The sequence below is a fragment of the Cyclopterus lumpus genome, chromosome 11, assembly GCF_009769545.1.
Source record: "Cyclopterus lumpus isolate fCycLum1 chromosome 11, fCycLum1.pri, whole genome shotgun sequence".
NCBI lineage: Eukaryota > Metazoa > Chordata > Actinopteri > Perciformes > Cyclopteridae > Cyclopterus > Cyclopterus lumpus.
The window spans coordinates 1,848,690-1,919,488 of record NC_046976.1 but is presented as its reverse complement, the minus strand read 5'-3'; the positions used below and the strand labels follow the sequence as shown (position 1 = coordinate 1,919,488).

The window sequence follows — 70,799 nt, the reverse complement described above, 5'->3', positions numbered from 1 at the left end:
TTTGATTATAAATAGTTTTAATTTATGATTTAATTCATATACTATAGAATGCCATTTAAGTCAGTATTAAATCAAATAAAAAAGGAAATACATGAAATAAATCCTAAGTAAATAAATAAGGGAATAAATAATGAATAAATAAATGTAAATATATAAATGAGTTCATATGTCTTTCCCAAGGACACATTGACATGGACTGGAGGAGCCAGGGATCGAACTGCCAATGAAAAAAAGGCTTTAATCTGTATATATTTCATATAAATAAATATCATCAGCATAGCATCAGATCATTTTCCAATGTGAGCGAAGAGACAATCTGTTGTGATGCGAAAGCATTAACTGAGACTGTATAATGTCTACTGCCTAGCCATTTATAAATGCAAAGAGTATTGATTATTGGGATGAAAAGCTACAAAAACAACAACAACACTTCACCTGTTCTCCTCTTGGGCCTCTGGGGCCAAGAGGTCCGTCTGTGCCCTGAGGAAAGACACCAGCACAGTATCATCATGTGTACATACACATCTTTGCCACAATAGAAAAGTCAGAGTGTTGATTAGAAGCAAATGAATATTAAAACCTACTTGTTCTCCCTTTTCACCGGGGACGCCACATTCCCCGAGCTCCCCCTGGGAATACAAGCAGTAAAGAAGCATAACTATTTCATACCTGGATTCGTCAGTGGAGATACTTTATGAATAAAAATAGTATTTTAAAAACGATATAACTAATTTGAATGATACATACCTTTTCCCCTCTGCTGCCAAGTCGACCCTGTAGCAAAGGAAGGTTTGACTTATAAATCTGACCCCAGAATCTGTCCACCAACCACCATGCTTCTGGTATAGAAAGTCATTTATTCTGATAGAGAGTGAGATTCAGATTCAGGACGTGATTAGCCTAGCTTAGCATAACGACTGGAAACATGGGGGGGAGCTGTCCAAATATGAATTTCTTGGTTGAAAAAGGGTCCAGTAACTTTTCAGTCTGTCATCACAGCAGATAGTTATCTGTAAGTTATCATTAACTTTTTCTTACTGACTTACCTAGACGTACTTTATTTTAATTTTTAATTTTATGTCATTTTACTCTATTCTTATTTGACTATATTTCTATGTGTGTGTAGAATAAAGGAGTGTTTTCTTAAAGCGTTACACTAAGATAAATAATCTAAAACCATTGAAGAGGTCAAATCAGTGAGAATGACCTTTGCCTGTTAAAATGGCCCACTGCTTCTTCCCAGACTGCATTATTTAACACCACAATGTTTTCATGGTAAACCACTGAAGAAAAGGTTGATCAAATCCCTTTGGAGCTCCGTCTGCCTCCCAAAATCACTCCGATGTACAGCCTGACCCAGGCAGGAGAAGGTCCAGACAGATATTTGATGATTACCTCAAGGCCCTCCATTCCTGGACGTCCGTTGATGCCAGGTTCCCCCTACAGTGACCGAGCCCAGACAAAACAGCACATCAAACAACACTTCATGGACTCTGTCTGTTACCAGCGCTGGATTATGGGAGACAAAAGGGACTTACACGAGATCCCTTTGGACCCGGAGCGCCATCAAACCCCTGCTCGCCTGGTTTCCCCTAGATGAAAGAAAAGGGAGAGATTGTGCCGAATGAGAATAGTTGGGCCCCCTTTTTAGTTTGGACTCTGTGTATGTATAGGCAAAGGTGAGACGGGGCATACTCAGTGCGACCTGTCTGTAACCCCTGCCCAACATAAACCTCCACCTCAGTGCAGCAGGTTCTCAGATCTTCTCAGCCTGGTGTGTTTGCTCATGTTTAAACTTCCATCGTTGACCTTTGCCTCCAACAATGAAAACCGCCCATTCAGCTGGGCCCCTGCACCACCTGCTACACTTACGTTGTGGGAAACATTTCACATCTTTTCCCTGTAGTGCCAGACGCACCTGCTGGAAGAGGCCCCCCAGTCCCGGGTACTGAGGCTGGGAGAACACCCCTCCCCCCCTAGTCCCTTGAGTGAAGACTAGTTGATGGATCAGCCAGTTGGTCAAACTACCAGGAAGATCTTCAATGGAATTCAGTCCAGACATTCAGGGTCCATTGAGGAGGATACTCCTACATCTATGTCCACACATTGAACTAAACAAACCCAACCAAAGGTCCACTTATAGCTTGTTCACGGCGCGCTGATCTCTAGCGTAGCCAACATGGATGAAAGGTGCTATGTGTGTTGTTACAAGAGCTACTGCGCTCACATGTCGACAGCCCCATCCACTCATGGAGACCATGCCATATGTAGTCCAGCTGTGATGATATACCTGTAGATATTACATCACATTATCTGGTCTTATTTTATATCGTGAAAGTTGTTTTGAAAGCTCATGGAAAAGCAAGTCGGTGAACTTTTAGTTGTGATAGTTTGGGAAATTGTTGTTTACAATGTCACAAATACACTTCTAAGCCCATCAAGATAAATCAGATGTATACTGTTTTAATATAAGTATCACATCTCATTGTTGTTTATCCTGTTAAATTACATTACGACAAGTTACAGATTTTGGTTTTTGGTTGTTTATAAACACGTTTTAAGAATTGCAATACATGAAAATGTAAGTCACCATAAGACCCATCCATCTATGTTATGTGAAATGAAACCACAATATCTGGTAGTACATGGCAATCTATATATATATACATGTTTTTGAGAAATGAAACACAGAATATGTTAATCACATAAGGACATGATTTACAGTAAAGCAGCATACTGTAATACACTCACCGGGCTTCCAAGGTGACCCCTGTCCCCCCGCTCACACAGACAGCTCTTTGGCTGTGGGCACTGAAATAAAGACATGGGGGGGGGTTACAATACAAGAAAAATCAACAATGTGCTTTAGATACAAAGCAAAAAAAGTTATGGTTTTCTTGGGTTTTATCATTTTGGTCAAGGCTAATGTTGATAGTTCGCAGATTGCTTTCTGTTTTGTTTTTTAACGGTTCATCTCCTCTTGAATTAGTGTCATGCACTTGTAGGAACACTATCCAAGGACAACACTGTAGTCAAAAGGATCATGAGAGTGAATAATCACTGGGATGATATTCGTTAAACACCTCATTGTACTTACCCCAGTTTTGACAATTGTGTTCTGAAAGAAACAAAAAGGAACGACAGTCACTCAAAGTCCAATCCAGCAGAAATCATAAACTTGGACCAAGGAAGCCGCCCACAACCTGTACAAGTCTTCTTCAGTCAACACGGGCGCAGAGCCACCTGGAGGCACAGCCCAACCTGACGGTGTCAGCCGAGACTCACTAACTAATAACTTATAACACTAATAGCATTAACACCAGCAAAATACTTGTAACTAAATCCATACTCTACTTTATATCCGCGGTAGTTATGTCAAAGCATGAATTTCACCAATGTTTCTCACCCCAAATAACCTTTACCTTTTACCCCTTCTCTAACTGGGAATGTTGGTATTGGTACATGGCAGCGGTAGAAGAAGAAGGCCTACTCAAAACTTCTTTTTTTTAAAATAAAAGTCAACATATTAACTATTATTGTACACTCAGTAAAAGTCCACTTCACTCATAACTCAGTTATTTTGTGGTACAGTCAATTAGAATAGTAGTACAATCAGGTTACTTGGGTGTGTGACTACGTCATGGCTGGTGTTTGTGTGGAGAGCCAAGCGTTCAGCTCCTTTCCGAACAAACATGTTTCAACGGGCACTGCATATATAATCCTACATTATGCATCTTTGCCCTCATAGTTTATCTACATATTGTTTATTTCAGTACGTGTCTACACTCTGTTTTCTCCACGCATCTCAAAGGCCAGTATATTTGCGAGTGCGACGACGCCATCAGTGAAACTTCAGACTACACTGGACCCTTTGGACTAATAACCCTGACACAGACATGACTCACCAGTTCATTGAAGAGTCTGTCATCAAGCTGGCTGTCAGTGAGGCTGAGGACGTGCTGCTGCGGGGGGGCGCTGGCGATGGATCTTAGTCTCGCACCCATGGAGCCGTCCCTCGGCGGGCCCGACAGCCTGATGGCGAACACCCTGATGTTGTGCTGCTTGGCCTCAGAGGCAGCTGTCACCGCGCTGGGGCTGCGTGGGTGGTCCGCTCCGTCCGTCAGCAACAGCGCCACCCTCAGGCTGCTGGAGGACGTCTCGCGGCCGAACACCTGGGTAGCGTTGGTGATGGCGTAGGCGGAGTAGGTCCCGTGGCCGATGAAGGTCATGGAGGCCACGCGGCTCTGGAAGACGTCCAGGTCCTGCCAGTCCCTGAAGTTGTGCTCCACCGACACGGTGCTGCTGTACTGCAGGGCGGCCAGGCGCAGACGCAGACGCCAGCCGTCCGACGCCAGCCGCTGGAGCTTCGTGCTGAAGCGCAGGACAAAGTCTTTCTGTCGTTCGAACAGCAGAGATTTGGCTCTCTCTGAACTGTCCACGATGAACATGATCTCCACCGGGCAGATCAGGGCTAGGAAGGAGCCAAAACAGAGCCGGCTTACATTCTAATAGCAACCAGTTAGAGAAGTGTTAAGCAGCTGGTGCAGCATTTCAACTATTAGCTTCTACCTGCATGTTTCACAGAGCGGTAGGCTCCATTGTTCCACCAAATGGTACCTTCAACCATCCAGCACTCCAGAACTCTTTTTTCCTGGACAAACCCTTCCAGCCAATGACGAGACATCTCTAAAACTCATGAGTGGATTTTCAATAGAACCTACCCAATACATTGGCCAATATTTACTGACTGTATTTAGTATTTTACTGTCAAAGGGGACATATTGAATTCCAGGTTTATACTTGGAACCCAGAGTTGAGACCAGGAAGCAGAGTCATTGTGTTACACGGCGCTCGGCGCTTCCCATAGAGCAGTAACCTAACCAAAACCCCATAGAGACTGTGTCTGCCAAACGGTCACTTCAATTAATGAAATCAAAAGTAAACCGAAGAGGAGTTATACAAAATATTATAATAAAAGTTAACACCAGCAACAACAGTGCAACACAAAGGGGGATTAATTGTGGTCTCTTAGTGTCAGACACTAAAGCCAATCATATTTGTTATCGTAATAATATAATTCAATTCAATTCAGTTTATTTTGTATAGCCCAATATCACAAATTACAAATTTGCCTCAGAGGGCTTTACAATCTGTACACATACGACATCCCTGTCCCAGGACCTCACATCGGATCAGGAAAAACTCCCCAAAAATAACCTTTGACAGGGAAAAATATATTATAATATAACAATCCGATAGGATTCCAGGTCTGTATTCTGAAATATTATCGGGATTATCAGGTTTAGAGGGTGTGCTTTTAATATCCAAGCGGACATCGATAATGATAGATTTAGCACTGCATATATCTACTTATTATATTTGATTGGCTTCTGTGAGAGAGTACAGAAATGCACAACCTTGACCTATAGGGCGACTGTGGCTCAGTGGTGAGCAGGGTCGTCCTTCAATTAGAGGATCGGTGGTTCGATCCCCTGCTCCACTAGCCCATGTTGATGTGTCCTTGGGCAAGACACTTAACCCCCAAATTGTTTCCGTAGCTGTTCTACGGTGTGTGAATGTTAGTTAGTCCTGGTGTGCAGGTGGAACCGTAGCTCCTCCCATCAGGGTGTGAATGATGTCATGTCGTGTTAAAGACCTTTGAGTGGTCGGAAGACTAGAAAAGTGCTACACAAGTACAGACCATTTACCTTGTTCTGGCATAGAATTAGAAAATGTTATAGCCTTTCCCAGGCGGCTACCTCTGGTTCTCTGGTTCTGACGAGTATAGCCAATAAGCTAGTGTCTTAAAATCTGCATTCTCTCTATTGACCTTCAGGGGGCGACTCCTCCGGTTATAAAAAGAAGTCTGTTTGTATATGAGATAATGACTCTACTCCTCTCTTGATTTATTCCCTCAGTAAACATTGTAAACATGAGTTTATGGTCTCAATCTCTAGTTTCAAGTCTTCTTCAATACAGCATGATGTTCATTTAGTAAATGATGGTCTATTTAGAGTCAAACAGACCATAAAGCAGAGTATGCTGCAGGGCGGGGCGACTGCGATTGACAATCATTTACGGTGTCTCTCCATCACTCCTCTGCATTCTAAATATGGTAACTTGGTTGCAAAAAAACCAACATGCCGACAACTGTAATGGTGAAATTGTCAAACTCAAACTCAGTCCACAAACCAACGGGGGACGTCACGTTGTCTACGTCCACTTCTTATATATGGTCTATGCAATTAACTTTAAAAGCAGTCACATAATGAAAAACTCACTCTTTCACTTTTTCAGCGTTTACCAGCCCACAAAATATAAGTATAAACCTGAAAAGAATGCATGACACTTATGTGTAATCAGACATAAGTTCAGATAATGTAAGACTTTCTCCAGATGTCATTAGTGACTAGGATAACCTATGCACTGTATCTTTGATACACAGCCTTGATACAGTTCAAGGCTGTTTCAAACACTTACTTTTGGCCTCATTAATGAAGACCTGGTTGTCGACTCTCTGTCCTTTTCTCCTTCTGTTTTGGCATGTGGTTGGACTTGGCAGGGTCAAAGTAAGGATCAGAAGCTTGAGGAGCCACCGCGTAGTCATCGTTCAGTCCGGCTGCTCAGCCTGGAAAAACGTAGCGACGATTAGAGCAGGATCAGTGGTCAATGATGCTACTCTGAGACTTATCAATGGACAGCATCAGCATCTGCACTGGGAGGCAGTGATTTCTCATGGACACAAGAGGGAGACAGGACTGCCACCCCAGCTGGATCCCCTCAGCATCCTCTGGGCCGGTTTCACAGGTCACACAGCTCAGCTCTCTGCTCCCTGTTCCAACTGCCGTTTGACATCATCACTATTACTTCTACATCTGCTTTTACCAACCACTACTACTGCCGCACATACAACTATGAACTCCTGCTGATGCTAGTGTTGGTATCGTGAATGCTTCTCATGCATCTACCAGTAGAACTACATTCCAGTGCTGCTGGCAATGATATTGCTAGAGCAGCCTCTCTCTCCTCTGTCCTTATCCTTCTAGACCTTTCTGCTGCCTTTGACATAGTGAACCACCAGATCCTCATGTCCTCCCTCCAGGACCTGGGTATCTGAGGCACCGCACTCTCACTCTTCTCATCCTACCTCACCGACCGCACTTACCGGGTAACCAGGAGAGGATCTGTGTCTGAGCCTTGTCCTCTGACTACTGGGGTCCCTCAAGGCTCCGTCCTGGGTCCTCTCCTCTTCTCTCTGTACACCAACTCTCTTGGCTCTGTCATTCGCTTGCATGGCTTCACCTACCATAGCTACGCTGACGACACCCAATTGATCCTCAGCAGCACGAATCTCTGCCTGTCTGACTGACATCTCTCAGTGGATGTCTGCACACCACCTGAAAATTAACCCGGACAAGACTGAATTTATTTTCCTTCCAGGAAAAGGCTCTCCCACCCACAACCTAACTATTACCTTCAACAACCTTCAACAAGTGTTGGCCCCGCCCCCGACCACCATGAACCTCGGTGTGACACTCGACAGTCAACTCTCCCTGACTGCCAACATCACCACAACAACACGCTCCTGTAGGTACATGCTGTACAACATCAGGAGAATACGACCCCTTCTCACTCACGGCACAGTTTCTGGTCCAGGTTCTGGTCCAGGCTCTAGTCCAGGCTCTGGTCATCTCACACCTAGACTACTGTAACTCCGCCATCCGCAGCTCATCCAAGAATGCAGCAGCATTCACCCACACTACTCCACTCCTCCGCTCCCTTCACTGGTGCTTTCGTACCGTGCTGCAAACCGATTGGGTCCAGTCTACATCCAGGACATGGTCTAACCTCACACCCGAGCCCGTTCACTCCGCTCGGCATCTGCCATCCATCACTGCGAGCTAAACACTCAACAAATCACGACTCTTTGCAGAAAGTCTCTACATCTCCTGTCGCAAACTAAAAACACATCTTTTCTGACTATAGCTTGAATAAACTGAATAACACTTACTTATAGTATTTTGTAGTTTGGCTTTCTTGAAGAAATTGTATTATCTTGATTCTTGTTGTTCTGAATTTGTTATCATGGTTGAATGCACTTTGCATTGTAAGCTTAGGATAAAAGCATCAGCTAAATGATATGTAATGTAATGTAATGATACCCCTAGTAGGGTTGGACATAGGTTAACTATTCCTTTAATATTTCTGCTTGTGTCATATAAGCAAAGGGGAGGACTGATTTATGGGATTTTTGCATTCCTGGGTGTTACTTTAGCTAGACATTGACAATATCTCTATTAATTTCATGCAATACATACATGCAATACAGGATTTGATTAATATCACCCACCTCTACTATCAACACCGCAACTTAAATTACTTCTGATAATATCATTATGCTATTTTCCTTCTACTTTTACAAATTACTATTACAATTACTGCCCATAGCCTAATTGGTCTATTATTGCTTTTATTTATAACTCTATTGTAATATAACTACTGCTCTGCTGAAATACTTCCACTACAGCTAATCACCACGACTCCTGATTTAATTGATGTATTAATATTTTGACTGATACCTGTGTATGAAATGTGTGACACAAGTAAACTGGCCCTGCTTTGCTGCTGTTACCGGGGCCATTACCATTACAACCACTACTCCATACAATATAGATGGTATAGTAATAATAGTAATAACAGTAATTATAGTAATAATGGGAAGGGAGTCAGTCTGACCCTACCTGTGTGCTATAGAGCTCCGGGTTATTCCATCAGTGAGACCAACAGGTGCTGCTGTGCTGCGCTGCCAGACGGTTTGAGCTCTGGACTCTAACCTGCAGTCCTTCTGACGGGCCAGCACACCGGCGACAAGTCACCCACATTACTACGACTAAGACTTCCGGTCGGACCCCTTCACAATACAACTTTCACTTGAGAAACGAAGCAACACCGAGGTCTTTTACACCTAGAGTTGTACATATCATATTAATGCCATGTGTTGAACATGCAATTATGAGTATATTTGAAAACGCTGCTCGTAGTTCCGGGTCGCGCCAGCTGCTTTTATTTTGAAGGCCAACTGAAGCAGCTGCAGCCACTTTTCATTAGTCCCGATTCTGATGAAGGGACTGACAATGGGACACTAACACCGGCAACTTTACACCTTGAGAAGCACCAGTGCAACACATATGAAATAACTAATTTACAAGTGGAAGACGTCAGAAGAATGATCAGATAACTGGAAAAGAAAGTATTGGAGAATGTGTATTATTTAAATGAATATCTGTGAATCGTTAAAGTGGCATATTGTTGTAGCTTGTTAAGCTGATTCATGTGTTTCTGGAGATTGCTGTAGCTTTTAAAGAGCAATAGCTGTCAAATAAATGTAGATGGGTAAAAACAATATTTTTAGAAAGCAACATCACATCTTTTGAAGTTGTTTTGGTGAATGTGTTAGCAAACAGTAAATACACATCTAGACGAGGCAACCCCGTCTCTTACAAAATCACATTATACAACGAAACTGCATCATCAATTCCGTGTGGAGGGACAACAAATGTTTCTCCCGGACTATGGTTGCAGTGGTAAACACGTGACAAATGTTGTGAATTGAAACATTGTTTGTGACCACATGGGGAATGTTCTCTCTCTTTTAGCTCTGTTTTGGTCTCCACCATCTGGCTCTTGAGCTGCTCAATGCTCCACTATGTTGCAGCTCATCACAGCTTGTTCCTTTTGTGAAGAGCGCTGCCTGCTGGAAACCAGGTTAATGAGTGATGGTTCATCACTTTACACACATTAATTTCATCCTTATGCTGTTATATAAAGATTGACTTGGCGCTTATGGTTTTTTTTCCACCACTTCCAAAATAGTACAAGCTTTTTTTTGTGCAAACTTGCAAAGTCGTCCACCACTGCAAACTTCTCTCTCCATACAGGGGAACGGAGTTCTGGTGTTGATCCGTGTAAAGGTTATTGCAACTAGCAACCAAGAAAAAACGAGCATGAGACAAAAACAATCTCATACTAAAAATGACTTATAGGGTGAGGAAGACAGAACATGGAGTCTGGTGTTGGACTGAAATATGTTTCTGTCAGGGTGGAGCGGGGGAAAAGAGATATTTAGGATGTTTTAAACCAAATCTTTATGGAGTCGTATGCTGAGTGGCAACCTGAGAAGACTAGGTGTCTGTGAGAGACTTACCTGGAAGAAGTATGTATGAGAAACCTCTACTAGCTGCTCCCATAATTCATACAGACAGGCTCAGATGAGGCCTCATGCCCAATTCCCAATAAATCATGGATATGTCTGAGACGTGCAAAAAGTGACCAATCATTCGATGAGCGTTCGCTGCAACATCTGAGAAAACATTCCTCCACAGATCCTCTACTTTTATAACATATCGGTTTGCTACAGCTTAGAAGGAACTGTGATCTGAACTCAACTCACACAATTGTAACAAGTGGTCAAAGGTATGGCGGCTACGGTGAGGTTCTTGAGATGGAAGCAAAACCTTCACAATAAAATATTGATATATTATGAAAGTGAAAATGAGCATAACAAGTCTCCTTTAATTTCTACGTAATGCAGTTTCTTTTATTGGCTGTTTCAAAAGTATTGAAACTCAGACGCTCAGTTCAACTGTAGTTGCTTATTTTCAACACATTGCTAAGTGAATTCATGAATTGTAATGGTTCAGTGAGTCAAGCCTATTGGTCGTTGGTGAGTCACGTGAGTCGCTCTCTCTGGTCATTGAAGCTAACGTCGACCACGTCTTCCCCTGAAGAGCTTTATTGTGAAAAGACACCCTGTGCAAAGCCTATATATCGACCCGCCGTCCCTGAGAGGTCCCTAGAGCACTTATTATTATTATAATTATTATTATTATTATCTGATCTTCATCAGAAGATGAAGGGTTCACACCAAAAATAAAAGACCAAAACAAAGGTGGCTTTTAAATTCTGCTTCCAAGAGTGAACTTGAAATCTCAGCTATGATGTTTTATTTTGTTATTCAAGCACACCCCATTGCTAACGGCCTGAAGCCAAAAAGGCCCTGAATCCTTCACTGTGACGAATATAAAATCACAGTTTGTATCGCGAATGAAAACGCGTGTAACGTTTGAGTGAGGCAGTGGATGTGGATGTGTCTGGAGAACAGCAGGCCGGGCGCCCGATGCTGCCGGCTGCATGGGAAGAGACGGCCAGTAGCGCTGTCTGCAGACAGCTCTGCGTTAAGGCAACACAGCCGGGCAGCAACAACAACAATACCGGGCGGGAGTTTGGAAGGCGCTTCCTGAGTTCAACATATTTTCATAAGACCAACAGTTTTTTTTACAGCACTCGGCTGCACGGCCAGACGCTTTCTGGACACAAGCATGACCCGGTGGAATGCTGCCAGGGAGTGGGAACCAAATTCGGCCCTGGCAATTTGACCATTTTGGGTACCGTGTAACCCCTACTCAGATGGGCTGTTCCAACATGAAGTGGGCTACCGCCGGCGGGTACATTGGTATTCCCATGGGCCTTGTGGGCCGACCCGCTTGGCATTTGCCAGAATTGCCTGACACTGAGCACAAGAGCAGTATCTCCTCAACTGCATTTCACAGCCTGATGGAGGCAATAAGATGAGCTGCAGCTTTTGCTTTTCAAAATTAGAAAAGAAATTAGGAAATGGGATTTCTTTTGACATCTTAAAGCAAAAGCGTATCAGGTCTGAACCGAAATGTGTATACAAGTAAAAACTAAGTCTTCTGCTCAGCTTTGTATACATCTCTTGCTTTTGGTTTGTCTTGCTGACGTGGTTGTGCTCTTCTTAATCTGTATTATGTTCTATGTGAAAATGAAACTGTACTCAAAACATAAACCCGGATTGGGAACAAAATTATATTTTTGACATTTTTAGAACCATGTAACCTCTGGTCAGATGGGCTGTTCCAACATCAAGTGGGCAGCGGCCGGCAGTTATATTGTTACGTCAGTCATCTTTACTGACATTGCTGGTGGGGGCCCTGACATCTAAGTGTCCGGGCCCCCACCAGTCCGAAACCTGAACACGGCTAACGGTGGGCTGGAAATCTGCTATAGCCGTGTAGCTCCTTCTTGTACATGAGCAATCCAAAAACAACTAGAACGGGCACTCGGTAGAGCGCATACCTTCGCCGCAGCCACTTTTTGGTACTTGGCATGAGAGGGTGGGGAACAGAACAGTGAACATTTTGGTGCTGTTTTCATGCAAATCGGATAAGAATTGACTGTGTTATGACAAACCCCGCACATTTTGCAAGGTCGTGACCCCCCCTGACCTTCGACCCTCAACCGCTAAGAAGCGTTATGACGTCATTGTATCATGTCGTATATCACAAGATCGGGCATTGAATTCTGCACATTTTGGCATTAGTTGCATGCCAATTGGATAAAAATTTACCGCGTTATGATAAAAAATACGATTTTGACCTTTTCATGACCTTGACCTTGACCTTTGACCCGATCGCTCCCAAAATCTAATCAAATGGTCCCCGGATAACAGCCAATCATCCCACCAAATTTCATGCGATTCGGTTTAATACTTTTTGAGTTATGCGAATAACAAACAGACATATTTACAAATAAATACACAGCGATCAAAACATAACCTCAGCAAAAGTATTTTGCGAAGGTAATAAATGAATGAAGGAATGAATTCAAATACTAAAGAGAGCAGTAGCTTTTCAAAGGCAGGCCACATCCTGATGAAGGCCAAGAGATGAACGGGGCTGAATGTAAGAAGTGGACGTGGTCGTCGGGACGTCCCCCGTTGGTTTGTGGACTTCGTGTTCCTCGTTTCCTCCGTCTCCATCTTTAATTCTGGCGCTGCAACCAAGGAACAAAGGTGACCATGTTTGTAATGTGGAGGAGTGACATAGAGACGGCATATACGACTCTGGAAGCGACAGAGACCTGTCAATCACAAGGTAGCCCCGCCCTAAAGTGTACTCTGCTTTATGGTCTATTTGACTCTAAATGGGACCATCATTTACTAAATGAACATCATGCTGGTAACACGCACAAATAAATAACATATTTACATATTGTTTCGTAAACAAAGAGGAAGCGTAAAGTCTTCTGGCACAAGCAGTGGTCTCCTTGGTGAAAGTCCTGTGTCTGTTTGACCATCCATAACTTCTTCAATAATGGTCACTCGATATTCTTCGTCCCTTAATCCCGCGCAGCTCGTTGAACTCCGTCGCTCTGACTGAATGCAGAAACGTTGAGATGAAACACAGACTCGCCCCATGCCAACACTGTTCCCATGGTGACTGGGCTGATTATTAACCAGCAGAACCTTTGCTGTGTTCGCTTCCCAAAAACAATGGGAAGTATGAGGCACATGCTAACTACTTTTGGACATGCGAGTTTAGTGTCTTTGATGAGGTCAAATGTCTCACTGTTTGAAAAGTATAGCTCAAGCGACTGTTCTTGAGGCAGCATTGTTTAAATGTAACTTCGAAGTGCCACATAGCGCTATAAATCTACAGTTTTAGAGCCTATATGAATGCTTACATGAGGAGCTCGCGGGTATGGAGTCTTCCTGAACCGGCCATCCTCGGATCATTTGTTGAAGCTCCCTGTGGCACTTCAGCAGGCCTGACAGCTTCATGCGGTCGGCCCAAGAGCCCCGCTCAGGGGCCCTGATAGGCATGTGATAGATATGCAGAGGTTGCCTCAGACATGTTGGCTCACATTGCATCACGGGGAGATGCTGCATTCAGGGGCAACTACTGAATAAAACCAATCCCGGTGTCCACCTTGGTATGCAGAATATGAACTAATAACCTCGGGGGTTATTAAATGCAGGGAGTTTTACAAGATGCAGAGCTCAGTCCAGCAGTTATTGTGGTCATGTCACGGTTAACGAGCAGAACAGAATGGCCCCATAAACACCCACCCCTCAAAAGAAGAAGAAAAAAGGCTTCTAAGGGAGTAACCTTGAGAGGGGAATTTACATTATTATGACTGATGATGACTTCCCCGACGGGACCAAAGCAAACAGACTCAGGCCTATACATTGATATATGCGTGGGGTGATGGATGAGGTAGATACTTGCTTTTTTAAGGGCAGCGGGGACCCACCAACGGGATCAAGAGGATCATTTTATTTGACAGTTTCAGGGCTGTTTGTCTGTAAAACCTGCAAGAAACGTGCCTCGTTCTGCCAAAGCAGCTCTTGACTCACTCAAAGAATGTCACTTAAAAGCGTTCGTTTCCCACCGAGAACTAAATCCAACGCTTGTAATATATTTGAACATTTAACAGTTAATTAAAAAAACTTTATTAACTAACTTTAAGCTGCAATACTCAATGTTTTGTATATTTTTGAAAAAAGACGATTACATGAGGAGCGCCATGGCCTCACAATAAGAGGGTTCTGGGTTCTGTAATAAGTAAAGAAGACAAAAAAAAAACAGAAAAAAAGAAGAAGAAGGAGGGAATGAATGCGTTTGCAGGACTTTGGCAGAAAATGAAGACGTTTCCATGACAAAGTGTGTGAGATGGAGCGATAGCGATGGTGGACGGAGGCAGATGGAGCAGATGGAGCAGATGCTGCAACATTACCAGCAGTGTCTGGACTTGCTGGAACGGGGCAGCTGGCTTCCTCCAGGCTACTGCTCTCCCACCCGTCAGCAGACTGAATGTGGCCGGGATGCAGCTCCGTTATCGCCCCGCCTCGTTGGTATTGATGAACACACGCGTTCATACATTGGTTTCTCATAAAGATATATTTCCTCCTCGATCACATGTTGTGCCACAATTCAAAGTGGTTGGCATTCATCATCCCGCTGAAGGGCATGTAGGCTCTTGATTCATTAAGCTCCAAGGAATCTGAACGACTTCCCGTCGGACAACAAATACGTTACAGATTTGCTGAATGATTGTTAAATGAGATATTACGAAAAAGAAAAAACGACTATTAGTGCCTCAACAACTTCAAGAGTCAAATCAATGCAAATGGTTGAAACGGTAAACAAATATTTCGGTCCCAATTACTGTGACGGAAGTATTGTACTCAAGTACGGTCCGTGTAAGTTATGAACATTTTACTCGAAAAAACGAAAAAGTTTGAAACCAAAAAAACGAAAAAGCAGAAAAGCACTAACAGACGTTTTTTTTTTTTTTTTTGTCTGAATCCAAAAACAAAGATACGAGGGAACCAAACTCAAATAACGAGCCGATTGTGGTTTTTGCAGAGAGACGCACGAGGCAGGCGACCCAGAAGTACAGTATGTCAAAATAAAAGCCACGGCAATAGAAGGATTGTATGCAAGGAATATCGTTTAATCAAAGGGCAGATCCAAAGTGTGTGAGGCCCAATCCAAATGTCCCCTTCAGGCTGTAGCGGCTGTATACAAAAATTGTAATAATAATATTAATTATATTTATAAATTATACAAATTGTCAATATTTGTGTTTGGGAGATATGGAATATACACAGTAATATCTGTGCAAAATATATGCTTTTCCTGCACTTCCTGCACGTCCTCTCCGCCTGTCTGCATGTCTCAGCTGAGCTGGGGCCAAATCGTTTTGGCCCAGAAGAGGCGGGTCTAAGAAGCAGTTTAGCCTATTACTGATCAAAGATATGAATGATTGATATACAATTTAGCCAATCAGCGTCCTAAAATAAGTTAAATTTTGGGCCAAAGTCGTCTGGCTTCTCTACCCGACCCGGTCAAATCAACGGGGACCGATCCAGCATAGACAGTTACGGGAGTAAAGGACACAAAGCACTTGTTGTAAGAATTAATAAAACATGAGAACACCGGGACACACATGATAACTCCTCAAGCAGCCATATTGAGCAAAGTGAACGTCACTACCAGCTGGACCACGGACACAGGTTGAGGTGAAGAAACACAAAGAGGAGGTGGATCAAAACAGGCTCACTTTAACCCTACAAGGTTCATAGGGCCATCTTAATATATAAGCATGTTCTATCAGATTTTATATATATATATGTGATTTATACTATACAATATTTATATGTTATTATAATATATTTATGATATTTATATTGTATATTTACATTAGATGGTATTTATATATCATATTATACTGAATATTATTATATGACATGTATTAATATACTGAATTGTATGAATAAGATGTCCTTATTATGTCAGTGTTGGAATAAATGTTAAATATTTAACTACAAAATAGAAATGCGTGTACTTTTTTGCATTGTATCACACTGGGATGTTTAATGAAATTGATTGGATAGCCCTACCAAAATAAAATTACACCAACCGCCGTTTTAACGCTCGACACGCCCCCTCATTGTTCATCAGTTATTTGATTGGACGCTGCAGCATGATCTGACTGATCACTCGAGCGAAGAGGATCACAGATTAAACTCAAGTATATTATCTGATTAACCATCTGGTTAAAATATATGTTGCACATTAAAAGTCTGAACAATAAAAGGACCACAAATAAATTTCTTCATTTATAAAAAGATTAGTCTTTTCTTTATCTGCTATTTCCTCAATAACTTGTTATGGATACAATTAAAGTCAGAGAGAGGAAACACTTTACATAATTCATTATCATTCCATTCATTCACGTGAGGCTGATTGTTCGTGTTTTATTACATTATCTTGTATCAAATATACATATTTTTATATTACAACAAAACAGGCATACATTTTGAATTATTTTTGTTTATTTCTATTTATTTATTTGTATACCAAATATATATTTTATTTGATCAAATATACATTTGTTATATAAAATATATTGCATCAGTACACAATGCTCCTGCTTCCTGGTCTCGTCTTGGCTCTCTTCTTTGACTTCAGGTTCAGTTTGAAGGCCCTGACCGACCTCAGCTCGAGGTTGGTGGAGGCCTGTTTTTCTTTCAGGTCTCTGAAATGGGTCTTCTCTTTCTCAGAAGTGTTGTCCTTCAGGGCCCTGATCTTTTCTTCCAGACTTTTCTTCCTGTTTTTCTCCCGGAGGAGCTTATTTGTCTCCACTTGTTTCTGGAGAGAGTCGGTTTCGGTCACCTGTCTCTGCTGTTCGGAGGTAAGCGGCTTCACCTTCTCCTCCTGGCAGCAGCTGAGGGTTTCAGCTCTTCCTCCTCCTGGTCCTTGAGTTCTGCTCGTAGGCCCTGACTGACCTCCTCCTCAGACTTGAGCTTAGGGACCTGCTCCTGGTTCTGGATCTTTCAGGTCCTCCAAGTCTTGGAATGGAAACAGAGAAATAACATTTAGTAGTAGTATTAAAGTAGTAGTATTAAAGTAGTGTATTGTATTAGATTGTGTATTATCAATTATTAATTAGTTCTGGATTTATTTTAAAGGGCAACACTCACAGCACTCTTGAGATGCAAAGCAATACATAATTATCTAGGTTATTGATAAACACATCAATAACCTAGATAATTATTAAAGACACAGGTAAATAGAACTACATGTATGGTTTACATACTGCCATCTACTGGTATAAAGGGGAAACGCCTTTACTCTGCATCTCCTCATCCAGGCTCAAGAAACAGCACAACACGGTGAAACATAAGCATTCCGCTAGGTGCTACTAAATCCAACACAGCATCCCTTTAAGCAACCAACAGTATCTAACAGTTAAATCAGCTCTGGGTTAATAATAATAGTCCAGTACGACAATCATGTAAGATAATTGCAATAATTTTCAAGTAAACCAGATTTCACTAGAGAGCTGCGCTCACTAAATGCGGGGCTACTTGTGGTTCCTAGAGTCCTAAAAAGTAGGATGGGAGCCAGAGCCTTCAGTTATCAAGCTCCTCTTTTATGGAACCAGCTTCCACTTTCAGTCCGGGAGGCAGACACAGTCACCTTATTTAGGAATAGACTAGGGCCTAAGAGTTGTTCCTGATCCGATGTGAGGTCAAAGGTCAGGGATGTCGTATGTGTACAGATTGTAAAGCCCTCTGAGGCAAATTTGTAATTTGTGATATTGGGCTATACAAAATAAACTGAATTGAATTGAATTTCTCCCCCAGGCAAAAACAAATAAAATGTGCAAATGAACTTATATCTGTGCAAAAAATAACTAATATTTGGCAAAAATAAATAGCCTGTTGTGGCTGCAATTAACCTGTTTTGTATCCACACAAACATTTGTGTGGATACATTTTATCCGTATTAGTGGATGCAATGAGCCGGCTTTCCACAGCAAATCTTTTTTAAATGGGGTTTGCAGGCCTGATACGGCCACTCTCAATTCATGCTCAATGTTGAGTTACATCTGTATTCTGTTCTGTAACGGCCGATCTAATGGAGGTAGGCCAGTCGCCGAGAATCTTAGCCCTCGAGCAAGCGGAACCTGTTAGCGGCGTTAAGTAAATATGTACACAAAGATACAGGTATTTCAACATGTATTTATTAAAGACTTAGTTTTATGTCCGTGTACTTCATACTTTTGTTATATGTTAAGTTGTCAATAAAGGTATTGAAATAAAGATAATCAGCATTTCCCGCTGCGCTCCACCTGTAATACCACTGCACCCCACTAGAGGGGCGCAGTGGTATTACAGGTGGTACAGTCCCACTGGTTGAGAAATACTGGTTGAGGATGTAAATACAACTGAAACTGGAAACTCAGCATGTCTTCATTATGGGCTGTTCAGGGTGGATGCATCATTAAGTTAGGGCTACAAGGAATAGCAGAACAAACTACTAATATATAATAATAATAATAATAATAATAATAATAGCACCAAAAATGCATCTACATGCATCAAATTTGCTTGAATTTTTTGTGACTCTCCTCTTTTATTAACTTTCTGCAGAATATGTGACAAACATGGACAGAGCGTGTGACAAGCGGTCGACACAAGATCTCACATCAAAGACTCGTCTTAACCCCTTCGCTGGACAACAGAAAGCCTCTTCCAAATCTTGACTGAGTGGGACGTCCCACAATGCCCCTGATCGTGTTGCCCACCTCCCAGCTGCTACGGGCGCGCGTAGCCGCCCTGCTGTTCAGCGTGGCGGCACACGGGGCCTCGCTGTACCACGGGGGGCATGGCCGACTGGACGCCGCCCCCCTCTCCGCCTCCGTCATCTTCCCACTCTTTTTCCTCAAGGACCAACCAGCGCTTCCTCTGAGAGGTCCACGACCATCGCAGCGCCGCCACCGTCTTGTCCTGCCTGGCGGCGGTGGCCTACATGGGGGAGGTGAGCCTGACCAAAGCGAGGCCAGCAGAGGTGGCAAGTTGCACGGCAACCCCGTGTCGTACGACCACCGCGCCGCTCTCAAAGTGGTGCATGACGGTGTACTGCATCATCTTCATCCTCTCCATGGCTGTGGTGGTTACTTGGCGGCGACCATCATCACCGTGCCCACTGCCCTCAACCTCCTGCTTTACCTCGCCGACCAGCGCCTGAGAGGAGAAGAGATGACGGAGGGGAGACACATCGAGTGTTGGAGCTCACAAATAAAGATGCTCAGAGGCTGAACGGCTTTGCAGCTTGTTTCTGACCAAAATAAAGCAAACAATATCATCATAACTCACCTCCAGTGTTTGTATGCATGTTCTAAACACAAGTATAACGTGGACTATCACGAATTGGGCCGCACGGCCATGACAACAAAGGGGGATACACACAAGTAGTAGTTAACAGAAAGGGTTTTATTTAACTTAGGTAGCATAAACAGTGGTGTGTGTGTGTGTGTGTGTGTGTGTGTGTGTGTGTGTGTGTGTGTGTGTGTGTGTGTGTGTGTGTGTGTGTGTGTGTGTGTGTGTGTGTGTGTGTGTGTGTGTGTGTGTGTGTGTGTGTGTGTGTGTGTGTGTGTGTGTGTGTGTGTGTGTGTGTGTGTGTGTGTCAAATTCAATGAAACCATAAGTAAAGAGGTCACAATAAAACACGGTGTACTACATGGTGCACATTTGCATCATTTCAAATGTTGATTGTGAAAAGAAAAGTTTTTTTTTTTTTACAGTATTGAAGCATCTGAAATGAGCAAATAAAGTGTTTTTCTTAACGCAGCGCTGCAGACTTTGTTACTGCGTTAAAATGAGACGAGGTGTCGGAGACAAAAGGAGAAACATTATCGCGGGCGGGTTTTGGAGATTCAGGGAACTGTCATTCTGCAATTTCCCTTTTTATTGCTATTTTAAACCAACAAAAGAGAGACGACATTCTGAATCACAAGATGTGGCCCTTCATCCGAGAAGGATGTTTGCTTCAATTACAGATGAAACAACCTCTTGTGGTCAGGAATATGTAATTAGGTTATAGCTGCGCCTGGTGACGTTGTTTCTAAAAATAAGGGAAAAGCAGTCCCACTGAGTTTAAATCAAAATAGGGGGGTCCTGATGGGAGGACGGCCCAGAGGCTCCTCCCACTCCCCTCTCGCCCATCTGGGTCTGATGAGGTGGACGAAGTGGAATAAGAGATTTACAGCTGAACTACTTCTTGTTTGACACAATATGTGATTATTGTTTTAATTGACAGTTTCTGCTGTAGGATTAAGGCACCCAACCAAACTGGATGTCAGTTATTTCATATGAGAGGGCATCCCATCGTGGACTGGGAGGAAGGAATGTGGTCGAGCTACTGTGTGACAGGCGTGTCAAGGTAAAGAAAATAATGAAAATACTTCAACAACAAGACAAAGATACATTCACATTCAGTCTGGTCCGACCAACTGTGGCTCAATCGTTAATTCCCTTTTGACAACATGGACGTGAGTTCATTTCTTTCATATTGATGGACAGTGATTGATTCTGATACAAGAGATTAGATGCATACAGTGTTTTTGATGCTTGTGGGCCTCTTATTATGTTACATACGTCATTCTCTTATTACAATAATGCAGCTGTCTTATAAGTAAAGTACCAACTGCTTACAGAAATACATGCACAGCAATTGACAACAATATATATTATGCACACAGGTATGTGCCTGTGAAAAAAAGGTGAAATACCATACGTTGTAAATGTAACACAGCACCTCACTGTTTCAGTCCCATGTGGAAGACGTGCACTCTGCAGTGGGTTTTACTATGCAAGGTTCATTTATCCTCATGTAATATCCGGTTCTCTTATTATTGAACGGTCAACGGTTCACGAGGCCTTTTTTTGCCAGAAAAGCACAGGTGGTACTGATGACACTAGTCCAGTGTCCGCATGCACAACACAGGGCCCTGAAATCAAAGCAGCTAAATGGAATCCAGCCTCATTCATTTCCTCATTTACACAACGTGACAAGTGAAAAAGGCCTTTTGGAGCTGCTTCCTGTCACCTCCTCGACCTCAGCACCGAGCTCCCCGGGCACTCCTCCAGAGGGCTGGCCCTCCGATGGATGAGACCGACCGACCGGTAAACAAAGTTTAATTTATAATTTTACAATATCATGGCTTTGGCAGCTATTGGTTGGGAGATCTGGTTATTTTGCTACTGTATTGTATCCATCTATTAATTAATGTATTTATTTATGTACTGTATTTTCTTTTCAGAACAAAACACAGCTGGCCATACTGTCCTCACAATATGAGGAGTTTGGTGTCTTGTACCCAACAATGAGCCTGTTGGCGGCCATTGCCCTGACAGCAGTGTAAACTTCTCCACCATAAACAGGGTAATACATCATTTCCACAATGGGATTTGCTGCTTTTAGCTATCACTATTTTAAGCTATCGGCTATCATTTTTAAAGTATAGAGTTCATGTATTTGCAGGTCAAGACAAACATCCGCAACAGGCTGCAAGGAGACCATCTTGCAGCCTGTTGCGAATCTCAATAAATGGGCCAGACGTTTCTGACTTCCCAAAACGAGAGGCTCTGGAAATGTTCTTTCAAAAGCCAAGAAAAAAATACACTGCAGTGACAAAACGTGCACTTTGTGGTTGTCATTAAAAGAAATTAACACCAAGTTTCCTTTAAGTGTTTGTGTTGGTTGGTCGTTTCCCCAATCTGAAACACAGGTAGCAGCACGAATCTCTGCCTGTCTGACTGACATCTTTCAGTGGATGTCTGCAAACCTCCTGAAAATGAACCCGGACAAGACTGAACTTCTCCTCCTTCCAGGAAAAGGCTCTCCCACCCACGACCTAACTATTACCTTCAACAACTCAGTGTTGGCCCCGCCCCCGACCACCATGAACCTCGGTGTGACACTCGACAGTCAACTCTCCCTGACTGCCAACATCACCACAACAACACACTCCTGTAGGTACATGCTGTACAACATCAGGAGAATACGACCTCTTCTCACTCAGAAGGCGGCACAGGTTCTGGTCCAGGTCCTGGTCCAGGTTCTGGTCCAGGCTCTGGTCCAGGTTCTGGTCATCTCATGGCTAGACTACTGTAACTCCCTCCTGGCAGGTCTACCTGCTAATGTCATTCGACCTCTACAGCTCATCCAGAATGCAGCAGCTCGACTGGTCTTCAACCTCCTAAGTTTACCCACAATACTCCGCTCCATGGTCTAACCTCACATCCAGGACGTGGTCTAACCTCACATCCAGGACGTGGTCTAACCTTACATCCAGGACATGGTCTAACCTCACATCCAGGACATGGTCTAACCTCACATCCAGGACATGGTCTAACCTCACACCCAGGACATGGTCTAACCTCACACCCAGGACATGGTCTAACCTCACATCCAGGACATGGTCTAACCTTACATCCAGGACGTGGTCTAACCTTACATCCAGGACATGGTCTAACCTTACATCCAGGACGTGGTCTAACCTTACATCCAGGACATGGTCTAACCTTACATCCAGGACATGGTCTAACCTCACATCCAGGACATGGTCTAACCTTACATCCAGGACATGGTCTAACCTCACATCCAGGACATGGTCTAACCTTACATCCAGGACATGGTCTAACCTCACATCCAGGACATGGTCTAACCTCACATCCAGGACATGGTCTAACCTCACACCCAGGACATGGTCTAACCTCACATCCAGGACATGGTCTAACCTCACATCCAGGACGTGGTCTAACCTCACATCCAGGACGTGGTCTAACCTTACATCCAGGACATGGTCTAACCTCACATCCAGGACATGGTCTAACCTCACATCCAGGACATGGTCTAACCTCACATCCAGGACATGGTCTAACCTCACACCCAGGACATGGTCTAACCTCACACCCAGGACATGGTCTAACCTCACACCCAGGACATGGTCTAACCTCACATCCAGGACATGGTCTAACCTCACATCCAGGACATGGTCTAACCTCACATCCAGGACATGGTCTAACCTTACATCCAGGACATGGTCTAACCTCACATCCAGGACATGGTCTAACCTCACATCCAGGACATGGTCTAACCTTACATCCAGGACATGGTCTAACCTCACATCCAGGACATGGTCTAACCTTACATCCAGGACATGGTCTAACCTCACATCCAGGACATGGTCTAACCTCACACCCAGGACATGGTCTAACCTCACACTCCAGCTCGTTCACTTCGCTCGTCTTCTGCCAATCGGCTTGTAGCTCCTTCACTTCGAGCTAAACACTCAAAGTCACGACTGTTTGCTGTGCTGGCTCCTCATTGGTGGAACGAGCTCCCCATTGACATCAGAACAGGAAGTCTCTACAGACTAAAAACACATCTTTTTGACTATACCTTGAATAGGGAAGGTAGAGCCGTAGTAGCACTTTAGTAGCCCTTAAATGTCTCTTACTGATAGCACTTTGTAGTTTAACACTTTAGTATCACTTAAATGTATCTTACTGATAGTACTTTGTAGTTTAACTTTATTGAAGAAATTGTACTTTCTTGATTCTTGTTGTTCTGAGTTTGGACTCATGGTTTAATGCACTTATTGTAAGTCGCTTTGGATAAAAGCGTCAGCTAAATGACATGTAATGTGTCTGTCGGTTGGTCCCCCCTTCCCGAAGCTGTAAACATAGGACACACACACAGACAGATTCTGACCCTCAAGTCAAGAATGCAAATTTGAAAAGGTTGCTGTGGTGTCATGTTGACAATTTCATGGTTTAAAATAAATCAATCAAACTTTCATATGGTCTTTACAGGTTTTAATTTACCAACAGAACTTTACAGACTCTCCTTTATACAACTTAAAGTGGACATATGAACCTCACAGTGACCTTCTCCTCATCCACTCGCAGCCACTTCGAATGGGTAGTGCTGCGGGAATTCATGGATGACTTTCAGGGCTTCAGTGTAGAGTTCTAGGTCTGTGGGATGAGCAGACAGAACAGTTTAGAACCTCCACAGATGGCTGGTACCCCGTACGGCGAACAGTTTAGAACCTCCACAAATGGCCGGTTCCCCGTACGGAGAACAGTTTAGAACCTCCACAAATGGCCGGTTCCCCGTACGGAGAACAGTTTAGAACCTTCACAAATGGCCAGTTCCACGTACGGAGAACAGTTTAGAACCTCCACAGATGGCTGGTACCCCGTACGGCGAACAGTTTAGAACCTCCACAAATGGCCGGTTCCCCGTACGGAGAACAGTTTAGAACCTCCACAGGTGGCCGGTTCCCCATAAGGAGAACAGTTTAGAACCTCCACAGATGGCCGGTTCCCCGTACGGAGAACAGTTTAGAACCTCCACAGGTGGCCGGTTCCCTGTATGGAGTAACAAAGCAGACCTACCAAAGGGGATGCCCCTGTCCTCTCGCAGCAGGTTGTATGTGCTGGCCAATATAGCTCCTTTGTTGGACACCATGCCGATGACCTCCACAATACCGCTCAGCTCTTCTTCAAGCTGGGGAAAGACATTATACCATACCATTATTAATATGTTAAAAGATGGAGTAATAGTACTAAAGGCATATTCCTTTAACATACAGTGGAGGAAGAAATATTTAAAATATATACTTTTCTCTTTTAAATAGTTTTAAAAGTAGCAATGCCACACTGTAACTCTGTTACTGTAGCTTTCTGACAAGCGTGGCGCAGAGGAAGGAGCCATGACGTCAGAGATGGTTCCTACAGAACCTGCTTTAAGTTATTGGAAAATAATTTCAGGTTTAGACGCTTACGGCGAAAATTAGTCAAATAACTGCAGTGAGCAGCCATGTGATGAAGCTCAGCGACCGGACTCAGGAAGTGGAGTTACTCACAGGGTCGTTCAGCTCAACTGTTGCGATCTTCCCTTCTCCATCCGCGACAGTGAACGACTTCCCCGTCGGGTGAACCTGGCGGAGCCGGAGAGAAGCGCTCTGTATTAGCCTGTTTTTTAGCTAACTGTTCAAATAACATTCGCTCTAAACCTCACTCCAGCTATACTGACCTTCTCCACGCGCCCAACGAAGCAGACCGGTCTGCTTATGTACTGCGACAGCAGCGCGCAGGTTATTCTGGGTTTGGGGAGCTCCAGTATTCCGGCCATCTTTACGGGTTTTCTGTTTATGGCGTTGCTGAACTCAGTATAAAGCAGTATCGCGCGGGAAATATTTAGTTGAATACTTTTTATGTCACGTACAAGCTCTCGCGGGCGGGGTTTCTACATCCAAGTTGAAAAACCGCTAGGCTTGTAATACGGCAAACGCAGGGGTGAAAATCCAACGCCTCCACTTCTGTGTTCTGACATTCTGTTCCCCGGAAACAACACTCACGATGTCTGCTACATGTAGCCGACAGCGTCGTTTGTGCCGGAACGGTAAGCGGTGTTACAGTTTCTACACGAACACGGACGGTGTTACGGTCAATGACGTCAGCGCCATAACATAACACGGACGAGATTGCACGGTTAAAGTACCGACGGAAGAATAATTAGGTTATAACGTGTGGTCTACAATAGCTAGCGGGGGCCGTGCTGACCCGATAGGGACCGAATGAAACCGAACTTATTGAAACTAAAACACGAGCGAACTATGAACCGAAGTAATTTCTGCCTCTGAAAGTCAGGACGACAAGACACACCAAGTAAGACCGTCGTTACGTTGAGTTGATGCACCATGTTCATGGGTTTAGAATAAATACAGTATTACTGTCCCCGGCTGTGACGCTAGTTCGCTCAAAGCATCTCAGGAAGTGTCGGCAGAATGTTGAATACGCCTATAAATATAATCATACCTCGGCTATCTGACCTCTTCCCAACTATCCAATGGCACTTGAAGTCGATCACGTCTTGCCACCTCTCACAATGTCTTCTTTTAACTGAAGGGCCATCATGTTCAGCTTCCTTGGACTCCGGAAAGACTCCAAGAAGGCAGCACACGAGAAGGAAGCGGATGGAGGCTTTGTTATCGTTGGTGAGCAACGCAATCTATTCTAATCTCATATAAAAGAAACCGTTTGGTACACTATGTATGTCTTTTCAAATGTCCTATGCATCACCAAACAGCAGGAATGGGGGCAGTTTAGTCATCGGCCTCGGCGTGTTTCTGCTCAAAGAGTGGCTCCTCCTGACCCAGCAAAGTAATGCCTTTAAGTAGGACGTTGTTTGGTGTGGTATTCCCCTCATGGCGCTTGTACTGTGTAAGGAACGGCTCACTTGAAGATCTTTAATGAGGCACAGTGTCACAGTGAGAAGGTTAACGGAGCTCGGTGAATATATTTTCTTTTCCAGTTGATTCGAGGTGTAATGCTTCATGAATAGGAGCAAATACAGAGAATCAACATTCGGGTGGCCAACTTTGATGTGGTATTGCGCTCCAGTGCTATCCTCCACAGTGGGAGGAGCTCATGGAGATGATGAAGGGAAGAATACAAAAGGAAATACTGGCAGAGGAAGTTTGTGGTGGTGCCTCGTCTCATGATCATCCTTCACCGCGTGACCAAATCTGAAATATCACACATTAGGCAGTTTCCTCCGAGTGTGTGACTTTGTTTTGCAATCATTTTTCTGGAGCACGGATGTCATTCTTGACCTTGGAGACAATAGTTTGATCGAAGACGCCTTGGAGCAAAGATGTCCTGTCTCTGTGGTGTGAAGGTCATGCGGATAAAACATGTAGTTATAGTTGCATAATGTATTTTTGATTTTGATTCTGCTAACACATGATGTTTACACAGCAGTGTAAACATCATGTGACACAGATACAGGAAATGACTCAGTGGGCCGTCGTCTTTCTGAAATGCCCCTGGCTCGACTTTATGATCGTAACTCACGGTCCTCTTACTTGCATCTTGTGTTCCTCCTCATCAAGGTACGGCGCTCTTGAGATTCCATCATACACCAGCTCCTGTCATCACATGACAACAATGTGATACTTAGGTCACATGACAACAACTGAGCTAGCCCCATCATAACTGTGCAAGCTCCAGTTGTAGAGATGTACTTATAAATGACAACCCCTGAAATAAAATGTGATTGGCAGCTTGTTTATTCTGTTGTTCAGAATAGCCTTCCCATTGCGTAACAATGAATGTGTACAGAATTATTTCTATTTTAATATTTAGCTTAAACTTCCTTGTAGTTCCAACTGAATCCTCCAAACAGTTTTTACCTAAAATCCCAACGATCGACAGAAGCGTGCCGTGACATTTACCGCTAACCCTCGCCGTGGCTTTGACCGGAGGAGCCCACACAGATGGTCAGGAGCCACACGCTATTATGTTGGCCAAGGAGAACAAGTGTCAGAGCCAGGCGGCCCGTTTCGCCTCGATGCATCCAACTGAACATCTAGTCACGTCCTCCTATCGAAGACGACAGGTGCACCACTTGGCCAGGCCGGACCGAGCCCAAGTCTGTGGGAAGTCTCAGCAGGACGAGGCTGCTGGTCCGTTCTGCCTGACTAAAGCAGTCTCGTTTGAAATGAACAGTCTGTGGTGTTGAAAGAGTCACACTGCTTCAGAGCTTGAAGCTTTATAACATTATACCCCATGCTGCAGCTCTATGTTGTATTTTGAGTCTTGTGCTTAACAAGCACAGTGATATAGTCACATAGTAAAGACAGAGCGTCATAAAACCATTACAACCCATTTTAGACACGTATCCAGGATAATAAAACATGAATATGAGGCGGTAATAATAATAACAGAATACAACAAATAGGTCAAACTCTACGAATATATCTTTTGAATATGATTTAGAAATATGATATGGATAGCGCTACTCTATGGAAAGGACGGCTGCAAATTTATTTTGACTTGAAATTAATCTGCTGTCATTTCTCAATGAATTGGTTTAGTCTATTAAATGTGAGGTCATTTATTGTTGACACCGTAAACCATTCATTTAAGTCGTTAATAGGATTATTGTCGCTAATTTGGATTTGTTTTGACAAAAAGGACGTGTTCAGGTTTTCCCCCGTCTATCTGGTGCCCATGTGATGGTTCAGGACCACTAAAGGGATAGTTAGCATGGTTCAAAGTACGTTTGTGTCATCATTGTGTTATTACTGTAGATGAGGTTTGGAGAAACAGACCGGAGCAATGAGAAAGTTAGAACAAACATTCTCATACTACGGGTACTTTCTATTTAGAGTGTTTTTGAACAGGAAATGACACGTATCTACTGGTATCATCAACAGGCAGGCAGCTTCTAGGAGAGCATAGATACATTTGACTTTCAGTTCAGAAATCATTCTAAATATAGAATACACTTAGTATGAGATTGTTTTAGCTGTCTAAAGTACATCCACAGCATTACATTGTTTGTTATTCCAAACTGTATCTACAGTAGTAACACAATGACGATACCAACTCCCTTTAAACATGCTAACTATCCCTTTAATAGTCAAAGGGGGAATTGTAATACAATATGTATGTGTGTGTGTGTGTGTATATATATATATATCCTCTGTTGCTCTCCTGAAGGTTTCTTCCCTTTTTTCCCTGTGAAAGGTTATTTTTGGGGAGTTTTTCCTGATCCGATGTGAGGTCAAAGGTCAGGGATGTCGTATGTGTACAGATTGTAAAGCCCTCAGAGGATAATTTGTAATTTGTGATATTGGGCTATACAAAATAAACTGAATTGGAATTGAATTAACATGACAGTGTGTAGTGCCATCTAGTGGTGGCTCTTGTTACCGCAGTTTGGCCTTCAGGTAAGTTAAACACGTGAAAGACTCACTAGAGCTAGTTTATCCCTTCTGGGCCTCTGTAGAAACATGGTGAACTCCATGAAGATGACAGGTCATAAACGGCTCATTCTAAGCTCATGAAAACACATTGATTCTTAGTTTCAGGTGATTATACACTTAAGAAAACATACTTATTCATATTATATCGCATATATTATTGCTGTTGGGGATCTATGGGCACACAAGAGGGCTTTGGGGCGTGTTGAGTCCCAGAGGAAAAGCTCATCTCTTCCATGTGGAAGCTGCACACTAAGCTGAGACAATGACATCACTGTAAATGATGTCACTCTGGACAGAGTCAGGTTGGAGGAGGAGGGCGGGCGAAAGCATTAACTCTGTACATCCACTGACTCAGTGTTCCAGCCTCTTGACCAGAGAGATCTGATTCATTGGCTCCATGACAGCAGCTCACCACACTTCCTACTCGCAGGATAAAAGCAATTCTTTAGTTTGCTCCTTCTCAGCAGTCCTAATGCTCACTCAATAATCCATTATTGTGATCAGAAAAAGCTTTTGTACAGCAGCGCAAATACTCCCCCCTCATTGACCTGCTTTGTGTTCAAGAAGTGCAGACAGACAGCTGGGACTCCCAGTCCCCGGCTGTGTACAGCTGCTAACCGGGCGGTTATCTCCCATTCAGAAAAGAGTAGCCAATGAACCTGCATTCTCTCTACCAGCCAGCAGGTTGGCTACCAGGGCCAAATGTGGCGTCTCTATGGTTACTTCCTGTCACTGGTTGCAAAAACCAAACAAAATGGCAAACTCGAGGCTTGAAAACGTCAGTCCACAAACCAGTGGGTGACGTCACGGTGACTCCGTCCTCCTGGTGGGGGGTTGGCGAAACAAAATCATGAGTCATTGTCCTTGTTTCTACCACTTTGGATGTACTCCAATAAACAAACTAGCAAAGCGGACACAGACCCGGTTAGTGTCGAAGTCAACACACCGACGGCCAGCGTCTTGTTTCTTCTGATATTTCTATGACTGTACATTTAGATTGTGTGGACTCGGTGGTGGAGGTGAAATGATGCCCCCTTTGTCTTTATAGCAGGCTGCCATGATTTACACATGGCACCTTCAATACTGTACACGTTGTGAATAACTTGTTAATAAGCGACTTTCTGCTGCAGGAGAGACGGTGGAGGAGCAGAAGAGGAAGATGCAGACCGTGAACATCGCGCAGCCATCGACCAACGTCATCGTGCAGCCGTTTAGGGTGAGCGTGTTGAGGTTTTCACTCCCCCCGCGGCTCTGTACTCGGCTTGGTGGAGCTCCTGAATCGGAGCAGGAGAGCCTCGTTTGGCTGTGAGCATCACCAGCTGGCCTCGTCCTGCATGGTTCAGTCTGCTGCAGCGATGTAAACCAGCGTCCATATGGCACCCGGGAACGGCACTCTGGTTCTTCAATCACATGGTGCTACAGGAAGCCTGAGAACCTCACTCCAAAGCGTGCACAGTCAACAGACGCACACGCACACACACACACACACACACAACGACGTTGCCACCATGACACCGTGACAGTAACACCTACTATCCCACAGAAGCGGGTTAGAAATGTGCAGTTGCTTCTAAAGGCTACAGCCTGTGCGCAGCGGTGCATCGACGCTGTACAACTACTCGGCCAATCACTGGTAGAACTGTCCACGAAGGTACCGTCATGTACCATGGAGATCGAACCAGCACTTGTTTCAAATAATTCAGTAGAGCTGAATCAAAGAGTGAATCATAAGACTGTTTTGACCATGGATCGAGGTCCCGTGGTAGATGTGGGGACCTTTAAGGAAAGGTATTTTAGTTTTGGACTGTTGGTTGGACAAAACATTTGAAAATATCGCTTTAGGCTCTGGCAAAGTATAATGGCAATTTCTTTTCCATTTTATAAATATCTTTATGGACAGAATTATAAATCGGTTGATAAAGAAAATAATGAGCATATTTGTTAGTTTTTACTTAAATATCTCTACATTCACTGCAGGGTGAATTTTCCTGGTGGATTGGAGCCAGATAATAACATTAAACCAATCAGGGGAATGGATGCTTATTTTCTTTATTTTGTCTTTCATAAAGACATGCAGGAAAATATGACCAAAAGGATTGCTGTTTACATAGTTACTGTCTCCTTACAACAAACATCCCGATCATTCCCAGGTGTAGCGTCTTTATTTGGTGCTTTGTTTCATAAAACTGATCTGGGACCGCCCCGCGCTCCAAAGGAAGCCTCTGCCTCGTAATTGCGGAGGAATATGCATTTCCTGTAACAACATCTTCTCTGCATTTAGTCTCACATTTGCCTCTAATTACATGCCAAAGCACAAAAACAAAGTCTCAGATCTGCCACTCTGGAGGATTCTCTCTCCTCTGAAGGCCGAGTGTGTAAACCTCCCCCACACGAGTCCAACTGGTCAAGCAACCTGGCACCATTTGGAGCCGCGCTGTTGCAGCACCGTCTCTCGGTTTGAAGACATGTCGTGTATCTTCGTGCTCGGTGGGCTTTTAGATAAGCGTCTGTAACGTCCTTCACACTGCAGCACGGTAACGTTTGGATGAGGGGAAGCAGGAGGGTATGACCGCACACCTTAGTGTTCACTCCTCCACATTCAGTGCATGGCTGCCTGCTCAAAAGTCTCAATAGCGGAATAAACACGATTCCACAGAAAGTCTCTGCTCATGGAAAAACCACCTCCATGTGCCTCATTCCAGAACGCTACCAACAGTCTCTCATTTCATGACGGCACTGAGGCTTTGTTTTTCAGCAACATGCTGAATTAGGAACAGCATGTTGGAATGTGCATCTTAGTGCAGCACAGTACGCAAACAATAAATAAACTGAAACATGAGGACAGAATATCACATTCCAAGGGCGGCGTGTGTAATCATAACCTGTCTCTGCTCACTCGCACGTGGGACCGCCATTACTATTATTATCATTATTATTATGTAGCACCAATAGTCAACCTAAAATATCGTCGCTATATCGATATCGAAGTGTTTGGTCAAAGATATCTTGACATTTGAGTGACATCCAGCTCTATTTAAAGCCTTCTGTTGACGTACCACAATGCAATGCACCGTGTAAAACCAATTGGGGATGGTGGTTCGTCAGGTTGAGGATAGCAGGAAATGTTTGGGAGAGTATTGAGTCGTACAAAGCGCTCTCTCTCTGTGTGTGCGTGCTCGCCCTGAAGCTCTGGAGCCGCTGTGAAAGGAGACGATGAGCAAAGGTGCATCTGAAAGTACCATCTCAACTGAACACTGACTTTAGCTCCGTGTGTCTGTTTCCTCACAGCCACCCTATCCAGCTCCTGCTCAACCCGCCGGCACGAGGGACCCGGCGCCGCTGCCGAACACAGCGCCGGCCACCGAGACTCTCCCGGATCTCCTCGGGGACGTCCCCTTCACGCTCGCTCCCCATGTCCTGGCCGTGCAGGCGGGGCTCCCCCTCATCCCCGACGTGCTGCTGTCCCGGGACGTGAACTACAACCTGGCTAGCTTCCAGTACGACTTCACTTTAGAGAACTCTGTGCTTCACAGCGCCTAGTCTGTCAGAGTGCCGATGTCAGCGCTCTAGGGAACTCTGTCTGATGTCGGGTATTTGGGAGGTTCCGGCCCTGCAGCACACTGAACAAGTGCATGTGATTCTGTAGCATTAGGAACAAGTAGAAGCTTACACGAGACATACGATAGTTTGTGGAACTGTTATTCACTCGTATCCATTTTCATTGAAATCCAAAGACGCCACATTGGAAAGGAAGCGTCCAATGTGTGCAACTGATGACGGGAACACTTTAAAAGACCCGAGTGGACTTGTGGTGGTCTTGTTCCTCGTTGTGTGGCTCTCTGTTCGGCCTGCCGGTTACTTCTGTGTCCGATATGAGCCGGGCTATGAAGGGTGTATATTATACATACACACATGTTCCACTACAGACACGGTGCAGCGTGTCAACACAATGTCCTCTGACTCAGCGGGACACCTGCGCTTTATTGCTTTTTGGGTTTCTAGCAGTTCCGATGACCTTCGCACTCATCAAGGAATTTTCTGAGATCTGGGAACATTGCGACAAAAACAAATCAAAGGGGTAAAGCCAAAAATTGCGTTGGCCTAACCTGGTGACCTTGTTTTGCGACCCTTCTGATCATGTGAGTGGTAGAACCCGGACTCAGGCTTGGGTTCATGTGTGCTTATTTTCAAATCAGTTTTATTCAATGTTTCTCTCTCTAACTGTGCCGGTCTGCGTGGGTCTTTATTTGCAGGCGTAGTCGTCTCTGTCGTTGGGCTCCAGATCTTTGTTGGTGGGTCTTGAAGACCCGGGTACCAGCCTGGTCCAGGTCTCAGTTTTATGTCTCCTGACACTTTTTAGCGATGCCTCAGTTTTGCCAGATCTCAGCAAATACCTTTTACAGTCCGTTTATTACAGATATGAATGGTGGCCAGAACCACAATAACCAGGTTCTCTAAAATGTAAATAGTACTTTAAGTGATGGTTGATATGTTATTGCACAGAAGTTTAGTACTCGGACAACAAATGGCATTCATCATGGATGGAATTTACAGTAACACTACTTTTACTAACTCCAGCTCTTGTGTAATATTTTGATATGGTTAATTTTGCTCCCTGGATTTGGCCTTCCTTCTGATCCAGCATAATCTTCTGCCAGCTTTTTCCATCAGTCTTTGCTTTCTCGTGTTCACGGCACACATTTAGCAGTAGAATGCAGTAAAAGAAATATACATCCCACTAGTAATGCCCAGAGTTTGTACATGTTTTACTACCAGCATGTACTGTGCTCTGTCTATACCTAAGAGATGAAGCTGTATGACTACTGTTTACATAATCAATGAGTGGTGTCTATGAGGACTGTCTGACCTGATGCTGAAGAGTGGCCTGGTACTCCCTCTCTGCTGCTCTGAGTTTCTAGGCTTTTATTGTGAAACATCTGCTTACTGATAGTTACATAACATCAATTTGAAAAACGCAAAACTGAGTGGAGAAGATTGAAAATGATTGTATGAAACTAGTACGTATGTTGAAACTCAGAGTGAGTGTTAGAGTGAAGGGAATTGTAGTTCCAACATGTTTTCCAGCCAGGCTTTGTCGGCATACGGCCTCCTTTAGTTCTTCCTGGTTATTATTTGAGTCTCAGTTATTTGAATGTGATTTTTTTAACAGAAGGCTTTATTGCGGGTACACACTGTAAGCATAAGGGGGTTGGTGATTAGATTGATGTGTGTATCCTGATTTGAATCATGTAGTTGGCTCGATTGTCTCCGTTACCAGGGTGATTTTGGTTTGAGTTATTTTGCAAATAGCCCCAGAAATAAATATAGAATTTCTGCTGGGAAAAGGAAATGCATTTGCATAGACCTGATTGTACCCAGGAATTTACCAAATACTGTATTTGTAGCTCTTGATTGTCTGTACATAGTCAAATTTGGTCTCATCTAACCTGTTGTGCCTTTTTAATATACAGTATTTTAGAAGTAAGCATTCAGCCACCAGTTGACGCCCACTTAGATCGTCCTCCTAAACAATGTTATTATTAAAGTGTACATCTGTTGGCATTTACAAATAAAGTTTAAGAGCATTGTCTATTTTGTCTCTATCTATCTATCTATCTATCTATCTATCTATCTATATATATATATATATATATATATATATATATATATATATATATATATATATATATATATATATATATTTATTTAAAAATCTCATAATCTTGGGCTAAGTGTCTTGTCCACTGACACATCGTCCTGGACTGGAGTTCCCGGGGATCTCGCCACCGATACTCTAAACCAGCTAACTTGACTTGGGTGCTTGTTCTTGATACAGGATTAGATTTGGGACTCTCTTGACTCATCTCGGAATTATTTGCTGTAATTTGAGACTTTTGGGCCTTGACTTGGGACTTGTTGGTCTTGATGCTGGGACAAGTTCACCTTATGACCTTATGGCAGTGGTCACCAACCAATAGCAGGCCCTTGAAGTCACTCCTAAAACTTGACGCTAATTTCTTCACTTCTCTTCACCCATGACTGCATGCCTGTGTGTGGATCCAACTCCATCGTCAAATTTGCAGACGACACCACGGTGATCAGTCTCATCACCAACAACGATGAGACAGCCTACAGGGAAGAGGTACAGCTCCTAGGCCAAGTGATGTGCCGACAATAACCAGCTCCTTAACACCAGCAAAACTAAGGAGCTCATTGTGGACTTCAGGGGAGTGAAAAGAAGCATGCATGACCCCATCCACATCAACGGGATGGCCGTCAAGCGTGTCTCCAGCTTCAAGTTCCTGGGGATCCACATCTCGGAGGACCTGTCCTGGAACACCAACACCTCCAGCCTTGTCAAGAAAGCTCACCAGCGCCTCTTCTTTCTGAGGACACTGAGGAAGAATCACCTGTCTTCAGCCATCCTGGTGAATTTCTACCGCTGCGTGATCCATCTATCATGCGCTGTAGTCACTTTGATACAATCTGTTTGCACTCAAGTAAATATGCACTGAATATTTGCACTAGCAACCGTAGATAGTTTCCATTTATAGTAGTCTCCGTTTATATTCTGCACTATTTAATGTTAAATTCATCTGTATTGTATTTTATAATCTGTATACTGTTGTACTCTCTGTTGCACATTTCGTTGCTCTACTAGTACATGTGCAATGACAATAAAGTTGAATCTAATCTAATCTAATTTACATTGAGTAGAGCCTCCACACATCCAATGAATAACCGATTGGCATGTCCAGGAAGTAGTCCAGCACCAATCAGAAGGTCCTCGTAATGACTTGGGCCCGCCCATGGTCCAACCTCCTGGGTTAGTTGTGACAACTGACATCTGCGGTGGAAATAGTTGTACCGTGGTAATAACACAGCTTTAGGCGTCACGTGTGTTCACAGGGCGGGCGCGTGAACGTCAGTCCTCGCCGCTGCCAGTGCTGTAACGTAAAGACTGTTTTAAACTGGACAACATGAATTCACTTCAGACACGTACCGTTACGTAGCTAGCTGTCAAAGTCCGTGCTGGAAAACATGACCTAAAGTTAGTTTTCGAGCAGTTTAACAAGACGCACTTTCCCGAGCGTGCCCACTGAACGCGGCCGGTCATGTCAGCATCTCCAGCAGCAGCCAGCTCGTCCCAGCAGCGGGTTAAACCACGCAGCGGCTCCGGTTGCAGCCGCCTATCCGCGCCACGGTGCCGTACCAGCTCTTCCGTGGAAGTCCGCACAGCCCAACCCGCTCCGCTTCCTGCTCCTCGTCAGTAGCTGACGGGAGCCACACAGGACCGACGACGTCCCGTTGCTCCAGTCCCGTCAACCCGGGTGGAAGCGGCTCGGACGGCAGGCTGGTCCCCAGACAGACACCTTCACCACCGGACAGCAGGAGCTCACCGGAACGCTCTCCCCACCCAAAGGTAGTGCCTTTAAGTCCATCTGGTATCGCAGCCGTCATCGTTCAGGTAGCCGGGTGCTAACTTCTCCCTCACGCCAAACTAGCTTGGAAAATAGGACATTCGGAGGTTTCGGCGATGAGACAACGTGACCGTTGCAATTAAAAACGAGAACCAAGAATGGTTAAAAACAAACACACGTCACTCTTGTGTTCGGCCTATGCTTAGTTTACTATCTAACATTACATTTAAATAAAATCTCATCTTTAACCCCCCCCCCCCACCGTTCGCCATTAGACGCCACGTTGTGTTTTGGTGAGAGAAGTTAGTGGAAGTGATCGGCGAAGCAGCTGGGAAAAATGACATTTTAATTCAAATGAGCGCACTTTTATGAATTAAATACGCACCGAATTGTAAAGGGGACAGTCGTTATTCAGACGGAGACTATGTCAGTATAATGTTACTGATATTACTTTCTTAATTAGCCCGACCACCTATAAATGTGCACTTTTCCTTAGCGAGATTCGACCAAGCGAGCGTCTCTCTTTTACTACGATGTCACTATCCTTATCGGGGCGACATGCTAGGCTAGGTGGGCTAGCTTACTTATTGGGTCATAACACCCTGGGGAGCGGGCGATTGACGCTGTAACGTTACACACCGAGAAGGTGCACTATGCACCCGACAACATAACCAACATGTCCACATATGATCGGTCATTATTTGACCACATCACATCGTAGTCTCTTTTGGGAGCAAGTTGTTATCTCTCCAGCGTGTTTCACTTCCGCATCCATTCATGTTGTCGTTATTGCATTACATTGGCATCCCCTCTCCGGTGAGGTAAACACGTCAGGATATGGTGGTGATGATGGTGGTGATGATGCAGCTACTCTGTCGGAGATAAACAGGGCTCACTGGTCTACATTACACGGAGGAGTGGACAGATGTTCAGAATCTGATATGAGCACACTAAGCTTCTTATTAAGCCTGTACACTTAGGTGGTTTACCACCATTGAGACTGTGAAACAATGTGGTCAGCTGGTAGCTCTATGGCAACATTGGGGCCTAGCAGTCTGTGAGACGTAAACAGAGCCCTCAGGGCAAGCAGGCCAGCCTCTGCAACTACATGCATGTCAAATACTTTGAGGCCAACATGACCAAACGAGAACATATTGCTGTCTACAAAGAGGAATGCAATGTTGTTGCATATGCACCCAATCATCCAATCCAGCCAACATGTAATCATTTGTCATCATGGCTTCTCCACCTTCACTACACATGCTTGTGACGAGTCGTTCGGCGGACCGTGGGATATATCACACAGAGAGATGAGCTAACATCATTTCCTCATTTCATTCTCCAGGACATTTGAGTCTAATGCGATATCCTTGTGGTCATTAGTCACTTTGGGTATTTTAAACAGGGCAATACAAAATGTGCAGTTGCAATAAACAATATATTCATACAATGTCTCCCACCAGATTTGTTGAGACTGTGGTGGGTGTTTGGACCCTGGGCCCTCTAGAGGGGAACGGTCCCGGAGAAGGTTTTAAAGTTAAATGCATCCTCATTGTGCACTTTGAGAGATAAATTAAGAGGCTAGATCGATGACATAACTTTGTACTCTTGTCAACAATTTTGCGCTCTAGTAGACAACTAATTCATGAACACGTTGCATGTGAATGGTGATGATCACAATGCATGGGGCAACCGGACGGGTAACACGCTTCTCAGCGGGTCGCCTCAGTTGAGTCGTGCCGGGAGCACAGTCATGTGATGTCGCCCCTCACAGAGAGAAGGGGCGCAGTGTGTGTCGGGAGCCTTGAGCCATCTTCACCCTGGGCCTTTCCAACCTAGAGCGGGCGCGTCACACCGTAACGGCTAGAGAGAAGCCAATCAGTGAAGGTCCGTGCTGTGGTCTTTGTTGGAATAATTACTTGCACCGTCGCCCCTTGGAACCTCTGATGGATATTTTCCCCAATGTTTTTCAGATTTTATAGACTAAATTATTAATCTAGAAAATTAGCCCTATTTCTGTTTCTAAATGTACACATGTTTAACTATATGTGAATGAGTTGTGTTATTTAATTTGCCTAAATCTATGAAGGCTGCAATTCATTTTGTCGTGAAATTTCTGCTGTTTTAAAATGCTGGTATGACCAGACTTTTTCTTGGTAATGCTAATGTCTTTCACTGTCATGATATTGTCATGCAGAACCAGACTGTAAACTTTCCACCGCCATTCATTGTGTAGGCGTGAGAAAAGACAGCGTAATATTGTATGACATACAGTGACACATTCTGTACATGGAAATGAGATGCCAAACCTGTGAACCGGTCCTTTAAATAGACCCCTCTGAATAATGTATGAGCCCCCTGGTGGGGTTGTGTCTCTGTGGTTTGAGATGGTCAGATGACTCAAAGTCAGGCTGGATGACCTTGTTATCCCGCAAAGGTTTTCAGCATGAACTCCCAGAGTCCAGGCAGAAATGTTGTATAAATGTTGTATTACTAAAACCCCAAAGGTTTTATTGAAATGTCATTAAAAGTCGCTAAAAACTAAATGTGACTAGTCTAGTGACACGTATGGCTGCATTGGGAAAATGTGTTGGAGCTGGGCGCCTTTTACATCTCTGGAGCTCAGCGGGCGATGTGCAAGGGTCCATTCACAATGCATGTAAATAGTGGTGCAACGAAACATAAAACCCACGTATCGGATCAGCACAAAAGAAGAAATGGAGAAAATCTAACTTTTAGATCCCTGATCACGTTGTTTTGTCCATACTAATTGCTCATCATTGCTGATTCATATTGGCAGATACAGATCACTTTGTTGTTTGATTATATATTTTTTCCCACCGTCCCAAAATAAATTTCCACCACTCTGAAGTATAAAGCATCAAACATTTGAAATGTTATCCATTTACTTTGTTATAGTCTATTTTGGGTTTCTTCTGCATAAAAACACACAATTAAAATGCTAAGGAAATAAAAGATTGTATTTTTATTGATTCAAACTAATCTTGTCACTCGTAGTTTTAATAATGTATTATAAGCTGCTTTTTTGCTGTGAAAACATCTTCAAACTACTGAATTTATTCAGGTTATAATTGGAACCTAAATGTGTTTCTGATCCTGATGAGGTGAGATTTCATGTATATATCGTCTGCATAAAGAATGATCTGTTGGGTTTTGGATATCTTTTATGGAGATGTTCTGACTAGCACAAGCACAATTCAGACGGAGGGTGGTACTGCAGCACAGTAGACAACGAGAACTTTCAAAAACAAAAACCCATCAAATGATGATGAATTCGGAGTTTGTGAGAAGTGGATGAGGAAAAAACTGCTTGAATCAGGAAGTCGCTGTAGAAAGCTCCGGCTTGTGAAGAGAAGGTGGCTCTCGCTGCCGGACTGCTTCTCTTTAATGAGCGGCCATTTCTTATTGATGAGAAACACTGTACAATAATTTGTTCTGTCATGCAGAATTAATTATTTCCACGTGTCAGTACATCTTTGGTCAAACTTTTTGCCATCAGGGTGTGCCATCAAGATGTGCCATCAGGGTGTGCCATCAGGGTGTGCCATCAAGGTGTGCCATCAGGGTGTGCCATCAAGGTGTGCCATCAGGGTGTGCCATCAGGGTGTGTCATCAAGATGTGCCACCAGGGTGTACCACCAAGGTGTGCCATCAAGGTGTGCCATCAAGGTGTGCCACCAAGGTGTGCCATCAGGGTGTGCCATCAGGGTGTGCCATCTAGGTGTGCCATCGGGGTGTGCCATCAGGGTGTGCCATCAAGGTGTGCCATCAGGGTGTGCCATCAGGGTGTGCCATCAAGGTGTGCCACCAAGGTGTGCCACCAAGGTGTGCCATCAGGGTGTGCCATCAAGGTGTGCCACCAAGGTGTGCCATCAGGGTGTGCCATCAGGGTGTGCCACCAAGGTGTGCCATCAGGGTGTGCCATCATCAGGGTGTGCCACCAAGGTGTGCCATCAGGGTGTGCCACCAAGGTGTGCCATCAGGGTGTGCCATCAAGGTGTGCCATCAGGGTGTGCCATCAAGATGTGCCATCAGGGTGTGCCATCAGGGTGTGCCATCAAGGTGTGCCATCAGGGTGTGCCATCAAGGTGTGCCATCAGGGTGTGCCATCAGGGTGTGTCATCAAGATGTGCCACCAGGGTGTACCACCAAGGTGTGCCATCAAGGTGTGCCATCAAGGTGTGCCACCAAGGTGTGCCATCAGGGTGTGCCATCAGGGTGTGCCATCGAGGTGTGCCATCGGGGTGTGCCATCAGGGTGTGCCATCAAGGTGTGCCATCAGGGTGTGCCATCAGGGTGTGCCATCAAGGTGTGCCACCAAGGTGTGCCACCAAGGTGTGCCATCAGGGTGTGCCATCAAGGTGTGCCACCAAGGTGTGCCATCAGGGTGTGCCATCAGGGTGTGCCACCAAGGTGTGCCATCAGGGTGTGCCATCATCAGGGTGTGCCACCAAGGTGTGCCATCAGGGTGTGCCACCAAGGTGTGCCATCAGGGTGTGCCATCAAGGTGTGCCATCAGGGTGTGCCATCAGGGTGTGCCACCAAGGTGTGCCATCAGGGTGTGCCATCAAGGTGTGCCATCAGGGTGTGCCATCAGGGTGTGCCATCAAGGTGTGCCATCAGGGTGTGCCACCAAGGTGTGCCATCAAGGTGTGCCATCATCAGGGTGTGCCATCATCAGGGTGTGCCATCATCAGGGTGTGCCACCAGGGTGTGCCATCAGGGTGTGCCATCAGGGTGTGCCACCAAGGTGTGCCATCAGGGTGTGCCATCATCAGGGTGTGCCACCAGGGTGTGCCATCAGGGTGTGCCATCAGGGTGTGCCACCAAGGTGTGCCACCAGGATGTGCCATCAGGGTGTGCCATCAAGGTGTGCCATCATGGTGTGCCACCAAGGTGTGCCACCAAGGTGTGCCATCAGGGTGTGCCATCAGGGTGTGCCATCAGGGTGTGCCATCATCAGGGTGTGCCATCATCAGGGTATGCCACCAGGGTGTGCCATCAGGGTGTGCCATCAAGGTGTGCCACCAAGGTGTGCCATCAGGGTGTGCCATCAAGGTGTGCCATCAAGGTGTGCCATCAGGGTGTGCCACCAAGGTGTGCCACCAAGGTGTGCCATCAGGGTGTGCCACCAAGGTGTGCCATCAGGGTGTGCCACCAGGGTGTGCCATCAGTGTGTGCCATCAGGGTGTGCCACCAAGGTGTGCCATCAAGGTGTGCCATCAGGGTGTGCCATCAGGGTGTGCCATCATCAGGGTGTGCCACCAAGGTGTGCCACCAGGGTGTGCCATCAGGGTGTGCCACCAAGGTGTGCCATCAAGGTGTGCCACCAAGGTGTGCCATCAGGGTGTGCCACCAAGGTGTGCCATCAGGGTGTGCCACCAAGGTGTGCCATCAAGGTGTGCCACCAAGGTGTGCCATCAAGGTGTGCCACCAAGGTGTGCCATCAAGGTGTGCCATCAAGGTGTGCCATCAAGGTGTGCCATCAAGGTGTGCCATCAGGGTGTGCCATCAGGGTGTGCCATCAGGCTGTAAATGGGTGAAAAACATTAAAGCGCTTTGAGGAGTACAAGTCCTTTTACCATCTGACTTCTTGACTTACATAAGACCTTTCTGAAGACTGGAGAGCTGCAACCCTTGGTTGTGCCAGAAGCAGATGATCTTCAGTTTTCAGTGAGGAATGCATGAGTCACCACCCCTATCAGTCTTTATAGGTCAAATGTCTTCCAGCACTGGATTCTGCAGGATAGAGGATGTTTTTGATATCAGTTTATCTGTTTTTGATCTTAATTTGTGCCCACACCTTCCCATCCTGTGATACTCTCACGCTGTTCTACTTAGCGTGTGTGGAGACCACACTATACTTCCTGTTTCTCTCAGGTTGCGTGACATTTACCACCTCCACATCTGTGGAGCTTCAAAAACCAGATAACCTATTTGCTCTGAGCTTCCAGTTTGTTATTAACTATTGAAGTGATACAAAGGCATGCTTGTGAGTGTCTGCATGTGTGGTGCTGCTGTCTGACAGATGTTTGTGTATCCATGGGTGTCTTCCCTCCCCTACGAAGTGGCGTGTGTGCACGTGAGCTACGAGCACCATAAAGATGTTTATTCCAAAGACTGTATATAAGGAGTTGATGTTGTCATGGGGACGTCACCCATTGGTTTTGAGTTCGTGATTTCACTGTCACCATCTTGGATTAAATAATGTCCGTCACCATGTTCGTTTTTTTTGCAACCAATGAATAGAAGTGAACGTATTTGGAATATGTAGGAGTAACGTAGAGACATCTCTGGTGGCGGAAGCGACCTGTCAATCACAGTAAGCCCAGCCCTAAAGCATACTCTACTTTATGGTATGTTTGATTCTAAATGGACCATCATTTACTAAATGAACATCATGCTGTATTGAAGAAGACTTGAAACTAGAGATTGAGACCATAAACTCATGTTTACAATGTTTACTGAGGGAATACATCAAGAGAAGTAGAGTCATGTTCTCATATACTCCTATAGTCTAGATAGTTTATGAGACGGTCTATAGATGGTCAGTGGAGAGAATGCAAGTTTTCAAGATGCTTCCAAATCGGCGTCACTGCAGAACCGGAGGTTGCAGCCTGTGGACGACCAAGCGCACGCCGTAATTACATCACCTCTAGTTGCCAGTAGCTCCATCCAATATGCTAATTGGTTCCTAAACTGCTGGACATAAGCACATTACTTGAAGTCTGACATGGATTTTCATGTGACAAGTGATCCCACGATTCTGGCTTGGTCTTGGTCTTGGTCTTGATTTTGATCTTGGTCCTGCCTTGGCCTTGGTCTTGATTTTTATCTTGGTCCTGCCTTGGCCTTGGTCTTGATTTTTATCTTGATTTTGATCTTGGTCCTGCCTTGGCCTTGGTCTTGGTCTTGATTTTGAGCTGAAAACGATTGATGGTTGATCGTTCAGAGCACCTGTGACCTGATGGAAATGCAACAATGAACCTCGGCCAAGCCAACATAAAATAAAAGGCCAAACATTTACAATAAACCAAACAGTAAACTTAAAATTATTAAACTATAAAACTCCTCAAAATGTAAATCCAAAGCTCATTGTGTAAATAGAGTGCCGGACTAAAAGGAAAGCACCTTTTGTATTCCAGGTCATTTTGGATAAAAAAAAAAAGGTTAGAATAATATATTATATTAGATATCTTTGTGTTTTTTTTGGAAAGTAGCTAACTACTGTACTCAAGTACACTACTCAAGTACAGTTTTGAAGTACTGGTACTTGAGTATTTCCTTTTTCTGCTCCGCTTTCTTATAATCTTGTACATTTTAGAACATATATTTTATTGTACTACATTTATCTTACAGTTATAAGAATTAGTAACTTTTAAGGTTAAGAATTTGCATCAAAAAAGTGAACCAAAAGAAATATATACTAAAAGAAGAAGAAAAGACAACATAGTTACAAAATACTGAATGTGTGCACATAAAACATTTTAATCCAAAAATAAATGAAACATTCTGAAAAAAAAGTGCAGAATTCCAAATGTGAGCTCAGCCAGGGACCGTGTGAAGAGTGTCTCCCCCGCTCAGGGTAGCCTCGAGAAGACGGAGTAACGGGACATCCTGTAGTAACTGGCACACTGCTGAGGACCAACAAACGGCCCTTTTGAGTCAGACACATTATGCGTGTGTGTGTCTGTGTGTGTGTGTGTGCCACTTTTGTTTTATAATATATTCTTCTTTTAAAGTACTGTTATCTGTTTGTTGATTACCATATTTATCTTTAAATTATGTTTTCATTATTGTGTATTTTTTTTTATCGTATTGTTTTATTCTATGTCTGTTTATTGCTATGCACCTTTCACCTAGTCAAATTCCTTGTACGCATTTGGCAAATACACGATTCTGCTTCTGATGTTCTTCTCAGACTCCTGGATGTTGGAGTGAGGAGACGAAGGAGAAGAGGAGCACCCACCAGCGCTCTGCGTCCTGGGGCAGCACCGACCAGCTCAAAGAGGCACGACACTGACATGGACACACACACAAACACACACTGTTGCCGTGCGTCACAAGAATGACTTCAGTTTTGAACTGGTTTATACTTCAAACTATGTTTTGAGTTGTTGGGGAGTAGGGCTGCAACCAACGGTTATTTTTGTATCCATTAATCTTTTAATTAATTGACCCAAAACAAAATTAAATATTTCCGTATTTAATTCAATCAACTTCTCTGAAAAACAATCAAATGTAACAAGATAATAGATCAGATGCCTGATCAGGGTTACTGTCACTAAGGCAGTGCATGTGGAAGCCTTAGACTATGTTGAGAAATTTGTTTTCTTATCCACGTTCTCATCTCTTGGTGACATTGTTGATGATGACATTATTTTTTTCAGAATAATCAGATCTCCCAGTTTTCTATGTGGCAGAGGTCATCGGTAGAGACTGATTTTCTTTAGCATATTCTCCTGTTTGGTATTCGTGTCTTTATGGAGCCGACAGACGCAGCCCGCCAAGGCGCTATCAGCCCCTCTCAGCTCCACCCTGCTGATACTCGGCCGCAGCAGGGAAGTGGCAGATAACGCTATCTCACCCTTAACTACCCACTTCCCCTCTTTGCAATGGCCAAGACGCGCCACAATTTATGGTCAGCCTAAGTCCCAGCTGGCCCTTCTGCAGCAAAGGGAACAATAAGGGCCAGCCGGATGACAGCTCTGCCCACACTAATGTCTGCACAGGCTCAGTACTGAGTTATAGGGGCTGCAGAGGAGCGCCACCGATGTCCATAGACGAGAGGGGTCGGACCTGAGCAGTGCAGATGCTTCAAAGAACTCCAGAAATGTTAGGGATATTGGTCTGCATAATCGGTATCATCAGTATGTCAGGTGTGTTGTAGTTAGTGGGTCAAAGAAAACCAGGTCTTGTTCTGTCGAACAATTTTGTGCTGAGACTGTTCACACTGCAGTTTAATGTCAGCTCCAGCAGTGTGTGTTATTCACACTCCCTCTCCGCCTCCTGTTGCTGAAAACCTGAGACGTGCAGGACCCGAGTGAAGGCCCAGTGAAGGCCCAGTGAAGGCCCAGTGAAGGCGGAGAGGGAAACAAGAACTTGCAGCACTGTGTAGCTGGTTCAGTGGCCTACACATAGGGATCACATAACAGCCGTTTCAGACAGAGCCTGCATTGATTGAAGTGGTGTGTGTGTTGTATTTCTACAGCCAAGAGGGCCAGTGTCAGAGCTGTGTGTGGGGACATGTGGAGACATGTCCTGGAGTAGGCCTACTGGTGCACAGTGGAGGGCTGGGAATTCCTTCCCCACTTTGCCACTCACACAGAAGGCTAATACAGATAAACAGTGTAACCAGGTGTAGTAGAGGTTACCTTCTACCAGTTGTCTACACATTAGCAACACTTACAGTCACTGTGGTTTTTATTTTCATTTTATAGGGACGTTAAAAGATTCAGGTACATCCAGATACACCACTATCTTTACTTTTATTGGACTGAACGGTAGAGTCACTCATTCTGGGACTGCGAGTGCTACTTGAGAAAGTGAACATTAACCAACAGGACGGATGGTGAGTTAGCCTGCTAGCTTGACCGTCTCCAGAGCTGGCTAGTGTCTAGTAATTTTTTGTAACCGGTGAAGCACGAAAGCATGGTGGAATTAGCATGGTAGCTAGCTAACCAGCCAGCCAGGATTAGAGAACCTAATGCTTTATCCACACACTTGTCCCAGTGTAGGAAAGCACATGGCTATCGTCAAGTAAGTGACCAGCATATTCTGCAATTAGCAAGCTAGCTAAATAGCCAGCCTCTCACTGGTTAGCGTGCTAATTCCACCATGCTACACGTGGTATACAGAAAGTAAGTCAAGGAGACAGAGCAACAGCCCCTACCACATTTGCTGAGACATTTTATTACAGAGCTATGTATGGACTTGTATAATATTTAGAGTTCTAATAATAATGACTTTAAATGTTTCTGTCTCTGTCCCCTGCTCTCCGGTTTGATTCCAGCAGATTGCGAAGCTCCAGCGCAGTAAACAAGAAGGACGCCACAGTAAAGACAAGCACCGCCTGTCCCCCCTGCAGTGCAGCACCACCACCTACACCGCCCTCACCTGCACTACAAACCACACCTCCACAGCCGGCCACTCTCAGGTACTGTTATTCAAACGGTTCACTTTGAGGGAGTCTGCTTTGTGTGCGGTCCTCTTACAAATGGGGGAAAGTGAGTTGTGGCGAGCAAAGAGTAGAAGGCCATCAGCTTGACCGAATTGATTTGAAAAGGCTATAAATAATTTGATTTTAAGTCTGTTATAATTCAGTCTGCAATAAATTATTTCTTAGTGCTTTCTCTCATTTTATGGCCTATGTCAACATACTCATTGAAAAAAATTGGTTAAATGAAAAAGACTAACTCATTTGAATGTATCCCATCCATCCATCCATTTTCAATACCGCTTATCCTCATTAGGGTCGCGGGGCGCTGGAGCCTATCCCAGCTGACATAGGGCGAAGGCAGGGGACACCCTGGACAGGCCGCCAGTCCATCGAGGGCTGTATCCCTTTATTTATTTAGTTTGCAGAATGACATCTTAAAATATGACGAAAGACATTAAAAAATCCATTTGAAAAAAAACATCAATAGAACCTATTAATGAAAGACATTTGGTGCAAAGCGTTCAGCGTTGACAAGCAAGGACTGTGGACGTAGTCATGGACCTGTCATGGTGATGTCGTGGGGCGACTGTGGGTCAGTGGTTAGCATGTCAGTTCAATCCCCGCCCTAGTTGAAGTGTCCTTGAGCAAGACACTTAACCCTGCATTGCTCCCCGTAGCTGTGTCTACGGTGTATGAATGTAACATGTAAAGTGTCTTAAAAAAGCACTATATAAATTAAATGAATTATTATTATTATGTCACTCGTTGGTTTGTGGACTGATGTTTTGAAGCCTCGATTCCGGCAAGTTTGCCATCGCCATATTTACTTTTTGCAACCGATAAACAGAAGTGACAATATTTGGACTGAGGAGGAGGGAAGTATGGATGCAATATACGGCTCTGGTAGGGACCTGTCATCACAGTAAACCCCGCCCCTAAAGCTTACCCTGCTTTATGATCAGTTTGACTCTCCATGGACCATCATTTACTAAATGAACATCATTCTGTATTGAAGAAGACTTGAAACTAGAGATTGAGACCATAAACTCATGTTTACAATGTTTACTGAGGGAATACATCAAGAGAGAAGTAGAGCTTTAACACATGAAGCATAGACTTCTATACAGTCTGACTACACAAATGTGGTAGATCATTCTTAGAGCTCTGATGCTTAACTTATCAGAATGATGCAGCTAGTTATTAAGTTGTTAACATTATTAGCATTCATCCCTAAACCAAATATTTCTCGACCTGGAATCTGATTTATCAACATGAATTACATTTACTATTAACTTGGAATAATCAGCTTGTTACACAACAAACTGCTCAGATGGAAAACTGGCCTGTGTGTTGTGGTGCAACTACCCACTTAAATTTCCATTGTGCTAATCTCGTATTAGGACACATTTTAAACGGCCACTCAGACAACTTGACCACATGACCAGCTGATCCCAGTGCTGGAGAACTGGTCTGAGTAGCACAATGATAGGAATAGCGGCCGTGTTTGTCTGATTCTCTTCCAGCTGTCAGTCCGTGGACAGATAGGTGCAAGGTGATCGATCTTCTCAGCACAGCACGTTTGGTAGTTGTAGTATTGGCTGCCATGTCCGCTCGCTTACACCTTAAGAACCTGATTATTTTTTTGAATCGAGAGGGTTCAGAGTGTCATCCGAGGGCTCTCTTGTGCTTCTCTCCATTCCTGTGCTTGTATGTGCCGTGTGTCTCTGTTGGAGTGACAGGTGAACATTGAATTCTCTCTCTGTCACTGAGTGATAGTTAACTTTCTGAACCCCAGAACCTGCCAGCGGGATGGAAAAGCATGTTGTCTTTAAACAATCACCCAAACTACACCATTTATCGCAGCCAGCAGCTGGCAAAACGGTCCGATTTTCATCTTCCTGAGGGTCCTCAAACACAATCATGTGTGACAAGCGCTTCCATCAGAGAAAGCAACTGAAACTAAGCTGAAAATGGTGTCCTATCACAGCCCCTCACTCCTCTGCTCATACTGCTCAATACGAGCCCTTCAATTAGATCACGTTTGGAAACAGTTCTATGCAGGAGGACACACTTTCCTCATCCAACACTGTGTGTGTGTGTGTGTGTGTGTGTTGCAGCAATTTCCCATGTCGAAGTCGGCCCAGATGCCGCTTTCCAACATCACAGTGCCAAAGCCTTCCATCTCCAGGGTGCCCAGCAGCATGGAGGGCATCAACCACGAGCTGGAGAAGGTCTTCATCAAAGATAACGGAGAAAAGGAGGAGCTTAAGGTGGGGCTCTGCTTCCTTTTCAATGTATGCACACAAGCCGGAGTAACTCTTAACTGGACTCTGATTAGTATTCTGCTCCTCCCCCCCTGCTGTCTGTCTCCCGTCGTCTCTGCAGTCCCTGGAGGTTCCCGATGGGCGGCGGGCACCCTTCCCCCCCCAGCAGCGCAGCAGCAGCACCTGCAGCGTGGACACCCAGACCCCATCGGCCCCCGGCCGGTCCAGCAGCTGCTCCAGCCTGTCGCCATGCCCCTCGCCCGCATGCCCGCCTGGGTCACATGACGGCAGCCCTTACTCCACGGAGGACCTGCTGTACGACCGGGACAAAGGTAAAGAGCGTTCCCTGCTGCTGCTGAAGCAGTGAAATGAAGGGGAGATGAGCATCGACAGAAATCAAGAGCAGACCGAGTCGGCATGTGCATGTTTCAATAATTTCAGTAATTTTTTTCAATAATATTGAGACCTGCAGTGAGCCTTTGGAGCATCATATTTATCGCTTTCAGTGTGTTTGTGCCTTTAGTTTGATACTTTTACAGCCTATATTGCTTAATACGTTGTGTGTCCTACTTCGGGACTGAAGAGGGGCTGCATTCAGCTGGCATGTTACTTTTGGCAGCTTAAAACTATGGACTTCCTCTAATGAAGAGCAACGTGTGAAGTCAGACACTGTGGGCCTTTTTGATAAATTAGCACAATGTAGATAGTAGAGTTACTTCCTGTAGTGATTCTTCAGAAGGCACAACAAACAGTAGAGGTGGCAAGGTGTTGTAATCGCTGTGCCTCTGTGTTGACAGACAGTGGCAGCAGCTCCCCGCTGCCCAAGTTCGCCTCCTCGCCCAAACCCAACAACAGTTACATGTTCAAGCGGGAGCCGCCAGAGGGCTGTGAGAAGATTAAAGCTTTTGAAGAGATGAGGTACAGACCAACTAAAGCACTTCCCTGCTGCCTCAGGAACGTGTGACCCCGCCCCCCTCCACACCTGACCTAACTGCCTGTGTTCCTCCACAGCTCCAGGCAGTCCACACCGGCGTCGGTCCCCCTCTTCTCCTGCCCCGACAAAAATAAGGTAAACTTCATCCCAACGGGCTCGGCGTTCTGCCCCGTCAAGCTGCCCGGCTTCCTGCACCTCACACCGGCCTCAGAGCCCGACGAGGCGGCCGCCGGCTCAGAGCCCCGGGGGGGTGCTTTGCTCCGCGGGGCCCCCACTCAGGTCTTCATGAGCACCAGCACAGACGACCCCGCGGAGGAGCCCCGCTCGCCATCAGAGACTGCAGACCCGACAGACAGCCCGGCCATCAGCTAGACCGGAGCGGAGCTGGCCTCTGCCCTCCGGGATCCACCCACCACGACTGCCACCCGTCACCACTGACCTCCGTCTCTCTCTGTGCTGACCCCCCCCACCCCTCTTCTATCTCTGCATGACGTAGCAACAATGTCCCACATAAACCACCGGCGCCACCACGAAGACCTCACTTCTGAGCGTGTCGGCAGAGAAAGGAGATGCTGGTTAAAGGTGATGGTCAGCAGGCATAGGAGGGAAGATTGCTGGGGGGGAGGGGCATGCATTTTAAAACTTGTAGTATATTTCTCATTAAATTATGTGTTGTGTTCTGTTTCAACATTCACAGTATGAATAAGCTCTCTAAACATATACTATATACACATATATCTCTATGAAAAGAACGACAAATGCTTGTTTAAAAAAAACTGAAAAAAAGAAATCCCAAATGGTGTATTGCTGTGTTTATGTATCTAACAGGAAAACAAAAAACTGCTGTATTCTTCAGGATTATGTTTACACTATCCAGGTCACATTGTTAAACCCTGTCTTAAAAAAAAGAAAAATAATTTGGGGCGAAAAGATGAAAGGCCTCAAATTGGTTGCAGTGTCTGCATAATGGCCTTGCTTCAGGTATTTCACAATCAGAGTCTATACTCAGGTAATTTGGAATGTATGTCCATACGAATATCTGCAGCCTGACGATGCAGAACAGATTCACCCTCATTTAGTCCAGTTTGCTTTTTACTCCCAGACCAATCATTGCTTTCTGAGGATAGCCGACTGCAGCGGGAGAGGGCTGAAGGAGTGACTGGTGGTAGGATACTGTGTGTGTGTGTGTGTGTGTGTGTGTGTGTGTGTGTGTGTGTGTGTGTGTGTGTGTGTGTATCGGGGGACCAGAAATGGGCGAGTCTGAAGTACCGTCACGTGAAGACGCAATCAAACTGAAGCAGTTGGTTCTTTAAAGGTGCAGACTGGAGGAGTTAGTTGTGCGAACGTTTCTTCTGAAACAAATGATCTTATTCGATTTAATTCCGACTTAATGCAGCCTAGAGCCGGAGCAATACTGGAATCAATATGTATGTGAATCCATAGAAGTTAGATTATCAGAGAATATTCTGAGCAGGATAAGTAGCGAGCAGGAGGTAATATCATCACACTGAGTGATGGAACACACCAGTATCAATGCCATATTGGCCACCATGAGCTACGGGTCATACCAGACGAAGCAGTAACTTCTCTTTGTGTGTTGTCTTTTAATTAATTCACATTTTCAATTGTAAGAGGGCGAATGGGATGAGAACCAACGGGCAATTCATCCTCAGCCCACGAATAGCTCTCACTTGAAGCTGTGGGACGCCGTTTCTTTGGGGGCAAAAATCTTCTGAGAGGAAACTCGAACTTCTGCACCTCGTTCGTGGCTCTGTTTTCAGGCTTTACAAAATCTAGCTTGTGAAAGGAATCTTTGGCCAATCACAGTTCAGAGAGTTCCTATTGGCTGCTGCGTGTGCTCGTCCCTTCAGAGCCTGATTCACTTGTGGAATCTCCTGCAGGAAAGTTGCTATTTGCCTGGTGGGAGGGGTTGTATTACCCCCCCCACCCCCAGAAAAAAATACAGCCTAACTTTAACTGGCAAAATAGTGATTTCAAGCTGCACCAATCAATATTTTTTTACGTCCAAAATGTGGCTTTTTTCAACCTCTTTTAGATCCTTGTTTGACTTGTATGACCCATGAACTCTCTTAGTGCACCACAGTCTACGTCGGTGTCTAGCCTGCAAAGCTAGTGGTTCATTCAGCAGCTAAAAATGGTCCGATATCTTCCTTGGGACCAAACCAGAGCGTGAAGGGAGAGTGAGTAGTGGACTTACATTCTTTGGGTAGAAACCAACAAGACACCAGGTGACACTAATGTTGCTGTGCGTCGGCCGGATGTAGCCAAGTAATTGTTTGACAACTTGGAGGTAAATAATATGTTACGCTGTGTTTCCAAACCAAGTGGCCCAAAGGTCTTTAAGTGCAGACACAGCTAATAAAAGAATCACACATGTGAATAGTGGAGACAGACTGGGCAGCAGTCAGGGCCGCGAGGGATGGATACCCAGTCGGGACACTCAAATTAATGTAGCCATACGCAGAACGTTTGCACAACTCTTCACTCCAATCTGCAGACCCAAACTGTGTTGATGATCCACATCGTTTCTATTCCATTAAAAAGCATTCCGTGAGATTTTTCTGACAAAAAAGACTCATTCCTAAAATATCTCGGCCTTTTGGACCACGCCGTCCGTGCGTCCCCTTCACCGTCCCCCTCACCGTGCGTCCCCTTCACCGTCCCCCTCATCGTGCGTCCCCTTCACCGTCCCCCTCACCGTGCGTCCCCCTCACCGTGCGTCCCCCTCACCGTGCGCCCCCCTCACCGTCTGCCCCCCTCACCGTCCGCCCCCCCTCACCGTGCGTCCCCCTCACCGTGCGTCCCCCTCACCGTGCGTCCCCTTCACCGTCCCCCTCACCGTGCGTCCCCTTCACCGTGCGTCCCCCTCACCGTGCGTCCCCTTCACCGTGCGTCCCCCTCACCGTGCGTCCCCTTCACCGTCCGCCCCCCTCACCGTGCGTCCCCTTCACCGTCCGCCCGTCACCACCGAGCAGCCCAACGATTTCCACGTTTATGTCGGTATCTGGTGTGCTCGTGGAGTCCCCCACCCCCACATTGCCCCTCTCATATTTTGTATATATGTGGCTTTTAAAGAGGCTTAATGCAATGTTGTGGTTTCTCGAGGCATTTCTGCACCTTACCAAGCGCTATGGCTTTCCCAGTGTCCCACATATTCCCAGCATTGGCAAACTAGATGTGTGCAATAATAGGAGTTATACAAATTTACAAAACAGCGCGTTGTCGTCCGGTCTTTAACACAACGAGTCTCATCTTCATTCCTTTGGTTGTGGAGTGCGAGGGCTGGATCGGCGAGCCGTAAAGCTATCAACTGATACAAAACCAGCACAGAGCGACCAGAGAACATCACTGGCAGGTCAGAGGTCATCAGCTCGCCACGTGATTCTCCTTGTGTAACCTGCAGTGTCAACGTTCATGCACAATGGCAATAAATAACAACAAAAACAATTGCTTTTGTCCTCGTTTGTGTACCTACTGGCATGTACATCATGTACAACATGTACATGATGACAACTGTACCACAACAATAATCTGCTTTCATCACACAGACATCTGTGTGTTCAGAGTATCAAACACATGATCCCAGTCACTCAAGTAGGTTGTTATGAATAAAAGAAGCCATGCTTTAGAATACGGCTCACAATGCACAGCATAATTCTTCTTGATCTGGAATCTGAGCCATTGTTTTGGCTAGTTGAGTAGAATGTGCCCTCTAGTGGCCACAGGGGTCAATAACGCCTCACTGGCAGCATAACACAATCAGTTTGATTCACCAAAGCTTGATTTCAGATGGTTGTGGGCTTCATGGGGATACATACGATGATGAATATTTCTGGAAGAGGTTTAGTTCGTCAGATACTTCTCCCTGAGGTAGAACAAAACACGGCCATGAGTTCAGACATTTTATGATGTTGGTTTTACAAAAAGAGGTGAAATGTATCAATATAAGGCCAGAACCAAACCACTCTGGAGATGGCCCTCCACCTAATATCAAAATATGTATTTATTATAACTGCCCTGTGCTGACTAAATAATAATATTCAGACAATGCAAATAACTCTGAACTCACAGGGTATCCAAAAAAAACAACAGAAGTAGTTATAGTTCCACTGCATTTTAAACAATAAAATAACCACATTCCCCAAAAGCTCAACCTGTTGTTTTAAATTGTAGACATTTGTTTTCAAACTCAACTGAGGCAGAGTTACAGAAATAAAAACATTTCTAGTAAAAACATCAGCCAATGATTTAAAGTGAGTGACATCATAACACCACTGAAGTTCAAATACTTTATAACCGTCACGCTTCCCGCCCTGTGAGCTGATGTTTAACAACATTAATGTGTAATATGTCATGATGGAGCCAGAGGAACATGGAAAAGCCACGATTCATCCTGAGGGAACTTAAATGCCGAAAACCAAATTTCATGACAATCCAACCAATAATTGTTGAAATATTTCAGTAAAAGCCACAAGCGTCATCCTCATTATGTGAGGATCAGTCTGTAGAGTTCATCCTCTGAGGACCATGCATGTACGAAGCATTGTGCCAGTCCTCCCAGCAGTTGAGAGGCATATTTGAGTCTGGATCAAAGATCCTCAACAGAACAGAGCTGCTCGCGTGGTAGAAAACAGAATGAAACAATAAGTCATAACTTCTGAGAGCTAAGAACTTGAACTTAAAGAACCCAAATTCAGCAACGACACTAAAGACACTAATAATATTTGTTGAAAAGACACCAAATAAAATGTAAATAAATGTCCAAAAGTGTGAAGACATAAATATTGTTTATTGCTGTTAAACAACATGAGGCACAGAGTTCCTCCTGGTAAACACAGCATTGCTAGAAAGACATGGACTCTGCTTATTCATGCACGTCCTGTGAGTTCTGCACCCGAGTCCGTCCCCCCAGGATCCACTTGGAACACTTGAAGGGGAAGTCGTGCAGAGGGACGCCCAACGCCTTCAGCTGGTCCTTACAGGTCTGCAGCAGGTCGTCATACTCCTGCAGCACACACACACACACACACACACACACACACACACACACACACACAGCTGACTAAGATTACTCCACATAAATGCGTGCAGACCCTTTGAAAGGAACTGACCGTACAGTCTCGATCCAAGTCGCGCTGCAAGCCGTTGGCGGTGGCCTGTTTGGACTCCAGCATTTCCTACGAGCAGGAAAACACTTTGAGATTGTTGTTCTTGAAGCTCCCACACAAATATTTGAAGAAAATATTCATTACAGAAGCAGAACGACTGCAAGACTGAAGGGTAGAACCGTGCCGGTGTCCCTGCAGGGTGCACGCTTCCTGATGAATCATATTTGGACACAAGATCATTCAACTGCTCTTTCAGAGAGTGACGTTGGAAAAAGGAATTCATATGGATTCAATACACACAACAATACACACAACCCCATTCAATGCATTAAAACCGGCAACAATAAATATACGGAAAAGCACACAGAGACGTGTTACGACCCCGTCAACATCTTATAACAAATATAGACAGTCTGTATGGTTTGGATTCCTTCTTTTTAGTTTCCGGCACACGAGGCTGGAGAAGTGCAATGTCGCCTCCCGGTGGTCAAAAACAACCTTTTATTATGTGTTTATTTGCATGTAGGGATCTAACCGCACAATGTTTTCCTCAAGAGGCATAACATGCTTTATTCTGATTTATGAATATTTGTTGTGCAAAGATTAATTTGGTAAAAAAAACCTGGAGTTTGTTAGCGGCGCTGCTGGCTGCAGTTTGGTCGATGTTGGAGGCCAAGAGTGCGGCGCAGAGCTGCGCCTCCTTCTTCTCCAAAGTGTGGGTCAGCGCTGCCACTTTCCTCTCCAGCAACAGGTGCTTCAGGCCGCACTGCTGCTCTATGTCCAGCATGGCCGCCGTCTGTTTCTGCGACAGCTCGTCACACTCCTGCTGAACCTGACGAAAGTCGTGATGTGAGTACCCGTCGAGCAGAATGAAGGTAGCCGTGACTCCCTAAGGTAGGTCACCTTCTCAAAGGCCTGCTCGAGCAGCACATGCTCCACCGACAGGTCCCTCTTCTCCTGATCCAGGGCCTTCACTCTGGCTTTAGTCGCCGCCTGTACACACACCATTATTCTCATTTTAGGGCTATTTTTTATTCTTTCCAGTCATTTATAACAGTCCACTCCTCTGTTGAACAAAGGATCCCTTGAAGTATAAAATAGTGACAACAGCAGGCAGTGGCAGGTGAGAGCAGCCCAGCAATAGTAGAAGTAGCAACAATATACAACTTAAATGTAACTTAATATCAATATTTAGGGTTAATCGTTGTTAGTATTGAAAAGCTATTTCCTTACAGGAGTCTAAAAGTAAGGTTGATTATTGAACCTCACAGCTCCAAACATGATGAAACCTCTTTATGTCTAAAACATTCGGACTCTGGTGCCCCCTAGTGGTGAAGTGAAACGTCCACTACTGTGTCTCTACATCTCAGCTGTTCGTTAAAAAGAGGTTGAAACTAATGTGAAAGATAGACAAATGTATTCAAATAAATATAAAATAGAAATAAACCTTGCCTTTCTGCTGAACACTAATGCACAAATAAACTGAACATCTCAGAAAAATCCATAAAGACGATTTCATCAACATACCGTCTTGATGCTGGCCTGCTTGTGGTCTTGCAGCTGTTTCTGTAACTCTGAGAGCTTCCGTTGGCATCCCGGCAGAGACTCCTTCAGACGTCTGTTCTCCTGCTCGACCTTTGAGCACCGCTTGTCCGTGCGCGCCTTCAGCGCCATCGCCTCCGCAAGTTCAACCTGCCAACAACGAACCAGCCAAAGCCACCTGAACCTTTCTGGACAGCTTCATTACATTTAGCTGACGCTTTTATCAATGTTACTTTAATACACAGTAGAACAGTTACAGGGAGCAATTCAGGGTTAAGTGTCGACTAGGGCCGGGATTATATATATATATATATATATATATATATATATATATATATGTATATATATGTGTATATATGTATATATATATGTATATATATATATATGTATATATGTATATATATATATGTATATATACTATATATATATATATATATATATATATATACACACTATATATATATATATATATATATATATATATATATATATATATATATATATATATATACTCTGGGGGCATATATGTATATATATACATATACATATATACAGTATATATGTCTCAGATCTAGTATATATATATAGTGTTGAGTCTCTGGGACGTCGTGTACCTTCAGATTTTTCTGATTGAACAGGACTTTGGTTTGAGCACCATAGTACGGGTCAATGCAGCGGACCGCTCTCTCGTGGTCCTCTAACAGAGTCGCAACGCGGCTTTTCATACAGCCATCGATCCGGGCGACCTCCTGCTCCAGCTTCGTGGTGTGCGCTGTGATCATTAACTGCACTTTGTTGTGATACTTCATCTCCATTTCTATTGGAAAAGCAAAGGAAGGGGAAACGGGAGTCACAGTTTCTGACAGGCGCTCCTGAAGTAAACTCAAGAAGGCTGGATTCCTTCACCTGTGACTCTTTTCTCGTAGTGGTTTTCCAGCTCCACTAACTCCACCTGGTGCTTCTGTTGAGAAGCAGAGGCCCAGCAGGTCTGTAGTGAAGCCTCTACATGCTAGAACTGAAACTAGAGACCACTGTAAAAAGCAGGCCGGCTCACCAGCTTCAGCTCCATGATGACGTTTTCCCCTTGGAGCTTCTTCTCCCTGCGCTCCGCCTGCAGGCCGTGCACTTCACTCCGGAGCCCGAGCTCTGCCTGCACGTGCCGAATCAGCACCGGGACGGTCGAGGCGACGGCGTCCGCCTTCAGCGCGTAGGTGGAGTCGTGGTGTTCGGACAGGACGTGCTTCAGCCTCTGCTTGTACAGCTGGACACCGGCCATCACAGAGGTCAAGGTCACGCTCCAATCCCACAGGATTGAGTGTCAATAGGACATTCAATGTACTCAAGTTAACCAGTTCAACCGAGTAGCGATGGAGTGATCGTGATCATCACGTGTGTGTGTGTGATTGTGATTGTGTTAGCATGTGATTGTGTTAGTGTCTGTGCGTGTGATTGTGTTAGTGTCTGTGTGTGTGATTGTGTTAGTGTCTGTGTGCGTGTGATTGTGTTAGTGTCTGTGTGTGTGATTGTGTTAGTGTCTGTGTGTGTGATTGTGTTAGCATGTGATTGTGTTAGTGTCTGTGTGCGTGTGATTGTGTTAGTGTCTGTGTGTGTGATTGTGTTAGTGTCTGTGTGCGTGTGATTGTGTTAGTGTCTGTGTGTGTGATTGTGTTAGTGTCTGTGTGTGTGATTGTGTTAGCATGTGATTGTGTTAGTGTCTGTGTGCGTGTGATTGTGTTAGTGTGTGTGTGTGTGTGATTGTGTTAGCATGTGATTGTGTTAGTGTCTGTGTGCGTGTGATTGTGTTAGTGTGTGTGTGTGTGTGTGATTGTGTTAGCATGTGATTGTGTTAGTGTCTGTGTGCGTGTGATTGTGTTAGTGTGTGTGTGATTGTGTTAGCATGTGATTGTGTTAGTGTCTGTGTGCGTGTGATTGTGTTAGTGTCTGTGTGCATGTGATTGTGTTAGTGTGTGTGTGCGTGTGTGTGTGATTGTGTTAGTGTGTGTGTGCATGTGATTGTGTTAGTGTGTGTGTGTGATTGTGTTAGTGTCTGTGTGTGTGATTGTGTTAGCATGTGATTGTGTTAGTGTCTGTGTGCGTGTGATTGTGTTAGCATGTGATTGTGTTAGTGTGTGTGTGATTGTGTTAGTGTGTGTGTGCGTGATTGTGTTAGTGTCTGTGTGCATGTGATTGTGTTAGTGTGTGTGTGATTGTGTTAGTGTGTGTGTGCATGTGATTGTGTTAGTGTGTGTGTGTGTGTGATTGTGTTAGTGTGCGTGTGTGTGTGTGATTGTGTTAGTGTCTGTGTGCATGTGATTGTGTTAGTGTGTGTGTGCGTATGTGTGTGATTGTGTTAGTGTCTGTGTGCATGTGATTGTGTTAGTGTGTGTGTGCGTGTGTGATTGTGTTAGTGTGTGTGTGCGTTTGTGTGTGATTGTGTTAGCGTGTGTGCGTGCCTGTGTTAGTGTGTGATTGTGTTAGCGTGTGTGCGTTTAGGTGTGATTGTGTTAGTGTGTGTGCGTGCGCGTGTTAGTGTGTGTGTGATTGTGTTAGTGTGTGTGTGTGCCTTCGTGTGTGATTGTGTTAGTGTGTGTGCGTGTGTGTGTGATTGTGTTAGTGTCTGTGTGCATGTGATTGTGTTAGTGTGTGTGTGCGTGTGTGATTGTGTTAGTGTGTGTGTGTGCGTTTGTGTGTGATTGTGTTAGTGTGTGTGAGTGCGCATGTTAGTGTGTGTGTGCATGCATGTGTGATTGTGTTAGTGTGTGTGCGTGCATGTGTGATTGTGTTAGTGTGTGTGTGTGTTGGTGAGTGATTGTATTAGTATGTGGGATTTTGTTAGTGCGTGTGTGTGCGTGCGTGTGTGTGAGTGATTATATTAGTATGTGTGATTGTGTTAGTGTGTGATTTTTTGTGTGTGTGTGTGTGTGTGTGTGTGTGTGTGTGTGTGTGTGTGTGGGTGGGTGCAGCTCACAGTAATTTCCTCTTGGTGGCGATCCTTTGCCTCCTCTCTCTCCCTTTGTCTGCTCCTCAGCTCGGCCTTCTCCTCCTCCAGCCTCCTCCTGGACACTTCCCAGCAGCCCTGGATCTTGTCCCTCTCCAGCTGGAAGTAGTTCCTCTCCTCCCGCTCTCTGACCAGCTCCTTTCGGAGGCCGACGATGTTCTCCTCCAGCTGGAAGGTTACAGGGATATTTGTGTCAGTTTTGTGGGGTCGTGTGAGCAGCCGAGGACGACGGCCCCTGTGAAGCATACGCAGTGGGCCTACTGGATGAGCCTACTGGGTGGGCCTACTGGGTGGGCCTACTGGATGAGCCTACTGGGTGGGCCTACTGAGTGGGCCTACTGAGTGGGCCTACTGGATGGGCCTACTGAGTGGGCCTACTGAGTGGGCCTACTGGATGGGCCTACTGAGTGGGCCTACTGAGTGGGCCTACTGGGTGGGCCTACTGGGTGGGCCTACTGGGTGGGCCTACTGAGTGGGCCTACTGGATGGGCCTACTGGGTGGGCCTACTGGGTGGGCCTACTGAGTGGGCCTACTGGTTCCCACCCATGGGAGTCCAATCAGAAGGAAACATGTCCTGTTTCTTTTTCTTTAGGATTGCTCCAGATCTTTGATTGCTGATATTCTCCCTGAACGTCTTCTTCCATGCTTTTCTGTAATTTTTCGTGGAGAAGAGAATTGGTTTGGATCTTTTGGTGGCAGGAAGCCAAGGCTGTCGTAACCTGCTGCATCAGCTGGTTACGTCTGTATGCAGCCAGACACGTTCATGCAGGTGCACACTGCAGCCGTGGTCACCTGACAATTGTCACTGTTGCTCTGCTGATGCTCATGTACTCTCTGCTCATGTACTTCCTCACTACCGAGCACAGCTTCCTCTCTGGACATGTGAGTATTTTCATTGGTTGATCAATTGCTGGACCGTTTGGAACCCTGTTGTTAAACTAAACAAAAGTCTCCCACCACAACTTATACATATACATACCATCACATCATAGGTGAATCTCAGCTATTTAACCCCACAATCAGCGTTTCATTTGAACCACAATGTGTTGAAATACACAACAGTAACAACAACACACGTGTCTCCATCCAAACACAGTGAAGCTGGTTTACCCATGACTAGTGTTAGTTAGTTAGTTAGCTAACGTTAGTTGAACACAGCTTTATAGTTTTGAAGCTAACAATAGCTAGGTTAGCATCGCCCTACAGCGCTGACCTGGTCTTTGAACCTCTCATCCGTTGAACGCTTGTCAACCACCAACGACTTCCCCTTCACAGCCTTCTTTCTTTCAGTCTTGGGTGGCTGGAAAGAAAAACATGATGAGAATCACTTTCAGGTATCATTAGCTGACCTAACTAACTGACCTAGCTAGCTTAGCTGACCTAGCTTAGCTGACCTAAGTTAGCTATACTAATTTAGCTGACCTAGCGTAACTGATCTAACTGTTAGCTTAGTTCACCTGGCTTAGCTGTTCTAATTTAGCTGACCTAGTTTAGCTGACCTAGATTAGCTGACCTAGCTTAGTTTAACTGGTCTACATGAGAAGCTACCACAAGACATAACTACAATATCAACATCTTTTTGAAACCCACAACATAACTATTATATAAACATATTTACATAACTATCAAATAAAAAGAGTTCACTCACCATCATCAAATATTATACAGGCTCACAATAAACAGTAGTTTGAGAGCAGACAGTAGGACTCTAAATGTAACAGTTGCACAGGTAGTCATGGTAACGTCTTCAAATATAGTTTTATTGAATTACATCCTGCTGAACCAACGGTTTTTGTTGTGTTTTTTGGCTCCATAAAACATTTTAAATAATGGAACACAAATATGACTTAATATGATCTTATTATACATCTGATCATCATAATTGTTGACATTTGTCTATTTGTAATGACAGTAGGCCCATATAGCATTAAATCAATCCACTATTCAGTATCTGGAGATTGACCCTCCGGGTTAGCTGACTAGTTAGTTAGCAGACTTTAATCTTAACCTTTAATCAAACACCCATAGGCATAGCCGGCCATTTCTCTTATTCAGTGTTCTTAATGTCCAAGTCCTTTTTCTGGTCAACACCACATTAGCAATGTATAAGTGTCCTCCATAAATAATCAGTGGGTGTCCAGTATAACCTGCATTATCTCGTGTGCATTTTCCCTCTTTTTTTGAACACAAGGCCGATGTCTGTCCCGTGGTGGACCAAATCTAGTGGACTCCGAGCTAATCAGAGCAGAATTTGAGGTTAATCGTGGAAACAGCACAGCGACTCACGAGTAAAGGGGAACAACAACCAGCTCTACTGGTGTGTTTAGCACTGAAGAACGACAGAGACCACAAATAGGGGCCGTAGTGTGTGTGTCTGGTCTCCTGCTGTTCAGGTCAGCGAGTCGGTGGAGATCCTTGTGCAGATTAACGTCCTCGTAAAGGCCGCAGAGCAGAGAGGTGCAAGCCCTGGAGGCCTCTGAGAGGCTGTCTGGAGGAGGGCGTTACTTTGAAACGTCCCTTGCCGCTCACATCTAACCTTCTTTGAGGTATGGGAGCTATTCTCATTGTTTTCAATAACTCCAGATAAAGTCTAAACTTTCCACACCATTTTTTCCTATTATGAATAGATGAAAACAAACAAACAAACAAAAAAAACTGTAAAGCACTGTAAAATGAGAACTCGTGCCCCACACAGTTGTAACTCGATAATAACTAACCCAGCATGCATTGGCCGATAGACGTTGCTAACAAACAGAACCTGCTGAGTAATTTAAGGGTTGGATCCCTCCAAGGATGCTGTTTACAGTTCAAATTTAAAACCAGAGGACGTAAAGGCCAGGCTGAACCTAAAACTTACCCTTACCCCAAAACTAAGGATTCCTCCAGGCAGTCCTTGTTATTCGTATCGTCAACATGTGCAACTCGACAAGCAGGAAGTTGTCCCTATCTGTTTAAAAAGAGATTAAAGGATCGAAGTTTAGATTTTTAATATTGATCTTAAAGGAGCAGTTTATCCCCAAATAAAAAAATACATATTTTTCCTCATACCTGTCGTGCTATTTATCGATCCAGACTCAAAGGGAATGGGAATGTTTTCAGATTCCCCCTTTAAGACCCATCTCAAACAACGGCTTAAGGCAAGCCAGAACTGTGATTAGAATTATTTATCTTGACTTGTAAGTACAAGGTATTTTCTGCTGTTTACTTGTGTATTGCATATTTTATCTGTATATCGTCACCTGTAATGTCTATTTTTTTCTAAATTCGGCATGCTTAGGTCTCGTATTCTATGCTGATGTCCATTAACGTGCTCTGTCCCTATCAAAAATGTAATAAATAAAGCGGCGATATCGCTATCCAGAAATCATGACCCTGTTACATTACATTACAGGTCATTTAGCTGACGCTTTTATCCAAAGCGACTTACAATAAGTGCATTAAACCATGAGTCCAAACTCAGAACAAGAATCTAGAAAGTACAATTTCTTCAATAACGTTAAACTATAAAGTGCTATCAATAAGAGACATTAAAGTGCTACTACAGTGCTACTACGGCTCTACCTTCCCTATTCAAGGTATAGTCAAAAAAATGTGTTTTAGTCTGTAGAGACTTCCTGTCCTGATGTCAATGGGGAGCTCGTTCCACCAATGAGGAGCCAGCACAGCAAACAGTTGTGACTTTGAGTGTTTAGCTCGAAGTGAAGGAGCTACAAGCTGATTGGCAGAAGACGAGCGAAGTGAACGAGCTGGGGTGTGAGGTTAGACCATGTCCTGGATGTAAGGTTAGACCATGTCCTGGATGTGAGGTTAGACCATGTCCTGGATGTGAGGTTAGACCATGTCCTGGATGTGAGGTTAGACCATGTCCTGGATGTGAGGTTAGACCATGTCCTGGATGTGAGGTTAGACCATGTCCTGGGTGTGAGGTTAGACCATGTCCTGGATGTGAGGTTAGACCATGTCCTGGGTGTGAGGTTAGACCATGTCCTGGATGTAAGGTTAGACCATGTCCTGGATGTGAGGTTAGACCATGTCCTGGGTGTGAGGTTAGACCATGTCCTGGGTGTGAGGTTAGACCATGTCCTGGGTGTGAGGTTAGACCATGTCCTGGGTGTGAGGTTAGACCATGTCCTGGATGTAAGGTTAGACCATGTCCTGGATGTGAGGTTAGACCATGTCCTGGATGTGAGGTTAGACCATGTCCTGGATGTGAGGTTAGACCATGTCCTGGATGTGAGGTTAGACCATGTCCTGGGTGTGAGGTTAGACCATGTCCTGGATGTGAGGTTAGACCATGTCCTGGGTGTGAGGTTAGACCATGTCCTGGATGTAAGGTTAGACCATGTCCTGGATGTGAGGTTAGACCATGTCCTGGGTGTGAGGTTAGACCATGTCCTGGGTGTGAGGTTAGACCATGTCCTGGATGTAAGGTTAGACCATGTCCTGGGTGTGAGGTTAGACCATGTCCTGGGTGTGAGGTTAGACCATGTCCTGGATGTAAGGTTAGACCATGTCCTGGATGTGAGGTTAGACCATGTCCTGGATGTGAGGTTAGACCATGTCCTGGATGTAAGGTTAGATCATGTCCTGGATGTAAGGTTAGACCACGTCCTGGATGTGAGGTTAGACCATGTCCTGGATGTGAGGTTAGACCATGTCCTGGATGTGAGGTTAGACCATGTCCTGGATGTAAGGTTAGACCACGTCCTGGATGTGAGGTTAGACCATGGAGCGGAGTATTGTGGGTAAATTTAGGAGGTTGAAGACCAGTCGAGCTGCTGCATTCTGGATGAGCTGTAGAGGGCGAATGACATTAGCAGGTAGACCTGCCAGGAGGGAGTTACAGTAGTCTAGCCGTGAGATGACCAGAGCCTGGACCAGAACCTGGACCAGAACCTGGACCAGAACCTGGACCAGAGCCTGGACCAGAACCTGGACCAGAGCCTGGACCAGAACCTGGACCAGGACCTGTCCCTCCTTCTGAGTGAGAACAGGTCGTATTCTCCTGATGTTGTACAGCATGTACCTACAGGAGTGTGTTGTGGTGAAGTTGGCAGTCAGGGAGAGTTGACTGTCGAGTGTCACACCGAGGTTCATGGTGGTCGGGGGCGGGGCCAACACTGAGTTGTTGAAGGTAATAGTCAGGTCGTGGGTGGGAGAGCCTTTTCCTGTTACTCAAAACTAGAGATGTTTCATGTGAACTGTCCCTTTAACACAGTTGGATCATCTTTGGCTGCAATCATTCCTCCTCTTCATACAGTAGACCGTGAGGGATCGCCTCGTAGCCCGACTACACTATACATATATATATATATATATATATATATATATATATATATATATATATATATATATATATATATATATATATATATATATATATCTTGTTCCAGATTGAACTGATCCATTAAGTACCAGCTGGAGGAGGATCTGAAGGAGAAATCCGAGGCTCATTGCATCAACAACTCCTGCGTTTTAATGACCACCCGATCCATCGACAACCTGCTGAGGCTCCAAAACACCCACACTGTTCTGCCGAGGTGAACTACCATGATCCGGTTTGCTCCATAAAAACTCCACCCATGCTGGTGTACACCTTATAGAAAGGGCTCAATCATATTCTTCTTCATAGATCTGGGAAGTTTTTTATTACATCCAGGTCTTTACAAGTTTCCTTCTCAGCCAGGCAGAACAGTGGGAGAACATCTCCAACACCAACATGGCCAAAGTGGAGCAGCAGAAGGCCGACCCTCTGACCCCGCGGGCCCTGGTAGAGTCAATGTATTCCTTTGAAATATCCATTTGTATTCCGCACTCCACATACATATATTGTAGCTTGACTTCAGTTTAGAGTACTAAGAAACTATTTTCATTTAATTCTTTCAAATGCATTTTTTTTTCATTTCATAATTCAATTCAATTTATTTCGTAGAGCCCAAATTTAAAAATGACAAATTATGCCCAGCAGGCTTTACAATCTGTACACATGTACGACATCCCTGACCTTTGACCTTACATTGGATCAGGAAAACCTCCCAAAACACAGAAAAACACCTTTCAAGGGGAAAAAAGGGAAGAACCCTTCAGGAGAGCAACAGAGGAGGATCCCTCTCCCCGGATGGACAGAAGTAATAGATGTCATGTGTACGGAATGAACAGCGTTACAGAGTTACATAAACACATTACATGAATATGACAGAAATTATTTTTAATGAGTAGTAGGCATGATGAAAAAGTTACAACTACCAACAATAACAACAACAGTGGATATAGTTGAATAGTAATGATAACAGAAGCAGTAATGGTAATGGCAATACTAATAGCAATGCAACTAATAATAATACCGATAATAGCAGGAGGTGTTGGGCAGGACCACAATCCAGATAAAACCATGATCCATGTAAACAGAAGGAGATAGAAAAGGGCATTTATTTTTAATATTTAAGTGGAGGTTTCATTTGAGTAGCAGCAGCGTGATATCATTTTCTCTCTAATTTATTATGAAATGTGACACACCTTGAGACACAGTGGAAGTTGAATAATGCCAGAGTGGACACACTATACCGAGACATCTGGAACATAAATACAACACATGGGAAGAATTCAAACATTATGATAAAGCAAACAGAAATTTTAACAACAATGAATATTAGAAAGTATGTATACCAGTAAAACCATAATGCAGGTTTTCTTTTAATAGGAGAAGGGCAGAGATTAGAAATTGTTACGCTCCAGGTGTTTTTTCTTTTAATGGAGCTTACTTGTCTTTTTAAACCAGATTCCACGAAGAAATGTGAGAAGCATATCAATTAACGACACGTTTGTATTTAACTAAAAGGCGTATGTTTCATTTGAATATTACACACAATTCACACAATACAGCGGTGGTCATACACATTGTGAATGGGCCCCTTTGTATTTCCTTTGCAGTGTTTGTTAATGCATCAGCTGACAGGAAGTACATTTGGACCAACGCGGTTGCCCCAGCAACAGTATGACACTATAAAGGTCTATAGTTCGACATTTTTTTATCATATTTATAGGATTTATATTATATTACATGTATTATGACATTCAATATTATATATATTTATATAACGATAGTATAATTTGTTTATGGCATACTATATACTGTAAACCTTTCGTAAAATACCATACCATGACATTTTTATGACTTTTGTCATGATAAACTAAACAATGATATTGTTAATTACATTTTTTGTATGTGTGTGCATCCCTCCAGCAGATGGCAGTAGACAACCACAGTAGCAGATTCCTTCTGTTAAAACCAAAACGTCCTCACATTTTATTGTGAGGATGTTTTGGTCTATTAATGCCAAATACATGTTACAGCTGCAGCCCGTTATAGTTCATGCAACTCCTTTATCTTTTACACATTTCAGCACAAAAATCGGAACAGGAAACACTTCCGTGCTTGACAGGAGAAACGTTACTCTAAAACACAGATTATCGAAGAAGAAACCCGTTGTTGGCCCTGTTTCAACGGCTAATCGGCTTTGTCACTCGATTCCCTGCGCTAATCTCAACCTCCCAGCACATCCGAACTGGGCACACAGAACAAAGGTTAGACTCTTTTAAAATCAAATTAGGGAGCAACAAGACTCTTGTAATCCTCTGTTTTCTAGCCTTCTTAGCAATGCTGCTGTTCTCTCCATTCAGACACAGCTTCATGCTAAATCTAATCCCTATTCATCAAATACAAACAAACAAAAAAGGTAATGGTAGACAATCCAATCAGCATCCGGCTGCTGGAACACACGTGCGACGCTCCAGGGTTCACCGCCATCACGCGGCTCGGTTTGCCCTTCACTCTGAATTCACACGGAGAAACAATCGAGCCTTTTAAATTAGCGGCTAGTTAGTGAGAGTGGTCCCCAATCAGAGCCCCCTCATTAAGCCAATCAGTGGTCACATGGAGGCAGAGCTCGGAGGTTGCAGGCAGAGGTGGTTGGGTGTCGTGGACATGGGAGACAGGAGATCAGACATTTCAACAATTCATCTTTTGCTTTAAGATATCTGATATCTGCAAGATTGCCAACAAGTTTTCTCTCACTTCAAATCGCTCCTAACACCTCAACACTTGTTGGTGTTGGATGAGAGGCGTGACCTTTGAAAATCACAGCTTGAAGGTTATTGTGAGAAGAAATGTACAAAGAAATCAACGCCTCATCAATTTGTAATCTTCTTTTGTCTTTGTTTTGGGGGGGGGGGGGGGGGGGTATCAAACCTTTATTGATTCATAATTCAAAGTATTTGAGCAATAAGGCCTGGTTTGTAATCACTGCATTATAACATAATTCAGCAGATCGACGAAGCAGTCATGAAGTCACTCATTGGAATAATTAGGGTTATTTATATGTTCACATGTGCTGTTATAATTCTGGCAGACAAATGATAGACTGACACAGACAACCCATAATTCAACAGCTAATAATACTGAACAAATGTCAGCATGTAGTGTTGTGCACATTAAGGAAATAAACTGTTCTATACCTTTCGCTTGACTCTCTTGAGGGGTAGGGCCTCATCCACATTGTCCAAATCAGCCAAATATTCAGACAATGCCAATGAAAACATATTTGAGATAACAGTAAGGCAAGCTTTCTGTACTCCAACACAACAAACTGGGACAACAATCCTCGTTGCTCATGTTTTCACCTTTGTCTTCAAGCCTCCAGGAAGAGCTTTGAGGCCCATTTTACAAAGTGGATAAAAGGTGGAATTACCGGGTCTGCCTTGGATGCAGTGGGGCCCAAAACGGCTCTTTTGTAACTCAGTGGATTTCTTTCTCCTTAAACCATCTTCCCAGTACTAGCACTTGAAACCATTGTGTCCCACACGTTGTAAATAGCTGCATCCCAAATAATGTCCCTTCCTTTTGAGAGCGATGCTGGTTTAAACTTCCGGTTACCAGCTTAGCAGCTCGCGATGTTTTCTTCTCCCCCTCCCCCTCCCCCTCCCCCTCCCTCTTGCTCAGAGTGTCTCATGTATAGCTATTCCTCTGCCTCCCTTAATGATAAAGGTACATGCAACAAGTGTAGTTCATTTGCTAGGTTGGACGAAGTTCTAAGTGGGTTAGATGCACGGCTCCACACCATCGAAGCTCAGACAGTTACGCTAGTTAGCCCGCCTCCCCCCATAGCCGGTGCGGAGCCTTTAGCATTAGCCTCTGTTAGCTGTCCCCCGGCAGCCCCCGAGCAGCCAGATGGCTGGGTGACTGTTCGAAGGGGTTTTAAGTCTAAACAGAAGTCCACTGAGCACCGCCAACCTCTTCACGTTTCGAACCAGTTTTCCCCACTCAGCGACGCACCCGCTGAGAAACCCACTCTGGTTATAGGTAGCTCCATAGTCAGAAACGTGAAGATAGGGAAGCCAGGGACCAAAGTCATATGCATCCCGGGGGCCAGAGCGGGCGACATTGAATCTTGTTTAAAACTGCTGGCTAAAGATGAGCGTAGTTACAGTAAGATTATAATACACGCCGGCGGTAATGACTCCCGACTGCGGCGGTCGGAGGTCACTAAAATTAATGTGGAATCGGTGTGTACTTATGTCAAGACAATGTCGGACACCGTAGTTTTCTCTGGCCCTCTCCCCAATCTGATCAATGATGACAGGTATAGCCGCATGTCGTCATTCAACCGCTGGTTGTCCAGGTGGTGCCCAGCAAACAATGTGGGCTACATAGATAACTGGCAGACTTTCTGGGGAAAGCCTGATCTGATGAGTCGAGACGGCATTCATCCCACTTGGGATGGAGCGCGTCTCATTTCTGCGAACATGGCCAAGTTGATTAGCGGACTTAATCCATGACCCAGAGTTCAGATCAGGAAGCAGAAGCAGAGTTGTAGTCTTCCACCCTTCTCTGCACTTCCATCCGAGCAGTTACCCACCCTTAACCTTAACTCTATAGAGACTGTGTCTGTCCCACGGCCACTTAAATTAATTAAATCAAAAGTAACCAGAAGAGGAGTCATAAAAAATAACCTCATACAGGTTAACATCACTACTGCAACAGTGCAACAAAACAGGATAATTAAATGTGGACTCCTAAATATTAGATCTCTGTCATCTAAAGCTGTATTAGTAAATGATTTAATATCAGACAATCACATTGATTTATTGTGTCTTACTGAAACCTGGCTAAGCCATGAAGAATATGTCAGCCTAAATGAATCAACTCCTCCAAGTCATATTAATACTCACATTCCTCGAGGCACCGGCCGAGGAGGTGGAGTAGCAGCCATCTTTGACTCAAGCCTATTAATGAATCCTAAACCTAAACTAAATTACAACTCATTTGAAAGCCTTGTTCTTAGTCTTTCACATCCAACCTGTAAAACATTACAGCCAATCCTATTTGTTATACTGTACCGGCCACCAGGTCCGTATTCAGAATTTATATCTGAATTTTCAGAGTTTCTATCAAGTTTAGTCCTTAAAACTGATAAGGTTATTATTGTAGGAGATTTTAATATTCATGTGGATATTGATAATGATTGCCTTAGTGCTGCATTCATCTCATTGTTGGACTTGATTGGCTTCTGTCAGAGAGTACAGAAACACACTCACTGCTTTGGCCACACCCTCCACCTTGTTCTTGCATATGGCATTGACATTGAGCATTTGGAGGTCTTCCCACAGAATCCTCTTCTGTCAGACCATTACCTCATAACTTTTGAGTTTATACTCCCGGAGTATACACCGTTAGTCAAAAGTTTCTACACCAGATGTCTAACTGACAGTGCTGTAGCTAAATTTAAAGAAGCGATTCCTTCTGCATTTGATTCAATACCACGTCTCAATGTGACGGAGGACTCCTGTGCTAACTTTAGTCCGTCCCAGATTGATCATCTTGTCAATAGTGCTACAGGCTCACTGAGAATGACACTAGACTCGATAGCCCCACTGAAGAAAAAGACAGTGAGGCAAAGGAGGTTTGCTCCCTGGTATAACCCTCAGACCCGCGACCTAAAGCTAACTTCACGAAAGCTCGAAAGTATATGGCGTTCCACCAATCTGGAAGAATCACGCTTAGTTTGGCGAGATAGCCTTAAAACATATAAAAAGGCTCTCCGTAATGCCAGAGCAGCCTATTACTCATCAGTAATAGAGAAAAATAAGAACAACCCCAGGGTTCTCTTTAGCACTGTAGCCAGGCTGACAGAGAGTCACAGCTCTGTGGAGCCGTGTATTCCTATAGACCTCAGTAGTAATGACTTCATGAACTTCTTCAATGAAAAGATTTGAACTATTAGAGGCAAGATTGATGATCTCTTGCCCTCAACTACTGCCGATCTGTCCTTAAGAG

At 44.5% G+C, this 70,799-nt stretch overlaps 5 protein-coding genes across 8 annotated transcripts in view; 2 read left to right on the top strand and 3 right to left on the bottom strand.

Annotated features, from left to right (window-relative positions):
- Positions 1-13,681, bottom strand: part of col28a1a (collagen, type XXVIII, alpha 1a) — a 34,188-nt gene extending 20,507 nt beyond the window's left edge. The window contains exons 1-8 of the mRNA XM_034545416.1: positions 13,543-13,681; positions 3,885-4,471; positions 2,752-2,811; positions 1,539-1,592; positions 1,396-1,440; positions 748-774; positions 585-629; positions 436-480 (exon numbers count right to left, since the gene is read on the bottom strand). Coding sequence (XP_034401307.1) covers positions 436-480; positions 585-629; positions 748-774; positions 1,396-1,440; positions 1,539-1,592; positions 2,752-2,811; positions 3,885-4,471; positions 13,543-13,681 — 1,002 coding nt within the window. The remainder of the gene's footprint in view (positions 1-435; positions 481-584; positions 630-747; positions 775-1,395; positions 1,441-1,538; positions 1,593-2,751; positions 2,812-3,884; positions 4,472-13,542) is intronic.
- Positions 13,682-24,017: 10,336 nt separating this feature from the next.
- Positions 24,018-25,512, bottom strand: rpa3 (replication protein A3). Its single transcript, XM_034545057.1, has 4 exons — positions 25,260-25,512; positions 25,090-25,164; positions 24,620-24,731; positions 24,018-24,196 (listed from the first exon to the last, which is right to left on the bottom strand). Exons 1-4 carry the CDS (start codon positions 25,356-25,358, stop codon positions 24,114-24,116), a joined length of 369 nt encoding a protein of 122 aa, XP_034400948.1. The 5' UTR covers positions 25,359-25,512; the 3' UTR covers positions 24,018-24,113.
- Positions 25,513-25,618: 106 nt separating this feature from the next.
- umad1 (UBAP1-MVB12-associated (UMA) domain containing 1) lies at positions 25,619-34,588 on the top strand. The gene is made up of 4 exons (XM_034545056.1): positions 25,619-25,894; positions 26,135-26,223; positions 30,129-30,214; positions 32,287-34,588. Exons 2-4 carry the CDS (start codon positions 26,142-26,144, stop codon positions 32,536-32,538), a joined length of 420 nt encoding a protein of 139 aa, XP_034400947.1. The 5' UTR covers positions 25,619-25,894; positions 26,135-26,141; the 3' UTR covers positions 32,539-34,588.
- A 1,243-nt stretch (positions 34,589-35,831) lies between these two features.
- On the top strand, positions 35,832-53,265 carry glcci1a (glucocorticoid induced 1a). Of its 4 annotated transcripts, none has more exons than XM_034544731.1 (7): positions 35,832-36,421; positions 44,362-44,451; positions 46,456-46,596; positions 48,717-48,869; positions 48,985-49,195; positions 49,661-49,781; positions 49,875-53,265. In XM_034544731.1, exons 4-7 carry the CDS (start codon positions 48,726-48,728, stop codon positions 50,167-50,169), a joined length of 771 nt encoding a protein of 256 aa, XP_034400622.1. In that variant the 5' UTR covers positions 35,832-36,421; positions 44,362-44,451; positions 46,456-46,596; positions 48,717-48,725; the 3' UTR covers positions 50,170-53,265. The 4 variants fall into 4 exon arrangements, with proteins under 4 accessions (XP_034400622.1, XP_034400623.1, XP_034400621.1 ...); XM_034544732.1 differs by having other exon boundaries at positions 35,841-36,421; positions 46,453-46,596; XM_034544730.1 differs by lacking the exons at positions 35,832-36,421; positions 44,362-44,451 and adding an exon at positions 44,460-46,011.
- A 1,417-nt stretch (positions 53,266-54,682) lies between these two features.
- LOC117739120 (dynein regulatory complex subunit 4-like) lies at positions 54,683-68,022 on the bottom strand. The gene is made up of 12 exons (XM_034545414.1): positions 67,982-68,022; positions 67,248-67,299; positions 60,681-60,767; positions 59,437-59,634; positions 57,523-57,729; positions 57,375-57,429; positions 57,083-57,285; positions 56,454-56,618; positions 55,830-55,919; positions 55,549-55,758; positions 54,930-54,995; positions 54,683-54,823 (listed from the first exon to the last, which is right to left on the bottom strand). Exons 1-12 carry the CDS (start codon positions 68,020-68,022, stop codon positions 54,683-54,685), a joined length of 1,515 nt encoding a protein of 504 aa, XP_034401305.1.
- Positions 68,023-70,799: the final 2,777 nt, after the last annotated feature.

Excerpts from the sequence above, each read along its gene's own strand:
- rpa3 (XM_034545057.1), bottom strand. The coding sequence starts at position 25,358 with ATGGCCGGAATACTGGAGCTCCCCAAACCCAGAATAACCTGCGCGCTG. Across the intron at positions 25,165-25,259 it reads TCGTTGGGCGCGTGGAGAAG|GTTCACCCGACGGGGAAGTC; the intron begins GTCAGTATAGCT and ends CGGCTCCGCCAG. Across the intron at positions 24,732-25,089 it reads CAGTTGAGCTGAACGACCCT|CTTGAAGAAGAGCTGAGCGG; the intron begins GTGAGTAACTCC and ends GTCTTTCCCCAG.
- umad1 (XM_034545056.1), top strand. The coding sequence starts at position 26,142 with ATGTTCAGCTTCCTTGGACTCCGGAAAGACTCCAAGAAGGCAGCACAC. Across the intron at positions 26,224-30,128 it reads TGGAGGCTTTGTTATCGTTG|GAGAGACGGTGGAGGAGCAG; the intron begins GTGAGCAACGCA and ends TTTCTGCTGCAG. Across the intron at positions 30,215-32,286 it reads TCATCGTGCAGCCGTTTAGG|CCACCCTATCCAGCTCCTGC; the intron begins GTGAGCGTGTTG and ends GTTTCCTCACAG.
- glcci1a (XM_034544729.1), top strand. Across the intron at positions 49,196-49,660 it reads GCTGTACGACCGGGACAAAG|ACAGTGGCAGCAGCTCCCCG; the intron begins GTAAAGAGCGTT and ends CTGTGTTGACAG. Across the intron at positions 49,782-49,874 it reads AAAGCTTTTGAAGAGATGAG|CTCCAGGCAGTCCACACCGG; the intron begins GTACAGACCAAC and ends GTTCCTCCACAG.
- LOC117739120 (XM_034545414.1), bottom strand. The coding sequence starts at position 68,022 with ATGTGGATGAGGCCCTACCCCTCAAGAGAGTCAAGCGAAAG. Across the intron at positions 67,300-67,981 it reads TCAAGAGAGTCAAGCGAAAG|AGTGAAGGGCAAACCGAGCC; the intron begins GTATAGAACAGT and ends GTGTGAATTCAG. Across the intron at positions 57,286-57,374 it reads CTACGAGAAAAGAGTCACAG|AAATGGAGATGAAGTATCAC; the intron begins GTGAAGGAATCC and ends CTTTTCCAATAG.